General features: G+C 40.4%; 1 protein-coding gene across 1 annotated transcript; it reads right to left on the bottom strand.

Moving 5' to 3' along the window:
• Positions 1–27,887: 27,887 nt before the first annotated feature.
• On the bottom strand, positions 27,888–66,579 carry LOC131696090 (uncharacterized). The gene is made up of 4 exons (XM_058984626.1): positions 66,570–66,579; positions 65,899–66,438; positions 57,317–57,856; positions 27,888–27,910 (listed from the first exon to the last, which is right to left on the bottom strand). Exons 1-4 carry the CDS (start codon positions 66,577–66,579, stop codon positions 27,888–27,890), a joined length of 1,113 nt encoding a protein of 370 aa, XP_058840609.1.
• Between the last annotated feature and the right edge of the window lie 5,510 nt (positions 66,580–72,089).

Here is a 72,089-nt window from a genome sequence, read left to right as displayed (position 1 = left end):
TTTCCGAGGCCGGGCCGAGTCTTATATACCAATGGACTCAGCTCGACAAATTGACACAATGTCTGTATGTGTGTGTGTATGTATGTATGTACAAAATGTCATGTAATTATCTCAGCAATGGCTGAACCGATCTTAATGAAACTAGTTTCAAATAAAAGGCCTAACGTTGCCATTTGACACTATTATTTTTGATTTTCGATATGTTGTTTACGTTCTGAGATATGGACGATTTTGTCAAAAAAACAGCAGGTTTTTCGCAAATAATTTCCGAACAATATAATATTGTCCCACAAACTGCACATAAATACAAAGCTTGTAAAAAAACCTTTCTAACAAGCTATAGATTGTCAAAATCCGTGCACGAGCGGCGGAGATATTAAACATTTTCCTCGCTTACCAATTTCCACTAACTAAAAATGAGATTGTTTCATACAGAGTATTGCTTTATTGGTGTTTTAGGGGCAAAACTAAACCGATTTTGAATATCGGGGTATGAAAACACATCTACGTGATTCGAGGAATTCGATGTTGAGAACATTTTGTGAATTACCTTTATAATAAATTAACTATTTCTTAAAAATCGATATATAAGTTCACTTCAAAGACAAAATAATGTGTTGATAAAGAAACAGTGAGTTCTAGTATTTATCCCTTGGATTAGGCATTGCGTTCAATCATGAGGTAAATGTTAAATGGTATATCAATAAACAGATCAACAAGTAATTCACCTAATAGTGAGATAAAAGATTTCTCATATAATTATACTCGTGGTGTCACCGAAAGTAAAGTAGTAAGTATGTTTGAAGCCCAAAAATCTAGCGAAAATTTAGCTCTTTTGCAAATGATTCAAATGAATCAAATGAATCAAATGAATCAAATGAATCAAATGAATCAAATGAATCAAATGAATCAAATGAATCAAATGAATCAAATGAATCAAATGAATCAAATGAATCAAATGAATCAAATGAATCAAATAAATCAAATGAATCAAATGAATCAAATGATTCATATGAATCAAATGAATCACATGAATCACACGAATCAAATGAATCAAATAAATCAAATGAATCAAATGAATTAAATCAATCAAATCAATCAAATGAATCACGTGAATCAAATGAATCAAATGAATCAAATTGATTTAATTCATCCATTGAATACAGTAATGTTTCGATTAAATCACTATGCGTTTATATCAATACTCGTTTATATCACCCTCGATTATATCACGGTTTTATCTCGATTATATCACGCTTTTTGAAAAACAGACAAGGCACACTACGTTTTGATCCAGTTAAGCCCCATGTTGTGTCCTGGCACTTTTAAGATATTTTTACAATTGATTTGCTTATTTACATGTAGGGTAATGAGCTTATTATTGGGTTTCGGACTATTGCATTAAGGGTTTATATATGATGAATTCGGTCAAAAAGTCGAACTTTTTTATTCTTTTATCTTAAAGTATAGAATATATCTGAAATTTTTATAGAGGTCTAAGCAGTAGAACCAAAGTTATGACGCTGTTCACCGTGGGCGGAGGGCGTGGCGCGTGGCGCGAAGCATTAAACGTGAATAATCTCAAAATCAGTTTTACCAACAACGTTGTTGCAATGACTAGGATTGCAGAAATATCTTTCGGCTGATTCCAATTTTTGTTTTAAATTCATCGTAACTTATTTGCCGTGTCCTAGAGGGGCGTCTGGTGCAGCGGGTAAAAAATCGACTTCTTTTTTATTCGCTTAATTGTTAGTTATCCGCAGGAAAATCTAACAAATTAATGAGAAAAACAAGATACGCAAGGTATGGTAGGTAAGCCGAGATATGCATTTTCTCTTGAATTGGTGTAAATACTTTTCTTTTGGAAAGACAACATCAACAATTGGATATGGGACTATTTCTATTGATGTTGAAACAACGAGGACTGGCCCTTCGAATACACTGATTTTAATAGTCAAGATATTTGCCCAAAACCTTAACGCGCCAGATTCCTTCAAGTTTAGTTTTGGATGGTTCAACAATTTTAAGAAACAGTACGGGATGCGTAAAGTGAAGCTGTGTGGGGAAAAATTTTCCGTTTTTTCTGATACCATTTGAACCAATGCGTTGAACAAAGATGGCGGACGCTGCTTTAACCAACGGCTTCAAATGGGTAGTATGAAAATAGAAACATGGCAAAAATAGGCTCATTACCCTACTATGATTTATTCTTTTTGACTAACATTAATTTTTTAATACTCTTTGTTGATAGAAATACAAGGATTAATGCTTAAATCTCATTTTTTGTTTTGTTTTGAATATATCACGCTTCAAATATATCACGCTAAAATACAGACTGACCGTGATATAATCGAAACATTACTGTATAATGAATCAAATTAATGAAATGGATCAAATGAATAAAAAGAATGGATGAAATAAATGAATAAAGTAAAAAATAAATGAAATGCATAAATAAAACAAACGAATCAAATAAACAAAATGAACTGAACTGATAAAATGAATAAAATGAAGGAAATGAGCAGAATAAAATGCATTGATTGAAATGAAAAATTAAAGAATGGTAAAAGGTTATAAATCAATATAAAAAAAATGGAATCAAATAAATTATTTGGATGAAGTGATTAAAACTGAAAAAGTAGTCATATTATTAAAATGAAGAAACTGAACAAAATGAATAAATTGGAAAAAAATGAATTAAATGCATACAATGAAAACAATGAATAAAATAAGTTAAATGAATGATATAAGTAAAATGCACAAAAAGAATAAACTGATCAGAGTGAATCCAAAGAATGAAACGAATAAAATAAGTAAAATGAACGCAGATGAACAAAACGAATAAAAAGATGCTGAATGAAATAATTAATTGAAATGAAATGGTCATATATTTGAAGCTAAAAACATTTTTGAATAAAGAAAATGAATAAACCGGATTGTACGAATTTGAGAACCATTGCATCAGAAAGTTTTGAAATGTTTTTGAACATACCATCTTCTGAGAAAAGGCTAATAAATATGCAATGGACTTTCTAGGGCTTCCAATATTTTTTTGATTTTATTCTTTTTGTTTTCATGCTTCTTTACTTGACGCGTCGTTTTAAGATTATCTGGTGTTTCTACTTTATTGTTGGACCTTAATTAGTTATCAAGAACCTGGAACGTTCAATTTGCTTTGGAACTCGAAGTTTACTTTTTGGTCACATATTCCCGAAAAAAAAAAGATTTATGTACAGAATAGAATTTACTGGTCCAGTATTTTAACGCGCAATTGAATATAGCAAAGTTAGACAAGGTCACATGTGCTTTCAAGTCCCTTGAACAGAGAACGACAGGAAGAATGCGATTCGTGAATGAGACAGGTAGATATTTCAAAGTTTTTATTTGCATTGAAGTAAATAGTGTGAAATGTCTAGGCTATGTCGATAGCATAAAAGCCATGCATTCAGTTGATTGCAATGCAGTCTCTTTCCATTCATCCTTATAGCTTGGATATTGTTTCGTTCGGAATTCTCGTGCAGGTAATATGAATAAATAAGTCCTATACAGACCAATACTGTGAAAAAAAATGGTTCAAACAACTCTGTATATGCAGATATGGACGACGATAAGTTAGAAGACACATTGCAGTTGCACCCCCCCCCCCCCCCCATCGAGAGTGGATACATTGGGAGACTTCTTTTCCTGGATCTAATTTGTGGATATTTTTGGTCTTTGATCCGTTATTTCTCATGAAAGTTCGTACCAATATAACGAATGTGCCGCTGATACAACTCATGGTTTATTCGCCTGTGCCACGTTCCGTCTTCCATCTGCACTCCACCATAGATGGTACGCAACACTTTTCGTTCGAAAACTCCAAGGGCGCGTTGATCCTCAACGAACATAGTTCAGGTCTCGTGGCCGCAGAGGACCACCGATCTAATCAGCGTCTTGTAGATAATCAACTTCGTGCGGCGGCGAATTTTGTTCGACCGAAGCGTCCTCCGGAGTCCAAAGTAGGCACGATTTCCCGCCAAGATCCGTCTCTGAATTTCTCTGCTGTTATCATTGTCGTCGGTTACCAGTGAGCCCAAATACATGAATTCGTTGACCATCTCGATTTCGTCACCGTCAATCCGAACTCGGGTGGGAGGTTCACATTGTCGTTTCTAGAACCTCTTCCTCTCATGTATTTTGTCTTCGAAACGTTGATGGCAAGTCCAATCCTGCTGGCTTCAGCTTTCAGTCTTTGAGCATATGTTTCATTCAAAATTCAATAGAGATACGAATAGTTTAAATATCGCACGTGGAATGTCTCTTTTGGAAATTTTCATGTCAAGCTTTCATATTACCCAGTTAAGCCAAATATTTTTCTGATATAGCCATGAATTTCCTTAATTATAGTGTAGATAAAGGCTTTGAATACAATTGAATTAAAGTTGAGTTGATGTAGCAGCAGACAAAAAATTGTTTCAAACTTTCGCAATTACAATTAATAAATATTTCAGATTGTCAGAAAATTTTATCACACAACTTAGAAATGGATACAGAAATAGCTTGATAGATGCGATAGAAGAGAAACAGAGAGAGAGAGAGAGAGAGAGAGAGAGAGAGAGAGAGAGAGAGAGAGAGAGAGAGAGAGAGAGAGAGAGAGAGATGGGGGGGCGTGTGAGGAATGGCAAATGTTGGTTAATGCAGTGATATTATTTTTATAGGTATATTATTATGATATATTGATTTTATATACTCTTATCATAAATAATGTAAGTAGTAATTTTTGCGCCATAACCAGTATAACCTAAGTCTTGCAAAAGAGCTAAATTTTCGCTAGATTTTTGGGCTTCAAACATACTTACTACTTTACTTTCGGTGACACCACGAGTATAATTATATGAGAAATCTTTTATCTCACTATTAGGTGAATTACTTGTTGATCTGTTTATTGATATACCATTTAACATTTACCTCATGATTGAACGCAATGCCTAATCCAAGGGATAAATACTAGAACTCACTGTTTCTTTATCAACACATTATTTTGTCTTTTAAGTGAACTTATATATCGATTTTTAAGAAATAGTTAATTTATTATAAAGGTAATTCACAAAATGTTCTCAACATCGAATTCCTTGAATCACGTAGATGTGTTTTCATACCCCGATATTCAAAATCGGTTTAGTTTTGCCCCTAAAACACCAGTAAAGCAATACTCTGTATGAAACAATCTCATTTTTAGTTAGTGGAAATTGGTAAGCGAGGAAAATGTTTAATATCTCCGCCGCTCGTGCACGGATTTTGACAATCTATAGCTTGTTAGAAAGGTATTTGTATTTATGTGCAGTTTGTGGGACAATATTATATTGTTCGGAAATTATTTGCGAAAAACCTGCTGTTTTTTGACAAAATCGTCCATATCTCAGAACAACAACATATCGAAAATCAAAAATAATAGTGTCAAATGGCAACGTTAGGCCTTTCATTTGAAACTAGTTTCATTAAGATCGGTTCAGCCATTGCTGAGATAATTACATGACATTTTGTACATACACACACACATATAAACATTGTCTCAATTTGTCGAGCTGAGTCGATTGGTATATGAGACTCGGCCCTCCGGGCCTCGGAAAAAGTTTTCAAAGTTTGAGCGAATCCTATACATTTCTTTTGTAAGAAATGTAAAAATGTCAAAAATGAACGCTTCATCGTAAAGAAACATAGGGTGATGAGCCCATTTGCGCCATGTTTCTATTATCACTCTACCCATTTGAAGCCGTTGGTTAGAGCAGGGTCTGCCATCTTTGTTCAACGCATTGAGTCAAATGGTAGCGCAACAATAGGGGCACGCGATTCGAGCTTTCGTTGCGCTCAAACACGAGAATTTCACTATTTTCAGTGCATTTGTGTTATTACATTGATTATTAACAACGAAGCAAAGCTGTTGATGTCAATTTTTACGTATTCCATTGATTTTAGGGCGAGAAATTAACGAATTAGTGAGGCACCTTGCTTAGTATGGTGAAAATAAGCACTTCACCCTAACTGTAATTGTTTACTATAGTATACGTAGCAACCATTCATCCCACATTTGACGTTCCTCAACCATAATAAAGACAGCTTTCAAATAATTGCACGGAGATTTGGGGAATTCGTACAAAAATCAGGTGAGAGATGCGTAGTATGTAGTAACAAAAATAACAATATCTAATCATAACAATTTAATCAATACTACAATCCATTTATAAAATTGAATGGAGTAATGTACCAGTTTTTGCTCTATTAAGAAGGGTACCACATTATTACTACAATAATTTTAATATTTCAGCTTCTTTGATTTGTTATTAAGGTCCATTTTTTATTTCGATTATAGAGGTTTTAACGTTAAGGTCATTCGCCTCTTATTAAGAGGCGAATGACCTTAATAACAAAATTGTCTTGAGAATGGTGAAAATCTTCTGTTTGAGCGCAGCAAAATCTCTAATCGAGTACCCCCATTATCGCAATACCATTTGAGTCAATGCGTTGAGCAAAGATGGCAGACGCTGCTCTAACCAAAGGCTTCAGATGGGTAGGATGATAGTAGAAACAGGGCAAAAATAGGCTTATTACCCTACATGCTCTTTCAAACACGTTTTCATAAAGGAATCAAGTGTCCCCAAATTAGGGATCGAGTCTCCACTAATCTAAGAATTTTCCATTTTTTTGTTGTTTTCCAGAAATGCTCATAGCTCATGTCCAGTATAATATTTACATGTAATTTTTTTATGATTATTAGTCATCCCTAGAAACAATATAAAACTACAAAAAAATACATAGTTTTTTCTCATTCCACGGAGTTGGACTGAAAAATAAAAAAGGGGATCAAGTCTCCTTAGTCTCCCCTACACATTTGCTCCTGTCGGTAAAGCTGTTCTTTAGGGAAAGTGGGTTCGGTAGGTGAACATTTTAGTTTGGAACTTTGTCACTGTCCGTGGCGCTAGTGTACATGCTAAGTTATGCTGTTCAACTTGTTTCATTTCGTTTTTCAAGCGTCCTAGAAAAGTTTGTCTTTGGAAAAATCGTTCAAAAGGACATGACCATGCGCATGACATTCATTTCAACTTGGGACTCTGCTACCTCGTTGCGCTAGTGTATAGGTGAAATAAAACATTATTGGACATGTTTTCTCTGGAGATCCGGATTTCCTGGAAAGCTCGCGCCCTCAGCGAAATTGTTTAAAGGGGTATACCATGTTGATATATCTGTTTGATTCGGAACGTTTCACTGCGTGGTACTAGTGCACATGCATACGAAATAGTGAATGTTGAAATTGAATTATCGATTGATCTTGACTGCAAAGAAAGCCGGCGTCTTCATCGAAGTCGATTTTAAAACCAAGGTCGTGTGGATAGCAAGCTGTGTGGTTCGGCTCTTGCATACAGAGGAATACAAGGATTTTTTTAATTTCGTGGCAACCTGGAATGTTTCCGTCCTCAGCGATGGTTAGAAGGTTGAATACCGCACGAAAGGTTGTCTGTTTTGCTCGAAACTCTATCATTACGCGTCACTACTATAGATACAGTAAAAACCCGTGCTTATCAGCCCCTTGGTGAATTTTAGGCTGATAAAACAGGGACATTGATAAAATCGGGACATATATTTTTTCTTTCTTTTTAAAAAATTGAAGCTCTTAAAATATTCTTCTTTAGTCCCTAGATATACCCTCATAACCCTTGCTGATTATTTTGCTTAAATTTCCCTTAAGGGAGTCTAACAGTGAAAAATTAAAAAAAAATATATTTTTGCATATTTCGGATCCCTAAGATAAGAAAAATATGCTCAAGAAAGGATTCACTTAAATTCAACTTGGTTCGTCTGCTAGAGCCCATCAAACTACCAACTATCAATTTTCATGTGAAGCTGATAAAATCGGGTCTTTACTGTATTATATTGTGTATTTTCGTCTTGTAGAACTTCGAATGTAAGGGGGTAGGTGTAGCGTAGTTGGTAAATCGATTACCTTGTACGCAGTTAGACATGTGCGCCGCCGCGCCACGCCGCCGCCGCCGGTAAATTTCAACAAACGCTGACGCCGAAAGGTAGACCGGCGGCGCGCCGCCGACGCTTTTTTCTCACGCCGACAATTCGCGAACTCGAAAATCATTGGCTCATAATTTTATCCACAAATCTATGAACATTGTCTATGGTCCGAATATACGACATTAACTGATTCATGATTTATCACATATTGATCTTTATTTGGTGTTAGTGGTTGTGAATTAGATCACATAATTAACAAAGTCTTAATATTTTCTCGAAAATCATTACACGACACTCGGGATATAATTCATGGATCCATTCTTGTTTCGTCAACTGGTTATGATTGCGAGCATATAAGTTACAATTGACCATTCGTGGAATGGTCCACAAATTCAAAAAAACACTTCCACTTTCAAGATATAGTTGATACCTAATATGTTCGAAACGATTCACAAGTCGAGTTCGTGAAACTGTTCATGATATAGTTCATAAAGTAATAAATCTTTCACATAATCTTAATATACTTACGTAAACAATTACAAGGAACTCAGCCTATTATTCATGGATTATTCGCTCTACTCTTTGGTTTTGAAATTTCTATGTGAGCTATTGTGTACAACTGCTAGCAACCAGTCTCATAGGTGCGAGCATTTGATACAAGGAAATTAATAGGACCTGTAACCCTGTTATTCTTTTGTAAAGATTCAGTGTAATTTTCGAAATTAAATGAAACTGCGCTGAGCACCAATAATTACCTAGCCACAATTCATGTCCGTGAAATAATTAAGAAAACTATAAGACAAGTGACTCTGTCTAAAAATCCGAAGCTCAAGACTAAAATATCACGATAACACGACAAGAAGTTACGAAAACCGTTGCACATCCTAGGGGCAGATCACTCTAGAAATGTAGAACAAATTTGCATCAAATTAGAAAAAATGCATTTAATTTCCATTTTTGCATCAACTTTGCACTCCCTCGCAGAAAAGTCTGTTCAACAAACGTCGTACGCTGATTCACTTTGTCCGACATTTTGTTGAATGTAGGGCTAATTTTTTGTACGGTACGCAAAATATATTGCACGCAACGCAAAATACATTATGAATTTCTATTTTGATGTAAAGAAATGCATTTAATTTAGCTGATTTTTAAAAATGCATCACAAGTGATCTGCCCCTATTGCACATCGTTCAATTCTTGACTTTTTTAGTCAATAAAGTTAATATAAATCAATGTATCATCAAGTTATGAACTAGAATCATAAAAATATTAAACATATTCAGATACAACCACCTACTAAACATTTGAGTATAATGGAATCTTTTTTTGCGTGAACTAGTTTTGTAAAAACACAAAAAATATTTTCAATACGAGGTTTATTTATCATTGATTGAATCGTGACTTATTTTGAAATTTTTTTCTTGAAGAATAGTTGAGCAGAGTGATCTTGACTTTTCGCGACGTTGATGCACTGATGCAGAGGGTAAGATTTCTGGTCTCATAAATTATTCATCGTGTGATCTAGCCCCACTGAGGAAAGATTTTCAGTGTCAGTTGCATCAGCCCGGTATCACAGACAAATAGGACGTAACCAAAACAAAAAAAAATGAGCTGGAAATGTTAAACTCATTCTTGTCGAAGTGCCCAAGGCGGGAGTTGTTCACAACCATTTCTTAAGTTACAACACGATGCCGATCTGTGAGTAGCGCATAATAGGATATTAGTAAATTAATTGATTCGGTGTATTGAATCTAACTAGATGTATGCAATGGATTAGAATTTGTTGATCCCCGGAACTGCTGGAGAAATTGGCGGTGTGCAGGTGCAACGAAAACTAGAGATACGCTCAGACCATTTTCAATCAGACTTGTTTAGTGATCAGTTTCAACCCAACAGGAGCTAAAACATCAAGTCGTGGAATTATTATGAAGGACAGTAACTGTATATTTAGGTTTCGTCAGAGTGTAGATCTGTATGATTTCAGCACATCGAGCATACTTTGCATTCAACATAGAAGAAAATCTTACGTTGAAAGAAAATGTAGTGCCATGGCATCGTATATGCTTTATCATCGCGGCGATTTTGTACTTACAAGAAGTAAAAGTAAACGCCAGCCTGGAAAATGAAGTAATTCCAGTAAAGTTCAGCCGGAATTGAACTGGAAATCTGGCTGGTTCCAGTTCGTACACGGGATCCAGTGGCACAACCGATTCTAACTAGAATCGGTTGTGTCACTGGAGCAGGAATACGAACTGGAACCAGCCAGAATTCCGGCTCATTTCCGGCTGAGCTTAACTGGGATGTGTCTACCTTGAAAGGTGTCCTTACACGATCATTAAAAGTGACATTTCTGCGCAGTAATGCCATTAATAACGTCTCGGGTTATGGCACCTGATATCTGCGGGATTCTAAAAGAGCGACGGTAAAGAAGACTAAATAGAAACAAAAGATAATGAAACGACAACAAGAATTAATTTCCTCAAACAAAACAAAAACTGTTTTACCGTTGCTTAATTTCCCAAATATAGAACAATAAATAATTATTATGGATCATTGAAATACAGTCGTTACTCTGCATTCTTCAAATTTGTCCATTGCAGTCATTATTTTATGCGATGTCGTAGTATGCGACATCGACAATTTTTTTATTTCGTTCTTCAAATTTTACAACTGTAAAAATAGTTCCACCTTTCATTTATTTCTTGCATTTTGCAAGCAGGGTAGGCACTATTAGACCTTCAGTTTAAAAAAAAAAATTTGATGTGGTAGCGAGAATTACATTTTGTGCAATGTGTTCAACAGATGTCGCTAGTACATTCTGGGCGATGATTTTTTTTAGAATTTTCTTCAAGCTGTAACGTCTGTTTGTATGTGCCTGATACAAAAGAAACCGAAAATTTGGGAAAGGAATTGTACTGCCAAGAATTTTTTTAGTTACATAGTTACATAGTCAATATTCATCACGCCGACACACGCCGGTGCGCCGCCGCCGACAGGGTCCAACGGCGTGACGCTGCCAACGCCGCCAACGCCGCCAACGCCGCCAACGCCGCCAACGCCGCCGGCCAAATGTGTCGTTTACGCCGCCGCCGATTAAAAATGCATCGGCGCACACCTCTAGTACGCAGCTCACCTGGGTTCGAGTCCCGACCCCGCACATAGGGTTAGAAATTTTTCATAAGAGATTTTTCTACCCCGAAGAGGCGAATGAATTTAAGGTTAAAACCTCTATAACAGAAATTTAAAAACAAATTTCGAATGTCTAACAATCTGCAAAGAACAGGTCTTCAGAAAAGTTGTTCATACGTATGCGTCCATGTGGTTTACAATCATTTCGATTTTAAACTATCATCTCGTGGCACTAGTGTATATGTGAAATACTGCATTTCATAACTTAACCGTTGTGTGTCCGACGCGGTACCCGGGTACCTTTTTAAGTTTCAATTAATTAAATTCCTATGTTTTATCCATAGCTGGAAATTGAAATTTTGTGACATCTTAGAACTTCACTAAGTCAAGCTTTTGGGTTAATAATATTGTTGATATAGTAAGGGTGGGAGTGAGGAAGGGCTCCTGAATTTTTGACATTAAAAATGTCTTACTCCACTATCTGGGGCTAGGTGTCATTCTAAAATCTAAACTATCTCCATGTAACGAAACTATGTAAGGTTTGCACGCTTATAATTCCGATATTACTAGATGGATTTTAATCATTCATACACCAACCGATTCAGAAACACCTAACTTGGTAATAATTTAATATCTCCCCAATAAAAGTAGACTTTTGGAAATTGGTAAAATTAAAAAGTTCACGAAAAACGGGAAAATTACCATTCGTGAGGCAGATTTCTCAGACACAGCCGTCAAGAGAGGGCAGCTTAGTTGCTCAATGAAACACGAAAAGTCATAAATAGAAGCAACGCATGTCCGTTTAAATCAGTTGTTGCTCTTATCCCACACGAGCAACATCGTCTTTGGGCGATGCAATAAGCGCTATCGATTTTCGGTAACGTTGGCATTTGCACACACTCGCACCTAAGGGACTAAACCATATACGGTTAGTTTATAAATAGAGGTGACGCGTACCCGTTTGAATCAGTTTTTGTTCTTATGTCGAACGGGTAAGATCATGGCTGCAGCGTCTGGGCACTACAATAAGCGGTAGACGCTATGCATTTTCGGCAGCGGTGGCCGTGTGCGGATTTTTCGGGTACCAGCACAATGATTTGCAAAGTGGGTGGGCGGGGTGGTTTGGATTTAATTCAATACGGTGTGTGCTGCTTAAGAGTGTTGCGTTTGAAAAAAATATATTTATTTTTATGCATGCGTGTGCGTTGTAACTTGTTAATCCATGTTTACGACGCTTTGTAGCTGCGTAGGGTAAAGAGCCTATTGGTTTTCATGTTTCATATTTCGGTTATATGTTTTTTATCAGTAAGGCATCTGACAACGTGCTTCTGTAGTTATTGCACTGTTCAGCTGCGTAGTATTTTATATAGGAGAGTACACTCAGGTTTTTTACGCGGATTTTGAAATTTACGCGGTTTTCATTAACGCGTTTTTTTTAAATTTACGCGGTTTTCATTTACACGGCCTGTATCCCCTGCGTGAAAAATCTGAGTGTAATTGCATCGGAAACAATCACATTCCCAGCAGAACTTTTTGTTTTCTAATTTCAAACACTTTTGTTTCGTACTGCACACAACGGAAAATTTTAAAACAGAACTTACCGTCCCAGCAGCAGTTTAAGCGGGTGTTCTTTTTCGATTCAAATTCAAGCCATGTCTTAAGCGTTACTGGACTTAAAATTGTTTTCCCAGTTTATCCAGTCAGAATATCTGTCCTACCCTATGTATTTAAAACACAGTTCTAATTGCGTTTTAAAGAATACAACAAATAGAACGGTTGGGTATACTAATTTAAATTTTAAAATAAATCTGTATTAAATTATGAAACAAACCGCTGTACTGAAGATATAATTATGTTAGTCTTATTACCACATAAAACACCTATATAACATAAAACGCTGCAGAATTGGTTTAATAATACGATGTTTACACTACAGAGTTATAGTTAATTAGCAACAAGAAAAATGTCACCAAGATAGCATAAAAACCCGTTTTAACTGGTAGTGCGAACGTTGCATAACAATGTAATTTATCAAATTATTTCATTTTTTCCACCACTAATCGATCAAGAAATACTTAAACTTAAGATTGTTTACTTAAGTTCATTAGTACCTTATTGAAAATTTAAATGGAAAAAGAAATTTCATATTTCATGGAGAATCTGTATATTTCCGTTGGCGGGCGTGGGGCTTCCTCATCACAGCTCTCAATATGGAACCTTTCTTTTGAATATATTTTCTGGACAGACCAGCCTATTTTTACTAGATGGATCAGCCAAATAATGCCAATCACCTGCTCTAACCAACGGCTTCAAATGGGTAGAGTGATAATAGAAACATGGCGCAAATGGGCTCATCACCCTATGTTTCTTTACGATGAAGCGTTCATTTTTGACATTTTTACATTTCTTACAAAAGAAATGTATAGGATTCGCTCAAACTTTGAAAACTTTTTCCGAGGCCCGGAGGGCCGAGTCTCATATACCAATCGACTCAGCTCGACAAATTGAGACAATGTTTATATGTGTGTGTGTGTGTATGTGTGTATGTATGTATGTACAAAATGTCATGTAATTATCTCAGCAATGGCTGAACCGATCTTAATGAAACTAGTTTCAAATGAAAGGCCTAACGTTGCCATTTGACACTATTATTTTTGATTTTCGATATGTTGTTTACTTTCTGAGATATGGACGATTTTGTCAAAAAACAGCAGGTTTTTCGCAAATAATTTCCGAACAATATAATATTGTCCCACAAACTGCACATAAATACAAATACCTTTCTAACAAGCTATAGATTGTCAAAATCCGTGCACGAGCGGCGGAGATATTAAACATTTTCCTCGCTTACCAATTTCCACTAACTAAAAATGAGATTGTTTCATACAGAGTATTGCTTTACTGGTGTTTTAGGGGCAAAACTAAACCGATTTTGAATATCGGGGTATGAAAACATATCTACGTGATTCAAGGAATTCGATGTTGAGAACATTTTGTGAATTACCTTTATAATAAATTAACTATTTCTTAAACATCGATATATAAGTTCACTTCAAAGACAAAATAATGTGTTGATAAAGAAACAGTGAGTTCTAGTATTTATCCCTTGGATTAGGCATTGCGTTCAATCATGAGGTAAATGTTAAATGGTATATCAATAAACAGATCAACAAGTAATTCACCTAATAGTGAGATAAAAGATTTCTCATATAATTATACTCGTGGTGTCACCGAAAGTAAAGTAGTAAGTATGTTTGAAGCCCAAAAATCTAGCGAAAATTTAGCTCTTTTGCAAGACTTAGGTTATACTGGTTATGGCGCAAAAATTACTACTTACATTATTTATGATAAGAGTATATAAAATCAATATATTATAATAATATACGTATAAAAATAATATCACTGCATTAACCAACATTTGCCATTCCTCACACGCCCCCCCCCATCTCTCTCTCTCTCTCTCTCTCTCTCTCTCTCTCTCTGTTTCTCTTCTATCGCATCTATCTAGCTATTTCTGTATCCATTTCTAAGTTGTGTGATAAAATTTTCTGACAATCTGAAATATTTATTAATTGTAATTGCGAAAGTTTGAAACAATTTTTTGTCTGCTGCTACATCAACTCAACTTTAATTCAATTGTATTCAAAGCCTTTATCTACACTATAATTAAGGAAATTCATGGCTATATCAGAAAAATATTTGGCTTAACAGGGTAATATGAAAGCTTGACATGAAAATTTCCAAAAGAGACATTCCACGTGCGATATTGAAACTATTCGTATCTCTATTGAATTTTGAATGAAACATATGCTCAAAGACTGAAAGCTGAAGCCAGCAGGATTGGACTTGCCATCAACGTTTCGAAGACAAAATACATGAGAGGAAGAGGTTCTAGAAACGACAATGTGAACCTCCCACCCGAGCTCGGATTGACGGTGACGAAATCGAGATGGTCAACGAATTCATGTATTTGGGCTCACTGGTAACCGACGACAATGATAACAGCAGAGAAATTCAGAGACGGATCTTGGCGGGAAATCGTGCCTACTTTGGACTCCGGAGAATGCTTCGGTCGAACAAAATTCGCCGCCGCACGAAGTTGATTATCTACAAGACGCTGATTGGATCGGTGGTCCTCTGCGGCCACGAGACCTGAACTATGTTCGTTGAGGACGGCGCGTTGGAGTTTTCGAACGAAAAGTGTTGCGTACCATCTATGGTGGAGTGCAGATGGAAGACGGAACGTGGCACAGGCGAATAAACCATGAGTTGTATCAGCTGCACATTCGTTATATTGGTACGAACTTTCATGAGAAATAACGGATCAAAGACCAAAAATATCCACAAATTAGATCCAGGAAAAGAAGTCTCCCAATGTATCCACTCTCGATGGGGGGGGGGGGGGGTGCAACTGCAATGTGTCTTCTAACTTATCGTCGTTCATATCTGCATATACAGAGTAGTTTGAACCATTTTTTTCACAGTATTGGTCTGTATAGGACTTATTTATTCATATTACCTGCACGAGAATTCCGAACGAAACAATATCCAAGCTATAAGGATGAATGGAAAGAGACTGCATTGCAATCAACTGAATGCATGGCTTTTATGCTATCGACATAGCCTAGACATTTCACACTATTTACTTCAATGCAAATAAAAACTTTGAAATATCTACCTGCCTCATTCACGAATCGCATTCTTCCTGTCGTTCTCTGTTCAAGGGACTTGAAAGCACATGTGACCTTGTCTAACTTTGCTATATTCAATTGCGCGTTAAAATACTGTACCAGTAAATTCTATTCTGTACATAAATCTTTTTTTTTCGGGAATATGTGACCAAAAAGTAAACTTCGAGTTCCAAAGCAAATTGAACGTTCCAGGTTCCTGATAACTAATTAAGGTCCAACAATAAAGTAGAAACACCAGATAATCTTAAAACGACGCGTCAAGTAAAGAAGCATGAAAACAAAAAGAATAAAACCAAAAAAATATTGGAAGCCCTAGAAAGTCCATTGCATATTTATTAGCCTTTTCTCAGAAAAAACATTTCAAAACTTTCTGATGCAATGGTTCTCAAATTCGTACAATCCGGTTTATTCATTTTCTTTATTCAAAAATGTTTTTAGCTTCAAATGTATGACCATTTCATTTCAATTAATTATTTCATTCAGCATCTTTTTATTCGTTTTGTTCATGTGCGTTCATTTTACTTATTTTATTCGTTTCATTCTTTGGATTCACTCTGATCAGTTTATTCTTTTTGTGCATTTTACTCATATCATTCATTTAACTTATTTTATTCATTGTTTTCATTGTATGCATTTAATTCATTTTTTTCCAGTTTATTCATTTTGTTCAGTTTCTTCATTTTAATAATATGACTACTTTTTCAGTTTTAATCACTTCATCCAAACAATTTATTTGATTCCATTTATTTCTTTATATTGATTTATAACCTTTTACCATTCTTTAATTTTTCATTTCAATCAATGCATTTTATTCATTTCCTTCATTTTATTCATTTTATCAGTTCAGTTCATTTTGTTTATTTAATTCGTTTGTTTTATTTATGCATTTCATTTATTTTTTACTTTATTCATTTTGTTCATCCATTCTTTTTATTCATTTGATCCATTTCATTAATTTGATTCATTATATTCAATGGATGAATTAAATCAATTTGATTCATTTGATTCATTTGATTCCTGTGATTCATTTGATTGATTTGATTCATTTGATTCATTTGATTTATTTGATTTATTTGATTTATTTGATTCATTTGATTCATTTGATTCGTGTGATTCATGTGATTCATTTGATTCATATGAATCATTTGATTCATTTGATTTATTTGATTCATTTGATTCATTTGATTCATTTGATTCATTCGATTCATTTGATTCATTTGATTTATTTGATTCATTTGATTCATTTTATTTATTTGATTCATTTGATTCATTTGATTCATTTGATTCATTTGATTCATTTGATTCATTTGATTCATTTGATTCATTTGATTCATTTGATTCATTTGATTCATTTGACTCATTTGACTCATTTGATTCATTTGATTCATTTGATTCATTTGATTCATTTGATTCATTTGATTCATTTGATTCATTTGATTCATTTGATTCATTTGATTCATTTGATTCATTTGATTCATTTGATTCATTTGATTCATTTGATTCATTTGATTCATTTGATTCATTTGATTCATTTGATTCATTTGATTCATTTGATTCATTTGATTCATTTGATTCATTTGATTCATTTGATTCATTTGATTCATTTGATTCATTTGATTCATTTGATTCATTTGATTCATTTGATTCATTTGATTCATTTGATTCATTTGATTCATTTGATTCATTTGATTCATTTGATTCATTTGATTCATTTGATTCATATCTTTAATTTTATGCATTTCATGTTCAGTCGTTCGTTATATTTCATTCAATTTGTTAGTATGATTCAATTTATTTTATTTATCTTATAACTATTTCCAAATATAATCTTAATTTTTATTTAATAACTTAATCTAATTTGATTCGTGTATTTTATAATTTTGATTTATATTAATTTTTCTACTTATTTTTAATTTAAAAACCTATTATTTCATTTTTTGCTTTACTTTTTTATTTCGGTTGTTTTGTTGATTTCTATAATTTATTCTGTTTATTCGAGATTTTATTCGTGCAAGACTAGAAACTGTTTTCATCCCACCTCTAGTTGGGTGCCTACTTCTCGTGAGTTCTGCAAACTAATCCTATAGTGAAATGTGTAAGAAATGTCTCATCTCACTGCTAGGTGGATTAAATCGGTTTTTATAGGATTGTATGCTTTTAAGATATCATCAAATAATATTCCGGTTCATATATCACAACGCATTGGCAATGGAGCAATTGGTATATGGCCAAGTTCCCCAAATGCACAAAGTATATTAATTTTGCTTGTTCAGTTTGATAAACTAGAAACTGATAGCGGAGATTTTAATATGCAAGGATACGTATTGTTTGGTCTGAATAGATAACTATTGATGTTTCTTTTAATCAACCAATCAGTGATCTCTGATTAAATAGAGCTTTCAAAGAGTTAGGGACAGGCACAAGTCTATTTTTTTTACTGAGATGGGACAAGTTGGTGTTGGACCTGTGGCCTTTGTCTGGCATGATCCATTCTCGTTGGTACGGATGTGTTCATGACTGGTTTGTGGATGAGTGGTCTACTTAAAAGTGAATTGATCACTTTGCTTGGGTGGAGATATATGTGACTTCTGATAGCTGTCGAGCTTGGGTATGTATAGCTGGTTCCAAAAAGGTGTGCAGGACTGGCACCTGCGAGAATGTTGATTTTTTCACTCGACCTTTGGTTCTTGGAAATAACAAATCGCTTCCTCGGTGTGACATGTTCGAGTTGAATGCTCAGTGCTTGAAATGTGCATTCGGTTCGAGCAGATTGAGTCGTTTGGTGGTCTCCGAGAGCAGATGCGAATAACTCTGAAGTATCCAATAAAGGTAGATTTTATCTATAGAACTAAAAAATATCGTCACTACTCTAGCATATTTTCCGAATGTACACCATAACAACTACCAATATCGACTACTAAGAACAGAGATTTTCAAATTCTGTTATAAGATCGAGAAGAAATATAGCACAGTTGTAGTGAATAAAGTATTTGCGAATAAGGGCCAATACTACTGGCATCTTTTATCATATTTATTAATAGTCGATTGATCCGCTTCAGACCTAGGAGACGAAAGAGAAGAATGGGAACAAGACAAAAGGCGGTTCTAATTCTAAATTGGTTTAGTATAGATATAGACGACTCAAACGCACTGGCAGGAGAATATTTTTTTAGAAGTAGACAAATTAGAGGACATCACACTTTTTGAGACACACATGCACAAACTTTATCGTCCTCCTGAAGATCGGTGTTTAATTGGCAGATAGTCGGCATTTCGTACGATTTTGCAAAATTTGCCTCGCGGGATGGACCGATATCAACCAAGGCATAGGTTGCACATAACAGTTTTTGCAACCGACCGAGACGGTTGTGCCTCCAGGTGGAAGGATTTGTTCTCGAGAGAGTGACGGAGTGCGAGACGCTGTATGCGTTATTGTGGGAGAGAGAGAGAGAGAGAGAGACCAGTTTGTTAAGTGTGAGTCGACAGTTGATACGTCGGAGGCGTGGTCAACGGCATCCTCGACAAGTGGTGTTTTGACAGCAAACCGCGGGTAGACGAATTTGCCTACCGCGGTGGCAGAGATCGACAGTGATCGTGCTTGTACACACAGAAAAAAATATAGTGTATTGGTGTCGTCGGGCAATTCTAATCGACGAGAGGGAAGCGTCACAGGTAGACCCATTTGCTCTATTTGTCTACCGCAGAAGTGGTACGACGAATAAGGAAAACAAGTGGCACTGAAAAGTGCCGCATCGACAGTGGGATTTTCGCAGCAAGCCACAGGTAGCCACATTTGTCTACCGAGGTGGTGGAAACGGAGAGAGCGCGCTTGTGGTGGTGATACCGACGAGCAGCTTAATCGGAGAGAGTTTTGAAGTGTTGCAGGTAGGACTATTTCTCTACTGAAGAAGCAACGCGACGAAGAAGAACAGCAGGTGTCACATTGTCAAACAACGGGCACCGAGTTTACAACGTAACACATGAGGTGTGTTCTACAGGTATAACAGGTATATTTTTCATTCCTTTTTGTGATAGTTTTTCTTGCTAGGTAAAATGGATGAAGAGATGGGAGAACGAGTAACAGACCCTCCCCCTAAGCCTTATGCTGAAAATGTAAATCCGACTAGAATTAAAATTTACCCAGAGTCGTCAACGGGACCATGGATTGTATTTATTAGGCGTAAAGTAAAGGCGCTAAATATTATTCAAATTTCTAAAGATTTTACTTCGCGATTCTCGGATGTAAAAGAGATCGTCAAAGTCAATAAAGATAAAATACGCATTGTCGTTGGTAGTTTCAAACAAGCCAATGCAATTGCTTCTTGCGAGCTTTTTACGCGTGAGTATAGAGCGTATATTCCTTCAAAGGAAATTGAAATTGATGGGGTCATCACAGAATCGAGTTTGACTGTTGATGACTTAGTTAAGCATGGGGTTGGTCGTTTCAAAGACACCATACTTAAAGACGTAAAAATACTTGAATGCAAGCAATTGCATTCAGTATCACACGAAGGAGATAAAAAAGTTTATCGACTGTCTGACTCATTTCGAGTGACTTTCGCTGGGTCTGCGCTGCCCAACTATGTCATTATCGATAAGATTCGTCTCCCTGTTCGCCTTTTTATCCCTCGTGTAATGAATTGCCTTAATTGCAAACAGCTTGGCCACACAGCCACTTACTGTTCCAATAAGGCACGGTGTGGCAAATGTGGGGGTTCTCATCAAGAGGATACATGTAATGAAAATTCAGAAAAATGTTTAATGTGCGGAGAAAACTCACATGAGGTCCCTGCATGCCCCATTTATAAATTGCGTGAGGATAAAATTAAACGATCCTTGAAGGAGAGGTCTAAGCGCTCCTATGCAGAAATGTTGAAAAATGCTACCCCTAAACCCATCTTCTTAGAAAACACTTACACATCTCTATTTTCGGAACAGTCTGACTCTGACGGAGCGTGCGAAGGTACATCATTTGTTTTACCCGGAAATTCCAGAAAAAGAAAACAGTCTTCTTTTCCCAAGCTGCCAAGCAAGGGCCTTAAAATTTCTCCACCAATAGATAAACTGCGCCCAAAACCGAAAAATTCCGATTCAAAACCGAAATCAATTCCGCCCGGTTTTGGGAACGTACAATCCAAACAGAACACCATTACTGGTAATAATAAAATTTCGACTTCCTCTGAGCCTCAGCCAGGGGTAGGATTATTGAAATTTTCTGAAATTGTTGATTGGATTTTTAAAGCATTCAATATTTCTGAACCACTAAAGAGTATACTTTCAGCTTTCCTCCCAACAATTAGAACATTTTTAGAGCAGCTGATTGCTCAATGGCCCATCCTTGCAGCGATTGTATCTTTCAATGGGTAATTCACCTCCTCCAATGAAAGATTCCATCACTGTTTTACAGTGGAATTGCAGAAGTATCATACCTAAAATTGATTCCTTAAAAATTTTACTGCATAATTTAAAATGCGATGCTTTTGCTCTATGTGAAACATGGCTTACCTCAAACATTAATTTCAACTTAAATGATTTCAACATTATTCGCCTAGACCGAGACACCCCGTATGGAGGAGTGCTTCTAGGAATTAAAAAGTGCTATTCTTTCTATAGAATTAACATCCCCTTGTTTGCGGGCATTGAGGCTGTAGCTGTCCAAACGAACATTAAAGGCAAAGACATGTCTATCGCTTCTATATATATACCTCCCAAAGTTCAAATTGGACAACGTCAAATTTTTGAGGTAGTGGAATCCATGGCTGCTCCGCGTCTGATACTGGGAGACTTCAACTCGCACGGAGTATTGTGGGGTTCCCTCTACAATGATAATCGATCCTCTTTGATTTACAATGTTTGTGACGAATTTAATATGACAGTTTTAAATACTGGCGAAACAACACGCATCCCCAGACCTCCTGCACGTCCAAGTGCATTAGATCTATCTCTGTGCTCGACATCACTTCGGTTAGACTGCACGTGGAAGGTTGTACCTGATCCTCACGGTAGCGATCATTTGCCAATCGTTGTTTCAATTAACAGTGAATTAGGCCTTACGAATTCAATCAATGTTCCTTATGACTTAACACGAAATATTGATTGGAAAACATACGAAACATTAATTTCCACTTCTCTTGCTTCGACAGAAGAGCTACCCCCTACCGAAGAATATGAATTCCTAGCGGGTTTAATTATTGAAGCAGCAGAACAAGCCCAAACGAAATGCAATCCTGGAATGACAATAAATAGACGGCCCCCTAATCCTTGGTGGGACAAAGAGTGCTCTGATGCATATGAAGCTAAACAAGTTGCCTACAAAGAAATTATGAAACAGAAAGGGGGTATACGTGAGAACTTTGAAAATTATTTCATTTTGCAAAACAAATTTGACAGTATACGTCGTGCCAAAAAATCTAGTTATTGGAGACACTTCGTTAATGGCTTGTCAAGAGAAACATCAATGAGTACTCTTTGGAACACAGCCAGAAGAATGAGGAATCGAAACGTGACTAATGAAAGCGAAGATTTTTCGAATCGTTGGATATTTAATTTTGCCAAGAAAATTTGTCCCGATTCTGCTCCTGCGCAGAAAATCACTCGCGATGCTCTCACAAGTAACGATTTCATAGATTCGCCTTTGACAATGATGGAATTCTCAATTGCACTCCTCTCATGCAACAATAATGCTCCGGGACTAGACAGAATTAAATTCAACTTGGTGAAGAATCTGCCTGACCTAGCAAAAAGACGCTTGTTGAATTTATTCAATAAGCTTCTTGAGCAGAACATTGTCCCGCACGACTGGAGACAAGTGAGAGTTATCGCTATTCCAAAACCGGGAAAACCAGCCTCCGATCATAACTCGTATCGACCGATTGCAATGTTATCCTGCATCAGGAAATTGTTGGAAAAAATTATCCTACGACGTCTCGACAATTGGGTTGAGGCGAACGGCTTGCTATCAGATACCCAGTTTGGTTTTCGGAGGGGAAAGGGAACGAATGATTGTCTGGCGCTACTTTCGTCAGAAATCCAACTAGCTTATGCAAAAAAAGAACAAATGGCGTCTGTGTTCTTAGACATAAAAGGAGCATTCGACTCTGTTTCCATTGATGTTCTCTCAGAGAAACTACATCAATGTGGTCTTTCACCAATATTAAATAATTATTTATACAACTTATTGTCAGAAAAGCACATGCATTTTTCATATGGCGATTTGGCAACATTCAGAATAAGTTACATGGGCCTCCCACAAGGTTCTTGTTTAAGCCCCCTTCTCTACAATTTTTACGTGAATGATATTGATAATTGTATTGTCAGCCCATGCACTCTAAGACAACTTGCAGATGATGGCGTGGTTTCTGTTACAGGACCAAAAGCCTTAAATTTACAACAACCACTGCAAGATAGTTTGGATAATTTATCAAGTTGGGCTTTGAAGTTAGGCATCGATTTCTCTACGGAGAAAACAGAGTTGGTTGTTTTTTCAAGGAAGCGTGATCCAGCTCAGCTTCAGCTTCAGTTGGTTGGTAGAACGATAGCCCAAGTCCTGACTTTTAAATACCTTGGAATTTGGTTCGATTCTAAAGGCACATGGGGAGGCCACATTAGGTATCTAATAACGAAATGCCAACAAAGGATAAATTTTCTGCGAACAATAACTGGATCATGGTGGGGTTCTCATCCAAGTGACATGATAAGATTGTATCAAACAACAATACTTTCAGTAATGGAATATGGGTGCATCTGTTTCCGTTCAGCTGCGAACACTCACATTATTAAACTGGAACGGATACAGTATCGCTGTTTACGAATTGCCTTAGGTTGCATGCAGTCGACCCATACGATGAGTCTTGAAGTACTAGCGGGAGTTCTTCCTTTAAAAGACCGATTCTGGGATCTTTCTTCTCGTTTACTTATTCGATGTGAGGTTATGAACCCACTGGTAATTGAAAATTTTGAAAGACTTGTCGAGCTTCAACCCCAAACCAGATTCATGACAGTGTATTTCAATCACATGTCACAAGAAATAACGCCTGCTAGGTATGTTCCCACATACGTCAATATACTAGATATTCCTGAATCCACTTTATTCTTCGACACGTCCATGCAAGCAGAGATTCGTGGAATTCCGGATCATCTACGCTCGCGGGAGATCCCTAAAATATTCACAAGTAAATATCAACACATAGACTGCCTTAAAATGTTTTACACTGATGGGTCACGAATCAGTGAGGCCACTGGTTTCGGTATTTTCAACAATAATTTTTCAATTTCTCTCAAACTTGCAGAACCCGCCTCTGTTTATATAGCGGAACTAGCAGCAGTTCACTATAGTTTGCAAATAATTAATACTTTACCCCCGAACCATTACTTTATCCTCACTGATAGTCTCAGCACAATTGCAGCTCTACGCTCAAAGAGGATTGATAATCACGATCCATTCTTTTTGGGGAAGATACGAGAATCTCTGAGTAACCTGACAAGAAAATGTTATAAATTTACCCTAGTGTGGCTCCCCGCCCATTGCTCTATTGCGGGCAATGAGAAAGCTGATAATTTAGCCAAGATTGGTGCACTAGATGGTGAAATATATGAAAGACCCATCGCTTACAATGAATTTTATAGCGCTTCTCGACAGAGGACACTTGCTAGTTGGCAAACATCTTGGGACAATGGAGATATGGGACGATGGCTACACTCAATTACCCCTAAAGTATCAACGAAGGCATGGTTCAAAGGATTGGATGTAAGTCGGGACTTCATCCGTGTGATGTCTAGGCTCATGTCCAATCATTATACTTTAGATGCGCATCTCCGTCGTATTGGGCTCGCTGAGGGTAATCATTGTGCTTGTGGAGAAGGTTACCATGACATTGAGCATGTTGTTTGGTCCTGCACTGAATATCGTGAAGCCAGATCACAATTAGTAGATTCTTTACAAGTCCGAGGAAGACCAATCCATGTTCCTGTTAGAGACATCCTGGCGTATCGCGATCCTCTATACATGGAACTTATCTATCATTTTCTAAAAACAGCGTCTGTCAAAATTTAATTAAATTCATCTCCTCATGCTCTCATCCAAGGCTAATCATTCACCAATTAAAGGAACCTAGAATATTTAGTTTTTAAATTTAGACAATAACAGAAAAAAAGTAAATAAATACACCCGAAAATACTAGATCAGTATGAAATACAACAATGTAAGGAAAAAAGCAAACAATAAAGTGATTTCAGTGTTAGTTTTAGACAAAGTACTAGTATAGTTAAAATTAGTCTTAAGGATTTTTGTAACGTGCTATGTAAAAAAAGAAACTGGCGTAAAAAGCTATTGCAAATGCCGTGTCAAATAAACGTATGAAAAAAAAAGGCATAGGTTGCAGTCGTTAAAAAAACTAGATTAGCTAAGTGTAAAATTGCGAATTTTTCAACTTTTCAGGAAAGAATTTTTAATCAAAGCGCAGTTTTGGAAATTTTAAATGCAAAGAAGGGGTCTGTCAATATTGCAAAATGGCAAATGCTGCCACTTTTCAGGAAAGAGTATTTAATTAAGTAAAAGCCAATCAATAGGCTGTTGAAAATTGACAATTTCTGACATTTCAATTGCGCAATAGAGTCTTTGTATCAAAATGATTTTTTTTACTTTTAAGGAAAATTCTTTTAATGAAAAGATAACCATTTACAAGAAAAAGTCGCAAAAAATGACAATTTTGATATTGTTGTCCCAGAATCGAACAATGTTTCTTACCAAACTGTATATTACAGCATACTGTTCGAAAGGTCTAGGTTTCTTCGTTCAAAAAATGTTACAAAACCGAAAATTGGCTGAAAATGGCAACGTAGCTAATTTGGTTGTGGCGAAGGTCCCAAAAAATGTTTTTTTGCTTCAAAATTTCGCGTGTACATTTTTTTGTATCGCATTTGCTATACTAGTTCATTTTATAAGTTCAAAATCACTGTAGCACATTGTAATCTACAAAAAGTTGACAAACTCTAAATAGTTGAAACATTTTACCATTTTAACTATTACTTTTCAACGGACAATAACTTCTTTTAACGAATAACATTTTTCTAAAAAAAAGCTTCTACTGGGAACATTGACAGCTCCCTTGTGCATTTAAAATGTCCAACAGTATTCATTGTTAGATACCATAACCAAATAGCTGCTAATAAAAAAAATCAGATTTTTTTTGTACGGTTTCTCAAACTAGCATGGATTTTTTTTACGCGGTTTCTCAAATAACACGGATTTTTTTTGCACGGTTTCTCAAAATAGCACGGATTTTTTTTGCAAGGTTTCTCGAAATAACACGGATTTTTTTGCACGGTTTCTCGAAATAGCACGGATTTTTTTTATTCGGTTTCTCGAAATAACACGGATTTTTTCACACGTTTTTTTTGCTCGGAACGCATCTCCCGTGCAAAAAAAGAATTTGGTGTACTTATGTTAATGGTCCGAATGTCAAACAACATCTGACATGGTCAGTCTAGTCCCTGATCTCGCACAGACTAGAATACACACACCGCTCGTTTACAGCAAAGCATACGAACGAATTTTACCCGCGTCGCTTCGCTTCTTCTTTACACTAGTAGGGGAATGATGGTTAAAACCGACACCTTAAGCTTAACACTTTTTCTGAGTTGCCACAAAACCAATAAAATTATAATTTTTGTGCAGAATTCTCCTTCAGAAAATTCTTAACAAGGCTTAATTTTTTCAGCGCTTCAAAAAATTAATTTCATTAAAAATTATTGGTTGTAAAACTTGGAAAACAAAATGACGTTTTGTAGTCACTGCGGGTAAAACCGACACCCCATAGGGGTAAGATCGACACCCCCTTTAATTTATTTTCCCTCCACGTTACTGAAATCTTTACCTTTTTTTAAAAATGAGATATATGCGTGATTAATAAAGTGTGAGTATGTATGATGCAATTATGTGCTTTTTATAGCTTCATCCTGAAGTGAGGAGAAGAAAGTTCGAAAGCGTAGTACTATAAATAAGAGTATTTTATTCTATAGGATTATTTCTTGATATGGGTATTTCCAAATAATCCTTACGCACATCATTGTAACCTTCAGTGTCATTTTATTTTGCAAGAGAAGATTTGCAAGCGATTTTCGTTCTGCTAATCATGTTCATTCACTTATAAGTGACACACATACACTTCTTAGTAAAACTATCTTTTTCAACGATCTACTGGGGTATACATAAGATCATTGTCTCATTGCGATAAAGTTCGTCTATGACAAACCAAGAGAACGCTAGAAATTCGGTTTGATGAGCTTTTTGCAAAAATAGCAAAAGTTTCGATAGAACCAGATAAGCAGAAATTCCAATTTTTGATTTTTAAAGAGACTTACAAGAAATATACACAATAAAAGTATTTCTGTGTATCTCTGCTATTACTATAGTGTGCCAATAGTGTAATTGAAGTGTCACAAAGATCCCCAGCATTTTGTAATGAATCGCAAGTATACACAGCTATCTTAACAGTGTGTTGGTTTTACCCTAACCATAGTATGCCGGTTTTACCCCAACAGCGCACATTTTTTTATAAAAGCAATTAAAAATATTAAATTTCTCAAACTCGTCTTCAATATACCTAGTTGATCATACTAATAGGTACTAAAAAATTAGGTGATTTGAAAAGCTTTTGTTCGGTTAAAACCTTAAAATCCACCAACAAAATTTAACATCCAGGCGAGTATGAACGCTGCTGTCGTATGTTTTGTTTATTTTTATGACATTCGGCGTACTAACGTAAATCCAATTTTTCTTCAAATTCTCTACATAAACGTACTAATAATAAAATGTTATTATGAAATGAATAAAAATTTGATTTCTAGGAAAAGTTGTGGGGTGTCGGTTTTACCCACAGTGTCGGTTTTTCCCACAATTCCCCTAACAGAAAAATGCCTCGTTGCCCCACGGTGAGCAAAATGAGCGAACAAATAGCAAAGTACGCCCACTAAGGGAAAACACTGTCGTGATCGACTTTACGCAAACTCGACGAAGACCTACAGTGTGTGAAGTGGAACAGTTGATAAAAGTGAACATGAATCATGATCTTACGGCAGTTTCACACCTCCAGCTGCATCATACAAAAAAAAAAAGGATACTAATAACGTTCAAGACGCTACCCGATGCAGAATTCTTTAGTGCGATGAATGATATGCAACACGAAATCGAATACGACAACATTAAAACCAAGATCCCCGTCTATATCGACCGAGATTTTACTGAAGTTTTATTATATGATTTGGTACCGCGCACTACCTCCGAGTACATTAAAAATACATGTCTCAATACGGAGAAGTGGAATCCGTTAAGAATGATACATGGAGAAACTTTTTCCCCGGTATTCTTAACGGGGTTTGTATCGTGAGAATGCACCAACCTATATCATCTTACTTGACCTTCGAATGCAAAGCTTCTCAAAGGATTGCCTAAATTCAAAAAACCCTTTGCGCATACCCTGGGCAGACACCCACGTGCCAGTTCTGCAACCAAACGGCACACTACGGTAAACCATGCGCTAAACCTACTGCGGAAAATGGATCTACTACAACACGCACTGATAAACAGCCTTCCACTGCTAAACCACAGACAACCGGCCAAAAGATAATCCCCGATAACCCTAAGCAAACACAGTACACCGGCCGCAGGAATGACCATACAAGAAGACGGATACACCAAGCTCACTAGTAAACACAAGAAGCTTCAAATAACAGCCAACAGTGAGCAATCAACCAACTCTAGCGATAGCGATATGGACGTACACGAGAGCGAAGAAGAGGACAGACAGATTAACCAACAAGCAGCAAACGGTAAAGGGAATAATGGCAATACCGCTTCGCCCCCGAGAAAGATAACGAGAAACAGCAAGCAGTCCCCAAGACAGACGATCGCAATGATTTTCGCATTTTTTTTACTTTTGAAATGTAATTACCTGAAATGTTTATTATTTCTAAAAAACGGCGAGTGACCTTTATAAACAAATAAATAATAATAATAATAATAATCTGGCATGGTTTCGCTAATAAAGATATGTGGAATTTTTGCAATATATTGTAATGTACTAGGAACACTTCTCTTGTAAATATTTAGAAGTTTATTATTTCTATTGCTATTATTTGCGTATTCTAAATACAATATCAATTAATAGTACAATCCCGGAAAATACGTAATTCACTAAATTTGTAGTAATATTTCGGCACACCTTATGCAAATGATAGCAATAGAAATCATAAGGTTTATGTTCTAAATATTTACAAGAGAGGAGGTCCTAGTACATTCTATGTAATATATTTCAACAATTCCACATATTGTCTGTTTGCTGCTTTGTTCATTAGCGAAACCATGTCAGATATTGTTTGTTTAACATTTTAACCATAAACATGATTATCAGCATGTACTACATCACGTATGGTTACAGCACTGGATATTGTTTCACTTAAATTAATTACATTTCAAAATATTTAATATTTTTAATATTTTATCGCTTTTATCGAATTCTTCGTCCGGTTGAAATCAAAGGTCATCGCCACACTAAACTGAGAAGAAACACGAAATCTAGGTACCATTTTGCCAGACAAATAAAATTCCAGTCACTTTTCAGATGTCTACTCGACCAAAGTCCACCTTTAAACTGCTATTCTTTGCCTTTCACCGATTTAGACAAATTCCTTGTTAACGAAAAGCAGATTCCCGAAAATTAATGCAAATTGAGCTCATCCCTTAAGGTCGTCCTAGCGTCCACATTGGAGTCGGTATTTTCAGCAAAATTATAGAAAACGAAATAATTAAACAACTAGCCCATGACCAAGTACAAGTATTGATTCAACCACATTCTTTAAAGGTTAGTTTGTTGGAATGCATTGTTTGTTAGTTGTTTATTTTATACTATTAATTTCGCACTGAATTAGAAGTGATATGAAATAGGGAATTTCAGAAACTGTATGAATTAAATTTACGCTTATCAAACAAAAGTCTGAGTTCGGGACAATATTTCACAATTTACGAGAAGATTCTTCTTCTAAAGAGGTCTTGTTTAATTCCGCGGTTTGGTGCTCTTTTAGATTAAATTATTTTTAGCGGCGCTACTTGCTTCGAACTCGATGCTGATAGATACTAGAAACCCTATGTTCAACAATAAATCAACAAAGTATCCTCAGTTTGCTAGATTGGATTATCTCTTTTACCAGAGCTTCGCTTATAAAACTGTCTTAAAAATTCATATTTCCCATTCGTTGTTAATACTTTGAAATTTAAAATAAGTTGTCGTTATTTTTGACCCATTAGTAGTTAAACTATTTCGTTCAGTACGACGAAAATTATCTATAACCATAAACTTTAAAACATCACGTCGATATTTTGAAATTGGCACTTACAGGTTTGATCATGGTAAAACTGCGGGGTAAAGCTAGTTTCCAGTTTGTAAGTTCGAGTTTTCAACTACACAGATTGTGTTTTCCTACTGTTTCGTTGAAAGTCGCAGCAACGCGCGATGGGTATTAGCTAGTATCCCATAGAAACTACATGTTGCTTCTGAGTGTCCCTGTCTACAAACACTTCCAGCGTGGATTGAGGATTCGGAGACAGACAACAACTTTAATGTCGCGATTTTTGTTTACTTATACTGCATCATTCATTTGACTCGCGTTATTACCGGGAAGATTTCTGGAGGCGATGGTATTTTGATTATCTCTAAGTTTTATCTCTATGTTATATGTATTCTTTATTAAAAGATTTGCATGGCCCCGAAAATACCAGTACTTATTTTTATTCAGGACCGGTACTTCACTTCTTTAGGGGCTGTACTAATGCAAGAACTTAATCAGCGCGAGACAGACTGTAGATGGCAAATATTGAGCTCGAGTATTACGGCACCCAAAATAGTGTTACCGGGCTTTTCGATACCGGTGCTACCGGTACCACAACCCGAATAGAAACAATGCTTTGTTTATACTAAACAAATCGAAGTTACATTTGTTACTAAATTTAATGAATTTGTTTTTATTTGGTTTAATAAGGTAGTAAAAAGAAAAAATTGCAAAAACTCTTGATTTTTTCACATTTCTTATAATTACATTTCTTATAAAAGAAATGTATAAAATTTGCTCAAACTTTCAAGAATTTTTCCGAGGCCCGGAGGGCCGAGTCTTATATACCAATCGACTCAGCTCGACGATTTGGGACAATGTCTGTGTGTGTGTCTGTGTGTGTATGTAACGGACAAATTCTCATTCGTGTTTCTCAGCAATGGCTGAACCGATCTTATCCAAACCAATTTTAAATGAAAGAACTAAAAAACAGTAAAACGCTATTAATTTGTTTTTTGATTCTGATGTTTAGTTTCCAAGATATGAATGTTTGAATGCGTAAAAATGGCGTTTCTTGCAGTTTTTTTTTAATTATTTGCCGAAATTGACAATATAGATTAACAATTTATATGTTTTTAGACAGCTTTAACGAATACCTTTCGAACAAGCTATTGATTGTTGAAATCGGACTATTATCAAAAGAGATATTCATAATTAATTGCGGACGAAAGATTTTTATCATTTCCCATTGCCAGAAATATGACAAAAAACATGTAATCTATTATTAACGCCAAAACGGCTTATTTTATGTCAATATTATCTTCGGAGAATTTAATGGAGGCAATATGCCCTTTCTTTTGGTATTGTGCTTTTGCTGATTAATCTCTCTATGAGTGAGATATTTTCACAAATTTTCGTGGAAGTGATTATATCGAAATGATGCCTTCAGCAAATTTGTAGCTCTTACTTTTGCGAATAACTTTACTGAACACTTCAAATATCTATTTTGAATACTTTAAAAGTTATGGCTTGTTGTTTGTGGATTACTCTTTGTCGCCTATTTATTGTTCAATATAGTAATAATCCATTGAAATAAGCCAAACATTATTACGATAAAACGAATTTTGTATTTCATTTTTCTATCTACAACCGCTAGAAATAATCACCGAACACTTCCAAGTTGTCTGGAAGGAACTTGATAACTTATCAGTGCAAAAATGTTCATTTGTGCGAACCTTCTGACTGCAATTTTTCTAACTTATGACCATCGGATCGATCTGAAACATATCGGAAAATGAAAAGCGAAATAAATAACTCCATGCAACGGCGTAGCCAAGAGAAGGTTTCGGGGTTTAACACCATACAACACCCCCCCCCCCCACCCAAAAAAAATATTGGATTGAAGTTGAAAACTTATTGATGCAGACTGATTTAATTCAATATTACACTAACAATTATCTGATCCGTAGATTGATAACCTGTAAACATCATGAGGACTTTTGACAAATTGTCGGAATGGGGTCCTGCTATGTAACTGATCTATTGGTCTTGATTTCACAGTTGTCTAATAGCATCAATATCAAATTCCTGCCTGAAAACATTCCAATAGAAAATTCCAGAGTTCTGTAATCAATCAGCGAAGTTAAAATTGATTTAATGTCCAAGAAACATAGAACTGCTCACCAAAAAAATGCATAACTTTCAACATTTGCTAAAAATGTTTTTGCCTTTCTCATTCACTCTAAAACTCGTCAATCTAATCCCGGCCCTCCGGGTGAGTGTCATATGCCAATCGACTGAGTTCGTCGAGATCGGAAAATGTCTGTGTGTGTATGTGTGTATGGGGAAAAAAATGTGACCTCTGTTTCTCAGAGATGGCTGGACAGATTTGCACAAAGTTAGTCTCAAATGAAAGGTACAACCTTCTCATCGTCTGCTATTGAATTTTTTATTGATTGGACTTCCGGTTCCGGAGCTACGAGTTGAAGAGTGCAATCACACAGCAAATTCCTATATAAACTGAAATGAAAAATTTTCAAAATCAAATTTGTATTTTTGATGCCAAATGACTTTAAAATGCATGAAACATTGAGATGTTTGACAAAAATTGACTTTTTTGGACTTTGGTACATTTTTGCCTTTCTCATATAGAAAGGTTATGCAATCACTCTAAAAATCGTCAATCATACCGGCCCGGAGGGAGTATGCAGTGAGGGGTTGCTACTTTAAAATTAAAACTAGTTTAAAATTTCTTAACAAGTTGAAAATTTTCGGCAGGACCTGGACCTCCCGGATCTTTCTCCATGATCCGCCGCTGGTTTCAAGCGATGTTTCAGTAATATTGTATTGTTTCAGTTTCAGTAATATTGTATTGAACATAACCAGCCGTGGAATCGTAGTCTGGACAAATGAGACAAGCACAATTGCACCACTAGGTGGATCAAAACAGGTTTTTATTTTGGGAATGCGTCGAGTTGAGACGAAAACGTAATATGATTAATGACGAGGATAACACTTTCCGAATGTAGAGAGAAATTTATGAAAAATGACGATTTCCATTCGACTCTAGCAGGTTCTGATCGATTTTGATGAGCATTTGATTTTTGCTGTATGACCAATTATATGTATAGGTCAAATGTTTAAAAACAGTAATTTAAGGAAATCGTCAATTTCGGAGGTTTAGTATCTTCGATGAGTTTTACAAACGTTAAACAATAAAATAATTCAAAATGATAAAATAATTTTGACGGTATATCGTTCAATAAGTATTTATGGTGAATTTTCTCAGGTTAATATTCATGACTACAATAAAGTCTCAACAAATTCAAATATTTTCTGAAAAATCAATTCTGCATAATTTTAAAACTTCAAAAATTACGGTTTCGGAATTATGCCATTTGGACAGTATAGTCGTTCTTCACCAAACCCCCACCAAACCGAATTTCTGGCTACGCCGCTGACTTCAAGTAAGTAGCAACAAAGTCGTTCTACACTCGTTCATAAGAAACTTCTTCGAATGCTGATTATCTATTATAATACATTGAAACCCCGATTTTATCAGCCAAATATGAACATATGTTTGATGGGCTCTAGCAGACGAAAAAGACTGAATTCGAGTAAATTCTTTCTTGAGCATGTTTTCCTTATCATGAAGATGGAAATATGCAAAAAAGTTCATCATAATCAGAAATAGTTATCAGACTATATCAAGGGACGGGAAGAATATTTTAACAGCTTCAGTTTATTATAAAGAAAAAAAATGCCCGATTTATTCAATGTCCCCATTTTGTCAGCCTAAAATACACCATGAGACTGATAAAAATGGGTCTTTACTGTATGTATTATTCACTGTGTTTCACATTAATAGATATATGTCATTTTTGGGGATTTTTTTATTGCATCGAACTACAACAATTTTTAGGTAGTCTTCAAGGGGTTATATGTTGCAGATAGAGAAAATACTGAAATTTTCAGCTTTTTTCCTACACAACATTACGAAAGCTTATTAAACAATTTTTCCTAATAAGTTTGTGAAAATTATAAACTATTTGAAATTTTTATTTAGTTTATTTATTTAGTTTTATTTTTTATTTAACCGTGATTTTTTAATAAATAGTGACCATCACTTCACAACGTAGTCTATTTTTCATGGCTTGCGGTGAGCACGATCTCTCGAATTGCTGAACTGAAAATTATGGAATAGAAATTATTTTTTAGTATTCTTTACAGATTTAACTCGCCGCGCAGATGGCTCTGAATTAGACCCGCTGGTGCCCTAAGACGATTTCGCTAGATTTTCAGAGCACTGTGCACCCAGTGCATTAACGCAAGTGACGGAAGGTTATCGAAAAGATTCGTGAAAATGAAAATTCCAGTATGATGATGATTTTCCTAAACGGTTCGTTTTCTTGAGGTTTTTATTTGTTCTTTGGCATTAGGATTAGCGATAATAATTCAAATCAAGGATACTACTGGGAAGTCACCTTTAGAAAAAGCCGATGTCGAAGAAAAATTTGAAACTATACACGCATGCACTTCAGAGATAGTGTGATATCAGGAGCTGCGATTTCATTTCAACGCTTTTTTGTGAAAAGGGCGATACTCACAAATGTAAACATAGGGCTTTTTTCATACATGCGAATGAGGGCTTTGAAACGCAACAAATTAACCTAAAAATTTTGATTCTACGATATTGCTTTCTTAAACTACAGAAAAAAATACAACGGGCGAAACTGTATTATTGTTTGTTTATTTAAAGTTTCGCCCTCCACGCTCCATGCAAACAAACAGGGTGATACTTTTTTGCTAGCAGTTTAGAAACGAAACTGTTATTTTCGTATTTTTTAGGATTATCAAGCTGATACCAGCTGTAAATAGCTGTAAATGATCTCTATTGAAAAAACATGGACGAAATCGGTGGTGTAGAACGGTAGTTATTGTAAAGAAAACGTAAGGGCGATACTTCAATGCTGATAGGTGGGACCGAAAAAGTAAACAATCGCCAAAGGGGCGATACTATCATTTTGTCAATTTCAATAGCAAAAACAAATTTTAATTTAATAATTTCAAATACTTTATGAAGTTTTGGGTTTCGATCACTGAATCATGCAATCTAGGATATAAAAAACACAATAGTTCTTAAATAGGAAATAAAGTCTGGAAATATTCACTGTTGATTTTCTTTGAATGGTATCACTGCTAGTATCGCCCTTTTCAACAAAAAGTGTTGATTTCTTAGTTCTCAGTCGCGTTGGAAATTTGAGTAAAGTATAAACTTCAAATCGATTAAAAAAAATTCGATTTTTTTGGCTCAGTACAATATATAACCCCTTTATGAAAATTCTGTTTTCCCACCACAATTTAGATATTTTATTATCAGAGCATTTACAATAATTCGTTGGTATGTCTATTTTATGGGCCATTTTTTCGCTTTCCCATTGATTTGGTTTGAGATTTCTAGCACTGATGTTGTCCTATGCTGATTTGAGCGATTCTCTGAGTCCTGCCACTATCCCATGTAGTATGTGTTATCACAAACATCGCGAAGCATCATGTTCTAAATGTTCTCAAACGATATAATATCCGAAGAGAGTGATAAGAGTTATATGAAATGTCTCATCACACCGTTAGGTGGATTAAAAGCATTTTTATCATATCTCCAGTTCTATTTACTTAGGAATCAAACCGTAAGATGGCTTTTGAAGAAAATTGTCCAAGGAGTCTAGAAAAAAATATTAATTTTTGGCGGCAGTGCTGCCAACTATGCGATTTTTTCAGTTAAATATTAAAAGTTAATTTTTCTCTCAATAAAAATATTTTATTTTTGAAAATTCTAATGCCATCGCGTTCCTCAGACACTTATCATCTCAAAATAATATGAGCGCATCCTGAGATGTATCGTTTTTAAGGGAAAAACTCGTATTTTCTCATATAAAAATCTATTTTTATTTGCCAAAATTGAGAAAATCTTCAAACGGTCATAAATATCAACCCTGATCTGCTAGAAGCAAACCAAAAACGTAGTTTTTCATCATTTCTCGTCTACTTTACGAAAAATTATGTTTGAACTCAGAATACTCTAGTTGGTTTTTTAGTGTTGTGCCGCTTGCGATTTTATATGGGAAATCGCGGTTTTTTCTCTTCAAACCGGTGTATCTCAGGATCCGCTTAAATTATATTGAGAATATAAGTGTTTTTATGTAAAAATGCTTGAGGAACACATAGTTTACAATACTGCCGCCAAAAAATAATATTTTTTCTAGATTCTTTGAACAATTTTCTTCAAAAGCCATGTTGCCAAGGGGTTAGTCGCTTAGAGCAATGTGCCGTACATACAGTATGTATCACCTACGATAACACGATACAAGAATACGATTCACAGTAATACACGATCATTTACCACAATGAGACAGACTTCTCACAACTTGAAAACTGTCAACAAAATGTAGATAGACAATCATAGCAACCATTGTTTTTGTTTTACTGAACACCATGGCATATCGTGGCACATTGCGGCACAAGCTACCACGCTGTTTGTCTATGGGCACAATTCGATTTGTGCTAAGCGACTCACCCCTTGCATCTTGCGGTTTGATTTTAGGGTAAATAGAACCGGAGATATGATCAAAAGAAAATCAAGGGTTTTGGCAATTAGCCAAAACGGGGGGTGCTCCCATGACCCGAGGGGTGGTTCAATTTACACAAAAATTTGGGGTTTTATATATTGGCCCTAGATGAACAATTCCTCCAAATTTGGTTCAAATCCATGAAGGTCGATTACACGTATCTTGATCACTTCGCGTCCCATATTGAAGTAGCAAAATGTAAGTATCTTTTCAACAAAACAGCTTCTGGTCGAATAGAATGGGCACGCGCAAGCAACGATACTGGATTCTCTCCAGTTTGATGAAGTGTATGTTCACAGCGGAGCGGAAACAGAAACACCCGTACTCCATCACCGACAATATCGTTGTTTGGTATAACCTGATCAGGTCTCCTGGGTGTGCACCCCACCTTGTTCCAGTTATTGTCCGGAGAAAATTGATCCTTTGTTGGCATTTCTGTTTCAGATACCTAATGTGACATCCCCAGGTACCTTTAGAGTCGAGCCAGACCCCGAGATATTTAAATGTGAAGACCTGATTGATCGTTTCACCCATTAATAGAAGCTGGAGTTGCGCCGGCTCGCGTTTCCTAGAAAAAACAACCAACTCAGTTTTCTCCGTGGAGAACTCGATACCCATCTGAAGAGCCCAAGCAGACAAATTGTCCAAGGTATCTTGTAATGGTCCTTGCAAGTCGGCAGCTTTGGGCCCTGTAACAGAGACCACCCCGTCGTCTGCAAGTTGCCATAGCGTGCATGAATTGGCAAGACAATCGTCAATGTCATTCACGTAAAAATTGTAGAGTAGGGGACTTAGACGTGAGATTTGGGGAAGACCCATGTAGCTAAATCGCAATGTTGTTAAATCGCCAAGCGAAAAGTGCATGTGCTTTTCAGGCAACTGGTTTAGCAAAAAGTTATTTAAAATTGGTGAAAGACCATGCTGGTGCAGCTTCTCTGACAGAATATTGATAGAAACTGAATCAAAAGCCCCCTAATATCCAAGAAGACTGATGCCATCTGCTCTTTGATAGCATAGGCCATTTGGATTTCTGTAGAAAGCAACGCAAGGCAATCGTTCGTCCCTTTGCCTTTGCGAAAGCCAAATTGTGTATCTGACAGTAAGCCATTTGCTTCAACCCAATTGTCGAGGCGAAACAAGATCATTTTCTCGAACAACTTCCTAATACAGGACAGCATTGCAATCGATCGATACGAGTTGTGGTCGGAGGCTGGTTTTTGAATGGCGATGACCTTCACTTGCCTCCAGTCATGAGGGACAATGTTACCCTCAAGAAACTTGTTAAATAAGATCAGCAAGCGCCTTTTTGCAGTGTCAGGCAGATTCTTCAGCAAGTTGAATTTGATTCTGTCTAACCCTGGGGTGTTATTGTTGAATGATAAGAGAGAAAGTGAGAACTCCGCCATCGAAAACGGTGCTTCGTTCGCGGTATCGTGAGGAGACGCGGCGCGGTACGTTTTCTGTACCGGGACAGAGTATGGACAGATCTTCTTGGCGAAAGCGAATATCCAACGGTTTGAATATTCCACGTTCTCGTTGGTACTGTTTCGGTTACGCATACGTCGAGCCGTACCCCAAAGAGTGCTCATCGCTGTTTCTCTCGTTAACCCGTCGACGAACCGGCGCCAATAACTGCGTTTTTGGCTTTCATTAAACTCTTCGTTCGCCTTTCTAGCAACGCGTACTGCTGATAGCTAGCGGGTAACCCGTCGTCCCGGAAGGCCTTATATGCAGTGGACTTCTCCGCGTACAGCTCTGAGCGCTCTTTATCCCACCACAGGGTGGGAGACCGGCCATGGATATTCGCGCTGGGTACTGGTTTAGTCTGAGCTTGATTCGCACTGTCGAGAATCAAGCCAGCCAAAAACCTGTTCTCTTCCTCCAGAGGAAGCTCTTGGGTGGATTCGATTTTAACGGATATCGCGGTCGCGTAACTCTACCAATCAATGTTCCGTGTGATGTCATACGAGACATTGATTGTTTCCGATGGTCTTGAACCGTTAGCAATTGAAATTACGATAGGCAAATGATCGCTACCGTGGGGATCAGGAATCACCTTCCACATGCAATCTAAATGTAGCGATGTCGAGCACAGTGATTAATACAACGCGCTCGCGCGTGCTGGTGGTGTGGGAATCCGCGTCATTTCTCCCGTGTTTAAGATGGTCATGTTGAAATTGTCGCAAAAATCTTGGATTAATGTTAATCTATTATCATCGTGAAGACAACCCCATACCGTACCGTGCGAGTTAAAGTCTCCTAGAACTAGCCGCGGTGCCGGTAAGGATTCCGTGATATTACAAAGCGTTCGGTGCCCTACCGAGGCTCTAGGAGGAATGTAGATGGAAGCAATGCAAAGGTCTTTGCCTTTGATTAGAACTTGACAAGCGACAATTTCAATGCCTGGTGTCGAAGGGAGGTTAATTCGGTTGAAAGAATAGCACTTTTTAATCCCCAAAAGTACTCCTCCGTAAGGGTTTTCTCGATCCAGACGAATTATATTAAAGTCGTGGAAGTTGAGATTTATATCGGAAGTTAACCAAGTTCCACATAATGTGAAAACATCACATTTTAAACTGTTTAGTAAAAATTTGCAGGAATCGATTTTCGGGAGGATACTTCTGCAATTCCACTGTAAGACAGTGATCGAATCAGTGACCTCGTTTGATGACTTAGCCATCGAAGGATACGATCGCTGCAAGGAGGGGCCATTTAGCAGTCAACTGCTTCAAAAATATTTACACTATAGGGAGAAAATGTATCAGAATGCTTTTAAGCGGATCAGTAACATTGAAAGTTGTGAAAATTAAGTCCACTATGTCAGAAAATTTCATTAGTCCGTTACTGGACTGAGTCTGTTGGAAAAAAGGGGACACTTGAGGTTTTTGGTGTCCCTGGAAGTGGTGGATACTCCTTGTTAGAATTCCTGGAGCAAATTGCTTCGGTTCTAGTGCATCACTTCCGTTGGATTTATTGATTGTAGTTGGCGAACTCTGAGGGGACGACACCTTGGCACCCTTACGAGGCAATCTAGGGGAGGCTAGATTTCTCCTCTTCCTGGATTCCCCTGGGTTAACCAAAGATGTTTCCTCTCGTGGGTCGTCAGATTCCTGATCAACGTTAGCCAAATCAGCATAGGGATTTTCGGACAGGACAGATGGCGAAGCATTCTTTAGCATTTCTGCATAAGAGCGCCTCGAGCGTTCTTTAAGGGAGCGCTTAATTTTATCCCCGCGCTGCTTGTACGCAGGGCATGATTTAAGAGCATGTGAAGGCCCCCCGCAGCAAATACACTTTTCAGTTTCTTTGCCGCAAGAGTCATCCTCATGCTCTCCTTCGCATTCGCCGCATCGTTTCTTATTTCCACAATATGTTGCTGTGTGGCCCAACTGCTTGCAATCGCTGCAGCTCATGACACGCGGTACAAACAGGCGAACAGGTAGGCGAACCTTGTCAGAGGATGTAGTTGGGAAGAGAGGACCCGGCGAATGTCACCCGAAGCGAGCCTGATAGAGAGTAGGTAGTCTTACCCTCGGTGTTTGCGGTGTTTGCGGTATACAATTGTTTGCATTCCAAGATCTTAATCTGTTGAAGTGAGGGGTGCTTAAAGCAGCCAACCCCGTGCTCCAACAGTTCTTCGCATTTCAGGCCCGGTTCGGACACTACCCCGTCGATTTCCACGGCCATGCAAGGCACGTACGCTTTAAAATCCCGCGTAAAGCGCTCACAGCAAGCAATCGCGTTTGCCTGGCCGAGATCATTCACTAGAACATGTATCTTGTTTGTCCGAACACGTGTTATCTGAGTTACGGCCGGGTAGTTAGCAGTCATATCTCGAGAAAGTTTTAATATATTAACCAGTTTTTCTCCGGTCCGAAAATATACCACCCAGAGGAACCTTCTGGGTACTGCTTTATACGGGGAGCAATGCGAGTATAAGGGGATCAGGGAGTTCCATGATTACATCAGATGGTATTTCGTTCTCGGCCATTTAAGCATGAGGGCAGAGCGTTATATAAACGGGGATGTGTCTTATTATTTGATTACAAGGTAGTGTAAAAGTAGGGAAAAGGAAAGAAAGCAAACGAGGAAAAAAAATCAAGCAAAACTTATCTGCAAACAACGTCGATTGTTCCGCACCAGCGAAAACAATGTACTGGATTTACTACCGGCACCAGTAGAACGGCAGCTAACGAGCGAACAAAGGATGACCTTTACTCACTGAAACTTACACACCGAACACCACTGTGAAGTAAAACGATCCGTTCCGTTCAAAGGTTGGGAGACGTATGATGATATTGCATGATCCAACACCAATTAATACCCAATCCATACTAATTTTAAAAATATAACAAAAACTTACTTTTGCTATTTTTTGTTGTGTGTTACCGTAAATATTCAACCGCTCATTTAACGTTGTTGGCGTGTACTGAAGATTTTGTGGGCAAAACAAATGCATTATTGTTGAATCTCTAACGGTACTGTTTCGTTAGTTATAGGCAATGTTTCAACTTTCCTCGGTTTCCCCTACTTAACGGAATTCTGGCACAATACGCGATCAGATTTAAAACGGAACCTTCTGCCTTTGTTTATATTGCACTAAGGTCTGACAAATACGAGCTATACATCGAACTAAATAAAAATAACACAGAAATAGATCCTATGTTAAGAGTACACATATTCATGCAATAAGACATGCATGTGTTTCTTTTAAATTTGGAAGGATTTACGAAACGCAGTGAACCAGTAACATATAGTCTAATATATCATATCTCAAAAATCCAATTTGTGCAACAAACTGAAAGTATTTAGTGTATTTAGCCATTAAAATGCTAATTTTACGCTTTTTGAACGTGACAAACCTGCTGTATCATTTGTGTCTATATTGCGCGAAGCGGAATGAACGAATTACGTGAACGAAGGAACCATTAATGATTTTCAATTTCGTATGCATTGGAGTATCGCGCGTTATTTTGAATTCATTTTCATTTATATGGCTTTTATGTTAAGTTTTAGCCAACCCCCACGCCGAGCTTGGGTGTCCATCGTGACAGAATGACTTGTTAACCCTTTAATACCCAACCTACTATACATAATAGGTAAGTAGAATAAATCATATTACTCAAGTAGTAAAGCAAAATAGATATTATCAATGAGTTAATATTATGCATATATTACGTTCGGATAAATTTGGGGTGGTTGGTGTTTATGTCTCGTTTAGATCAAATTTTCCCTTAAGGAAATACAATTTTTGCCAGGGCACCCGATCGGAATGAAATAACAAGGTTATAACATTTTTGTTATAAATATGGTTTCGTTAGTAGTTAAAATAACAGAAAATTATAACAAGTTACAGAGCAAGATATAGTTTTGAAATCTTTTTGTTATGTGTTTCTGATCGGGCAAATCCAGATTTATATGCTTTCCTTCAGCTTTTTAAGCGTCGTTCAGACATACAGATTTATGTTTGTCTGATCCAGATTTCAAAGAATTGGTCAAGATTTATCCAGACAATTTGAAACATAATAAAATGAGTTACAAGAACGCATCGTTGATTTTTAAACCACCTTTTCAGCTTCAAGTTTTAAAACAAAACTTCATAGATTAGCTGGGCACACAACACACCCAAGCTTTTTCGCTAAAAGTGATCAAATTTTGACGAATTTTCATCAGCTAGTAGTTTCACCAATTCAAGATGATCACAGCTCAGAGACTCAAATTTAATTCATATGAAAAATTAAGCATTTAAATTGGTAACAATTACCAAATTTTCAGTAAGCCGAGATATATTTATTAATATATAAATGTGCTTCATTATTAAATTGCAACAAATACAGTTCATAGATCAAAGATGATTGTTTTTAAAAAATTCAGACCATCCAGACAATTGCAGACTTTTTTAAATAGATTTGCAGATTTTTTTGGACAAAAATTAGGCATCTCTGTATCGGGGTGAGCTGAATGTTTCTAAAAATACAACTTTGAGGAATTTCTCCGGCGCGCAACGTTGGATATTTGGGACCGTTTCCTCGCTGCACCGACCGTAAAACTCGATTATGTACCTCGGAATTGCATTTTTAAAGTTCCTTTACAGCGATCACGATATCTCAGGAACCAGTGCACCGATCATTCTGAAAATGTTATCAGCTATTCTTGACTATATCAACATGTACAACAGATTTCTTTTAAAATGTAAAAATGATTGTAAAATAAGTTGGGCAGTAATAGGTTAATGAAAATCGTCGTACAGTATACAGTTATACAAGTGGGACTGGCGACGACTCGAAGCCCGTTAATTTATTTGTGAAGAATTTGTCTAACTCAGAATATTAAATGAGCTAACTTACATGCATTATTCACAGTTTTGCATTGTGCCTCTTGGTATTTTTCTTATAGAATAGAAAGCATGTTACCGCTTTAAACAGATTGAAGGTAAATCTTATTGAATAAGCTCAGAAAAGATTTTTTGAATGTAAATTACATTATTGGTCTCTTTATTGAAAAAACTACTATTTTGGCGCAAAAAACTCTGTATTTGTGTAAGTAAGATACTTTATTTTTTCAGCTCGAATATTACAAGGATAATGTTATATTTCATCTGCAGAGTTGAAAACCTGCGCTTTCTTGGCAATCTGGGAATTACAGCGCTTGTTTCTGCTTCTAGATAATTGAATAACGTCGATCTCTTTCCAAAGATACTCTGAAGTTGCTCACGATCATCCTATTTAGTTCCGTTGAATCCGTGGTTTCCTTTTACGATCCGAGTTCTTTCATTCCGCAAATGGAGGAGCAGTGCTACAGGATATGAACGATAAATTGTATGAGACTCTACCGTTACCAATTATAACTATCAGCTAGCCCAAACAAAACTTAAACGATTCTTTTCAAGAAGAAGCAAATAACAACCGTCCCTTGCAGTTCTTTGATTCTGAGCTACTGTGTGCAGATCAAGTCAAGTACGTTAAATTTATTCTGGATTTCAAACTGAACAAGTGTGCTCGCATTAAGTTCAGTGTGAAGAAAGCATGCATGGCCTTTGGTCAGAGCCGATGAACTTTTGGAAAGAACTGGGGTCTCAAACCCAAATACACGATTTAAACGATAATTGTACGTCCAATACTGTCATATAGAAGCCGAGGGAAGAGGTGATAACAGTACAGTCAAAGCTAAACCATCTGCAAAAAATGGTGCTCTTGGTGTTGACTGGTGTGTTCACCACAACTCCGATTGCTGCCCTAAAGGTTCTAAATATCGAACCGTTACAAATACACCTTAAACAAGAAGCACTATCGTGTGCATACAGACTGCAGATTACTGGTCTTTGTAATAGTAACCAAGTTGTAATAGTACTGAATCATCCCTATCACACACACTATTATTTTGTAACTTACATACAATATTGCGTCAGGTTTGTTATTTGCTCACACAATGTGCACAAAGAGCGGAATACACCGATGACAAATAGAGCAGCAAACACTGCGATATACAGATCACTCGCACAAAGAGAAACTTGAAAACGAAAAACAGAAAGATCTGTGCACCCAGAGATACACAATTCCGCACGAAGAGTCACCTTGAAGAGCCACTTTTTGCCTTTCTCATATAAAGAAAGGCTATGCAATCACTGTAAAAATCGACTTTTTAAACGATGCCCGGAGGGGCCGAGTGTCATACACCATTCGATTCAGTTCGTCGAGATCGGCAAATGTCTGTGTGTGTATGTATGTGTGTGTGTATGTGTGTGTGTGTGTCATTTAAACTCACACAATTTTCTCAGAGATGGCTGAACCGATTTTCGCAAATTTAGTTTCATCTGAAAGGTATAACGCTCCCATAAGCTGCTATTGTATTTTTAGTTGATCCGACATCCGGTTCCGGAGTTATGGGTTAAAGAGTGCGGTCACACAGCAAATTCCCATATAAACTGGTACCACCATGATGTTCAAATGATGTATAACATATGAAAATTGATGTAACATTACTCTTGTTTGCGGGTCTGGATCACTAATGATCAATTAAAGCAGCTTTGATCACATTGGCCACCTATGACGGCTCATGACGCCCCCGGGGAACCCGCCAAGCTCCTCAGCTAATATCACACCCATTCCCCAACGAATTCTCTACCGATTTTTACAAGCTTGATTTCAAATGAAAGACACAGTAATACCGTTGACTGCTGCTGAATTTCATTCGGTTCTGACTCTTGCTTCCGGAGTTACAGGAGTGTTAGTAAGGATATCCCAACAAACATTTCGTGGTTTTATAAACGTTTTAACAGTTGCTTTATTCAGCTCTAGCTGAACATTGGAAGTATACGTGTAATCATATATCGTTTATTCCACCCTTAAACATCCGGGATTTGGAGAATTTATTCAGCTTGTCTGATTAAGACACATGAAAGAACAATTCTTCAGCACGTATACAGCCTGAAGAAAACAACAGTTCAGCTTTATCAATAAACCTTTTCGTTACCGCTATTCAGCTGAGAGAATTATCATCGGAAAATAGTTAAAAAAGACATTTATTTCAAGTTACACACGCCATCAATCTCTTTGGAAGCCATATTCTTTTATTAGTGTTACGCTACAGTTAGAGAAAAATTGTATTACCTTGTTGGATATCATATCACGTACCTGGATCCGAACCAGCAACCTGTTGAATACTAAGCACTTACCTTACTGTCTGCACCAATCTTGCATACATCGAATACTTAAGATTTCACCGATGTACCGACAAGTCTAGGCTGCTGAATAGAGTCTGTACAAAGGCTACAGTAGCCTTCTATAGATTTGAGTGAACCTAGTTGGCTTGGGTTCGAATCCCAACCTATGATATTTTTTTTTATTTCAATTTTTTTTATTAATAAGTTTTAGAATACTCGGGAATTTTAAATTAGATAATTTATGAAATTTTAAATGATGATTATAGTCGTTTTTGTTTCCAAGGTGAGGATTTATGGTTGTCACAAAACATTTAGATAAGTAAAAATGGGTGTTATATGAAAGTGGTGGTAACTGAATGATGGATTGAAGTCATTTATAATTCTAAGGTGGCAATCTCCTCAATTTATTTACCACTCCCTGCCAAATGATTTTCTTTGCATTGTGATTTTTTTGGTAAGCGGAAGTCGCTGTTCGAATTCAATAGCTTATTTATTTATATCAATTGAGTTCGCCAGCGCGAATAATCATTTCATTGTACCTTTGTTTGCAAGTCGATGGATAGAAAAAAATCATGGTAACAATGCTGGTGTCAAAAAATTTATAGCAACGTTGGAAAAAAAAGTTTCTCTTGTGTTCAATATGAGAATATTCATGTTTCACAAGTAAACAGACCGTTTCGAATTAAAAGGTAAATTTACATAAACGAGGGCGCGTGTGATTTGGTAAGCTTGTACATTGAAAAACTGTAAATCGTGTATTTCCCGTGGTGAAAACTCAGTAGATATAAAAGAACTAAATAAACTTTCTTTATTCATTTATTGATCTATTGCTCTTTAACTGTAATATATGCAAAACATCTTAATATGAATATACCGAAATAATAAAAAAAAAATCCTTCACTTAATAGTAAAAAAAATATTGTGTGTGTATTGGGACTCGAACCCAGGTCGGTTGCCATTCCTCATGATTTGCTAATCGCGCCAATCTTTGTAGTAGTTACAATTACCTTTGTTAAACACATAATTCAGCTAAAAGTCAAAGGTAGTATAACGGCAAATGTAAAGGTAGAAACAACCTTTTGAAGACATGTAGTGCAGCTTAATGATTAAAGGTAATAGTACTGGTAACAGCATCGTTTATTCAACTCGCAATTCAGTCTAATTAAGATAGTTGAATAAAAGCTTTAATATTGTCGCTATTACATTTATTAGCAGTATAGTTCAGCCTAGTTGGAACTGGCGAATACTGGATTTTAAATAGGCTGAATAAACTGTTAATGTTTAAATAGTTCAGCGAAAGTTTTATTCAGCTTACATAACCTTTAATCTGCTTTAAATCAACACGTAGTCTTATAGTTCAGCTCCAAATGTTTGTTGGGTACACTGGAATTTCCCATATAAATCGGTACAATCGTAATACCTCAGAGGCTAAAAACTATTGAAATGGTCACCAAATTACTTCTAATCGCAGATCTAGACCACTGATTGCCAATCAAACATTCTTTGAATATATTGTCCACTATCGACGATTCCGGGCATATTCCACAATTAAAGTCACATCGGTTCTTCGGTGATGACTGAACCGATTTTCTCAAACCAAGTCTCAAATGGAAAGCAAAATATGCAGTTGAGTATTGCGTCGCCGCACCTCGACCCCCCCCCCCCCGCCTTGCCCTTACACCTCCCTCCTTCATCACTCCCCTCCCCTTGGACCACCCCACGTCCGCATTTCCTTCATCCACCCCGTATACCGAAATAAGATGATGGATTTCTGACGCATCCTCCACTCCCACTCTACTAACCCCCCATTCCCTCCACTTTCAAACCCATTCCACCAACATTTTAAAATATAATCACATGAAGATAACATTGGATTCATGCTGATTAAGCTAATCAAATATTATTCTTTTGCCGTTCTCATATAGAAAGGTTATGCAATTGCTCCAAAAACCGACTTTCTAACCGAGGCCCGGATGGCCGAGTCTCATATAACATTCGACTCAGTTCGCCGAGATCGCAAAATATCTGTGTGTATGTATGTATGTATGTATGTATGTTTGTATGTATATATGTATGTATGTATGTATGTATGTATGTATGTATGTATGTATGTATGTATGTATGTATGTATGTATGTGTGTGTATGTGCGGATTTGTTAACAAAATGTCCACATCGGTTTCTCGGAGATGGCTGAACTGATTTTTACAAATTAAGATTCAAATGAAAGGTATAATATTCCCATAGGTTGCTATTGAATTTCATTTTCAACCGACATCTTGTTCCGGATTACGAGTTGAAGAGTATGGTTACAAAACAAAATTTGTTGATTTGTCCACATCGGTTTCTCGGAATTTTCTGAATCGATTTTGACAAACTTGATTTTAAATGGAAGGTCCATCAGCTGCTGTTGAATTTTGTGTGGATCCGAGTTCTGATTCCTGAATTACAGGGTGATACATACGATCACGCAGCAAATCCCGATTCTAACGAATTCTGCGATGAATGTAAGAAGGTGAAATTTTTTCCAAAATGTAAACACAACTGTTGAATTGGTAGATCTAGGTCACCAACAGTCATTCAAAGTCTCGTTGGCCACACTGGCCACCATCGACGGATCCGGAAGCATCCAAATTCAGAATAACGGTTATATTGATTTCTCGAAAATGGCTAGACCGACTTGATCAACTTAGTCTCAAATGAAAGGTGTTGCGTCCCCGGAAACTTATATTAAATTCCATCTCCATCCGACCTACAGCTCCGGAGTCACGGGTTGTGGAGTGCGATCACATAGAAAACTCCGATTCAAACCGATACCGCGATGAATGCAAAAAGGTGCTCTTATATATACTTACCAAGTGTAATAAGAATGAAAGACATTTCCATAATGTTATATTGTACGAACCAGCTATTAAATCATAGTTTGGATAAATGAGAAAGGCACAATTGCACCTCTAGGTGGATTAAAACAGGTTTTTATGTCTTCTCTCACTGGAAAACAGGAAGGAAGGCGAATCAAACTACAATTCAGATAAAGTATGATCGGAAGACCGTTTTGCCTTTCTCATATAAAGAAAGGCTATGCAATCACTCCAAAAATCGCTTTTCCAACTGAGGCTCGGAGGGCCGAGTGTCATATCCTATTCGATTCAGTTCGTCGAGATCGCAAAATGTCTGTGTGTGTATGTATGTGTGTGTGTCAAATAATGTCACTCAATTTTCTCAGAGATAGCTGAGCCGATTTGCACAAACTCAGTTTCTAATGAACGGTATAACGCTTCCATAAGACGCTATTGAATTTTTAGTTGATCGGACTTCCGGTTCCGGAGTTACGGGTTGAAGAGTGTGGTCACACAGCAAATTCCCATATAAACTGGTAACCCTATGATGTCCGAATAATGTAATACATATTCAAATAGGTTTAACATTACTTGGATTTGCGGGTCTAGATCACTAATGACCAATTGAAGTAGTTTTGATCACATTGGTCACCTATGACGGATCTTGATGCCCCCTGGGAACTCGCTAAGTTCCCGAACTAATGTCACACTTATTTCCCAGCAAACTCTTAACCGATGTTTACAAACTTGATTTCAAATGAAAGATATAATACTCCCATTGACTGCTATTGAATTTCATTCAGTTCTGACTTTTGGTTCCGGGGTTACAGGTTGGTAATTGCGGTCACATAAGAATTTCTCATATAAACCGGTACAATTGTAATACCTCGTAGGTTTAAAATCTATTGAAATAAACATCAATTTACTTCGATTCGCAAGCCTATATCACTGATGGCGAATCAAAAATTATTGGAATGTATTGTTCACTATCGATAAATCCGGGTTCTAGGCAAATTCCAGATCTAAAGCCACTTCGGTGACGACAACCAAATTTTACTAACCTAGTCTCAAATGGAAGATATAATATAAAGTTCGGTTTTGAACCCTCCATCTACCCCTCCACCTCCTACCTCTCAACCCCCAGCCCTCTCTCACCCCCACCCTCTCAGACCAACCTCCCACATGCATTCCCTTCATCCACCCCGTATACTACAATAAGTTAGATGATTCCCGATGCATCCTCCCTCTCCCACTAATTATATCCCTTCCCTTCTCCACCATGAAGTTGACATGAAGACAACATTGAACTCACGCTGATTAAGCTATATAAATATTATATTTTTGTTTGTTTCAAGTTCGTCAGTATCGCCATGTTCCTTATCAGGTTCGTGACAGTCTTGCCATTAAATAATAGTTTGGATAAATGAGAAAGGCACAATTGCACCACTATGTGGATTAGATCAGGTTTTGCCTTTCTCATATAAAGAAAGGCTATGCAATCACTGTAAAAATCGACTTTTTAACCGAGGCCCGGAGGGCCGAGTGTCATACACCATTCGATTCAGTTCGTCGAGATCGGCAAATGTCTATGTGTGTGTATGTATGTTTTTTTTACAATGGAGAAGACCTTTACGTCCTAGCCCAGCACACGTGCTATTGGTAGGGTCCAAGCTACCGCACGGGGTGCACTGGGGGCGTGTCGGGCTCGAATAGTGACGCTTCCATTAATACCGACTAAACTCCATTGGACTCCGCCATCATTCCTCCCAGGAACTACCTCTCGGTATTACTTCTGGGGGGATGGCTGTACTTAATGTACTCATTCACTCTCACTCGCGCGTTCATACGTCCTGTATGAGGCTTACTTGGGTGCTCTCTCTATCGCACCTTGATTCACTCTCAAACACTCCCACATGAGGCTGACTTTTGTGCTCATCTTTTTCGTTCTTTGCGAGGCTGACTTGTGTGCTCACCTTACTCATTCCTTGCTAGGCTTACTTTTGTGCTCGCCCCACCCATACCATGTGAGGCTGACTTGGGTGCTCACCCTATCACCTGGTTCACTCTCGATCGTGCCACTCTATTGTACCTCTGTCACTCCCCCTGGCATCCCATGTGGGACATTTTTCTTAGGCCCCACTTCTGACATACCATGCGAGGCTGACATGTGTGCTCACCTTTTTCATTCCTTGCTAGGATTACTTTTGTGCTAGCCTCTACCATACCATGTGAGGCTGACTTTTGTGCTCACTCTTAACATGCCGTGTGAGACTGACTTGGATGCTCACCCTTTCATTTTCACGCCATGAGGCGTCGATAGCTAAGTCCCAACATACTACGCTACGACCCTCCCGTCTTGGCATGAGGCAGTCCACTTATACGCCTATACACTCACTCTTCTGTCGCTTCGGGCTGCGCCAAACCTGCCTCGGCATGAACAGACCATTCACTCCCTTTTTTGCGCTTGGCCTTTTTCGCTCCAGCTAACCAATCACTAGTTAGCCGTGCCCTTCGTCTGTTGCTCGGTTCGCCAGATTACCTGTAGCCTTCTGGCAATCTGGATGGTAGCAGCCGAGACTGCGTTCCACTTCTCCACCGATTGACACATCCGCTGAATAAGGGTATCAGGGGTTGTGTCCCAGCCACAGACGTCAAGCATTGCTCTTCTTTCGACGTCGAACCGATGACATACGGACAGTATGTGTTCGGCAGTTTCATCTACACCTGGGCAGTCCGGGCAGACTGGGACCTCCGCGTGCCCGAACCTGTGGAGGTACTGACGGAAACAGCCATGGCCTGACAGGAATTGTGTCAGGTGGAAGTGAACTTCCCCATGGGGTCTTCCCACCGAGCTCGATATGCTAGGTATCAGCCGGTGGGTCCACCTACCTTTCGAGGAGTTGTCCCACTCACGCTGCCATCTGGCGAAAGAGGTCACCCTGGTGCGCTCGCGGGCTCCCCTATTTCCACGTAGCTCAAAGCACTCCTCATCTTCCCGAATGACCAGCCCGACTGGCATCATGCTCGCTATCACGCAGGATGCATCGTGTGATACCGTGCGGTAGGCAGATATCACTCTGAGGCACATAACGCGGTAGGTGCTCTCCAGTTTCTGTAGGTAACCGGTTACCCTCAGTGCTCTTGACCATGACGGGCCGCCGTACCTGAGGATAGATACGGCAACGCCTGCCAATAACCTACGTTTACTGGCGCACACCTTTGAGCTGTTGGACATCATCCTCGATAGAGCCGCAACAGCAGTCGACGCTCTCTTGCATGTATGTCAGCCATGTCGACTGGCTGCCGAAGGTCAGCTTGTCGTCCATAATGACTCCGAGAGACTTCAGACTTCGCTGTGAAGTGATCGCGACTTCTCCCACATGGATAACTGCATGTTGTGCCGACTTGCGGTTGTTGACGATAACTACCTCCGTCTTATGATGAGCGAGCTCCAGGCCTCTCGCGCTCATCCATTCCTCCACCGTGCTAATCGCGTGTTCTGCGGTTAGTTCTACCTCAGGAATTGACTCCCCGTAGACCTCCAAGGTTACGTGGTCGACAAAGCCGTGTGTGTATGTATGTGTGTGTATGTGTGTGTGTGTCATTTAAACTCACAATTTTCTCAGAGATGGCTGAACCGATTTTCGCAAACTTAGTTTCATCTGAAAGGTATAACGCTCCCATAAGCTGCTATTGAATTTTTAGTTGATCCGACTTCCGGTTCCGGAGTTACGGGTTGAAGAGTGCGGTCACAAGCAAATTCCCATATGAACTGGTACCACAATAATGTTCAAATGATGTAAAACATATTAAACTAGAGTAATGTTACACACGGATCTGGATCACTAATGATCAATCAAAGCAGTTTTGACCACATTGGCCACCTATGACGGTTCATGACGCCCCCGGGGAACCCGACAAGTTCCTTAGCTAATATCACACCCATTCCCCAACGAATTCTCTACCGATTTTTACAAACTTTATTTCAAATGAAAGATACAGTAATACCATTGACCGCTGCTGAATTTCATTCGGTTCTGACTCTTGCTTCCGGAGTTACAGGGGTGTTAGTAAGGATATACTGGAATTTCCCATATAAATCGGTACAATCGTAATACCTCAGAGGCTAAAAACTATTGAAATGGTCACCAAATTACTTCTAATCGCAGATCTAGACCACTGATTGCCAATCAAACATTCTTTGAATATATTGTCCACTATCGACGATTCCGGAAGTCCGGGTATATTCCACAATTAAGGTCACATCAGTTCTTCGGTGATGACTGAACCGATTTTCTCAAACCAAGTCTCAAATGGAAGGCAAAATATGCAGTCGCACCTCTTTCTGCTGCTCTATCTCGGAGCCTCGCTTGGTTCATGGAGTGGCACGACCTATGAGCTTTGATTTAAATCTCGGTTCCTCTCCTGCTTCTTGTCTCCATCCATTACGTCGCCGTTTATTTCTCGTCCCTGTGGTGAGCCGTTTAGGTGCTGATTCCCTGAGCCATTCAGCTCATGTTTCCGTAAGTCATTCAGCTCCCGGCCTCATCACGATCCGCTTGGATAGTGCTCAACGGTGAACTCATCCTACTCCGACCTATGGTTCCCCGACGGAGGAATTTCCCCCGACACCGATACCCGCTTTCTTGAGCCCTTTAGCTCTACTGAAATCTTCCAGCTTTACCGCTTATCCTGCTCCGATTGAGAGTTCCCCGACAACGGAATTTCTTTCGTTACCGGTGTTTGTTTCGTGAGCCAATTAGCTCCCCTTTTCGTCACTATTCTGTCGGGTAGTGCACGGCGCCGAATCAGCCCTATTGTGAATTCCCCGGCGGCATACCGCTCCCGATACCGACGTACGTTTATGTGAGCCATTAAGCTCCCCGCCTCGTCTACTCGGTCTAGTCCCCGGCGGTGGACCTAGCCTACTCAACGGCCAGCCAGCAGATGCTGAGGTCCATCCAGCGATTCCGGGTAGAGCGTAGCTTCCGGTTCACTGGCGCCCCAACGACCCACTTCTGGCTATTCGACACGGTCTACTCGGTCTAATCCCCGACGATGGATCTAGCCTACTAACGAGCTACCCGGTAGAGTGTCGAGGTCGGTCCAGCGATTCCGGTGGAGTCTGACGTCCGGTTCGCTGGCGCCCCGACGACCCGAGCCCGGTGCTACATCGCGTACTACTCAACTGGTCCCCGGCGGTGGACCCAGTCTACACCGTCGGTGAGATTCCCGGCGGCGGAATTTCTCCCAAAACCCTATTTGTGGTTCCACTGCGGCGTTCTAATCAATGTCGTTACTTTGTTGGTCCCTTCGCCACTTCCTTTGCATCTCGGAGAGTATACTCGTAACAACTCTGTTGACAGCGTCCCAGATATGCTCGTTGCGGCACATCTCTTCGACGACATTATCCACTGTTATATCAGGCATACCCCTTCGGACTTCTTCGAATCTGGGGCATTCGAAGACCACGTGTTCCGGTGTCTCTCGCACGTTCACACACTCTGGGCAAAGGGGTGACGAAGCGTGTCCAAACCGATGTAGGTATTTCCGGAAGCATCCATGCCCGGACAAAAACTGCGTCAGATGGAAGTTCACCTCTCCATGCTTCCTATGTACCCAATTAGACACATTTGGGATGAGTCGGTGAGTCCACCTTCCTTTCTCCGCGTAATCCCACTCTTGCTGCTACTTAGCCAACGAGTCCGCTCGAACCAATCTCCTTGCATTACGTTCATTTCTCCGCTGGTAGCATTCTACGTCCTCAGCCAGAGTGATGCAGATGGGAATCATCCCGGCAATTACGCATACCGCCTCCGACGATATCGTTCTGTACGCACTTGCGACACGAACAGCCATTAGGCGAAAAGTGCTTGTCAACTTCGTCCGGTTCCGCTTTGAGTTCAGCGCAGCAGCCCAGGCCGGTACGCCATATCTCAGGATTGAGGATGAGACATTCGCCACGAGACGTCTCGTGCTGCTTTTTGCCCCTCCGTGATTCGGCATGATCCTTGCCAATGCGCTAGTTGTCCTCGCAGCCTTCTCACATACATAGTCGACATGGCAGTTGTAATTCAACTGATCGTCAACCATCACACCCAGGTGCTTCAGCGCGCGCATCGATGGAATGGATTGTCTCCCGACACTGATCTCGAGACGCTGGATTTGCTTACGATTGCTAACCAGCACTACCTCAGTCTTGTGGTGAGCCAGCTGCAACCTGACGTTAACCATCCAGGTTTCCACGATGCCTATTGTCTCTGCCGTCAGCATCTCCACCTCCTCAAGGGTCTCGCCCGTTATCGTCAGGACAACATCGTCTGCAAAGCCGACGATCTCCACTCCCCTGGGCAGTTCCAGTGTTAACACTCCGTTGTACATAATATTCCAGGGTGCCCTGAGGTACTCCCGCCGTTACCCTAATCGACCTCTGCCCCGTGTTCGTTTCGTAGACCAGTACTCGGTTCTGAAAGTAACTTTTCAGAACCTTGCACAGATAGTCCGGAACCCGCATTCTATGCAGCGCTACGGCGATGGCTCCCCAGCTAGCACTGTTGAACGCGTTCTTCACGTCTATCGTTACCACGGCGCAGTAGCGATTACCCCTTCTCTTTTGCTTCAATGCTTTCTCCGCGTTCGCGATGACGATGCGGATGGCGTCCACCGTCGATATTCCTTTCCGGAAACCGAACTGTCTCTGCGATAGTTCGTTCTCACTTTCAGCGTAGGTCGTCAGCCTGTTGAGGATGACTCTTTCCAGGAGTTTACCAATAGTATCCAGCAGGCATACAGGCCGATACGATGCTGGATCTCCTGGTGGTTTCCCTGGTTTTGGCAGTAACACCAGCTTCTGGATCTTCCATCTATCCGGGAAGTAGCCATCGTCCAGGCATTTCTGTAGGACTATCCTGAACATGTCCGGAAACGCCAGGATCGCAGTCTTCAGTGCCACGTTGGGGATATCATCCGGTCCGGGAGCTTTCTTCGCTTTCAGCCCTTTTGCCACTATAAGGAGCTCGTCGTTGGAAACCCGATTGTCATCTGCATTTCCACCATCTGCATCTGCGTACTGTGTAGGCGGCCATGCGGTTGGGTCGTGCTTCGGGAAAAGGCCCTCCACGATAATTTTCAGCTTGTCGCCGCACATTTCGACTGGCGTCATTGGACCCTTGATCCTGGCCATAACGATAGGGTAAGTATAACCCCAGGGGTTAGCGTCTACTTCTCTGCACAGCTCCTTGTAGCAGGTGGACTTGTTTAGCACTATCTCACGTTTAAAAGCGGCCCTAGCCACCCGGAATGTTACCTTACACTCTTCTCTGACTGCCTCAGATCTTGCTCTCTGAACGCGTCTTCTGGCTTTTAAGCAAGTAGCCCGGAGGATGCTTAGCCTTTCGTTCCACCAGTACGCCGGACGCCGGTAGTTCCTCGGCTCCATTTTCTTCGGCATTGTTATATCGCATGCCCTAACTATTGTTTCCGACAGCTCATCGGCACTCGGAATTGGAGTGGTGCTGTCAGCACGAAGTGCTTCCACAAAAAGGTCCTTGTCGAATTCATTTTTTTCCGCTTCCGCTCGCCAGTCCTCACTCTCTGCGTCACCGTACGATTTCGCCGACCAATGGTGTAGTGGATGGCTTGGTGATCACTATGTGCGTACTGCTCACTAACTCGCCAATTCATGCCATCCATCAGCGACGCGCTGCAGAATGTTACGTCGATGATGGACTCCCGACCGTCTTTACGGAATGTCCTAGCGGAACCTTCATTGCACAGCTTTACGTCCAGCTTCGCCAGTGCTTCCAATAGGCTGTAACCTCGTGCGTTGGTCAGCCTGCTACCCCACTCCATGGCCCAAGCGTTGAAATCTCCTCCTATAACAACCGGCGTTCGCCCGACTAACGAGTCAGTTAATGCGTCCAGCATCCGGTTGTATTGCTCTGGTGTCCACCGTGGAGGAGCATAACAGCTAGACACGAATACGCCGTTTATCCTGGCGATCACGAAACCTTCGTGTGTGCTATCCACCACTTCTTGAACAGGGAAACCGTCCATCACTTGGATTGCTGCCATCCCTGCACTATCCACCACCCAGTTACCGTTATCGGGAGGGACACGATACGGCTCTGCAATAATTGCAACGTCGCACTTCATTTCTGTTGGTGACTTCCACAACAGTTGCTGTGCAATGTCACAATGATTGAGATTGAGCTGGGTAACCTCCATCATTATTGGCCTGCCTTCGCCTTTTTGTACTCTGGGCATAAGAAGCCTCCCGTCATGTGGTCTTTTTCGACCTCATTTGTGCAGAGCAAGCACTTCGGTTGCTTTGTGCAGTCTCTAGCAATGTGTACCTTCTCCCCACATTTTCTACACAGATCAGATCTGTCGGGGCATCTACAGTTTCTTGCGTGATGGCCAAAAACCCAGGCATCTGAAACACCTCTCCATTTCTTGAGTGGCTCTAGGGATCAATCGCAACGAGCACACCGACCACCCGATTTTGATCTTATCGGTCGACATAAGCTTGTTGGCTGCGGTTGGCGATAAGCGTATCACTGCTGTCTGTGTGCCACTGTGCGCCTTCCTCAATCTTATTGATATCTGCTCCCTCTCCAGGTTTCCTTGCTCTATTAGCGCGCTTCTCACTTCGTCTTCCGTTGTGATCTCGTCCAGATTCCTGCACTCGACCACTGCTTCCTGAACTAATGCTCTCACATTCGCTTCTCCTCCCACCGCTTCTGCCACAAGTTCCCGGTAGGCCGAGCTCTTGATCAATGGATCTTTCTTCAGCTCGAACAGCATTTCGCCTTTCTGAGTACGCCGGGTTCTTATAACGTTCTCCCCCAGCTCCTTCAACTTGGGATCATCTCGCACCCTTTTGAGGATCGCAGCGTACGTCACGCCTTCGTTTACTTTGTCGACTAGAGCGTCTCCTCTCTGCTTCTGCTGGCGTGGCCGAAGGTCTTCTTTCTTCTTTTTCTTCTTTTCCTCCTTTTCTTTCTGTTTTTTCTTCCTCTCTTCTGCTGTTTCTACGGTACGCCATTCACTCTGCGATTGTCGGATTTTTCGCTGTCCTTCACCGACCTTCCTGGGCTTCTTCGGTTCCTCCTCCTCTCCTGGCGTTTCCCTTATTCTTTTCACAGAACGAGAATCCCGGCCGCCCTTCGGTGTCTCATAGGCTTCTGCTTCTTCTATCGCTGAGAACTTCAGCGCATTTTCGGCGTTTTTAGCTCGCTCTAGTAACGCCATATGTTCGCATTCGGCTGCTGCTACGGCGGATTTGATGGTAATCATTAGATCCTTGATATGTCCGTGCATGTTGCCCTTGCTTTTCCCGAATTCGTAGAGTTCATCAATTTTTTGCCTCAACTTCGTCACTTTAGGTAACCCAGACTGCTGGTCTTCTTGGGTAACGCTTGGTTTCGGTGTGCGCACCTGAAATCCTAGCTTTCCTTGGCGTCCAGTTGGTTTGTTGCCGCTCGTGCTCTGTATGGACTCGCTAGGCTGCTCTCGCTGCTGCTGCTGTTGTGGTTGCACTTGCTGTTGTACTTGTTCGTTATGCTGGGTCGGTGACCTCGCTAGCCCACCTTTGGCGAACGGGTTCACCACAGTTGCTCCGTTAGAAATTTTGTTGTTTTTGTTGATTTTGTCTTCTTGCATGCTTTTTGGGTCCCAACTCCAAGCCGCTATCTACGCCCGTAATAAGTAGTCGCCTCACATGATCCCATGGTTACCTTTGCGAGAAGTGAGGTCGCATGCAAGGGTTGACGCGGTCCTTCATGGGGTACCGCGTTCAGAGCCGGATCGGCGCTAGTCAGGAGCCTTCAACTGAGCCTACTTGCACCAGCTAAGGTGGCGGGTTTCGAACGTACTTGGAGACCTACCAAAGTTTTACTGGGACGGGGGGCAGCCAGCACCATTAGCCCACTCGCCGTTTCGGGGAAGTGTCACCCATCCTTACTAGGGTAGTGGAATGGCGTGGCTGTCGGTCCGTAGATAATTTCGATGAAATCCTTTTTCACATCCGTGTTCTGCCGCCAGTATGCCGTAATTAGGATCTTACTGGTGTCGATCCTAATGTGCCGGTTGGCACATGTATGCATGTATGTATGTATGTATGTATGTATGTATGTAAGTATGCATGTTTTTTTTACAATGGAGAAGACCTTTATGTCCTAGCCCAGTACACGTGCTATTGGTAGGGTCCAATCTACCACACGGGGTGCACTGGGGGCGTGTCGGACTCGAATGGTGATCAGCCATTAATACCGACTAAACTCAATTGGGCTCCGCCATCATTCCTCCCAGGAACTACCTCTCGGTATTACTTCTGGGGGGATGGCTGTACTAAATGTACTCATTCACTCTCACTCACGCGTTCATACATCCTGTATGAGGCTCACTTGGGTGCTCTCTCAATCGCACTTTGATTCACTCTCAAACACTCCCACATGAGGCTGACTTTTGTGCTCACCTTTTACGTTCCATGCGAGGCTGACTTGTGTGCTCACCTTACTCATTCCTTGCTAGGCTTACTTTTGTGCTCGCCCCACCCATACCATGTGAGGCTGACTTGGGTGCTCACCCTATCACCTGATTCACTCTCAATCGTGCCACTCTATTGTACCTTTGTCACTCCCCCTGGCATCCCATGTGGGACATTTTTCTTAGGCCCCACTTCTGACATACCATGCGAGGCTGACTTGTGTGCTCACCTTTTCCATTCCTTGCTAGGCTGACTTTTGTGCTAGCCTCTACCATACCTGTGAGGCTGACTTTTATGCTCACCCTTAACATGCCGTGTGAGACTGACTTGGATGCTCACCCTTTCACTCCTCTGCCACGCCATGAGGCATCGATAGCTAAGTCCCAACATACTACGCTACCACCCTCCCGTCTTGGCATGAGGCAGTCCACTTATACGCCTATACACTCACTCTTCTGTCTTGCTTCGGGGTGGCTGGGTTTACCCCTTACGCGGTTGCCATTCGCTGTGCCAAACCTGCCTCGGCATGAACAGACCATTCACTCCCTTTTTTGCGCTTGGCCTTTTTCGCTCCAGCTAACCAATCACTAGTTAGCCGTGCCCTTCGTCTGTTGCTCGGTTCGCCAGATTACCTGTAGCCTTCTGGCAATCTGGATGGTAGCAGCCGAGACTGCGTTCCACTTCTCCACCGATTGACACATCCGCTGAATAAGGGTATCAGGGGTTGTGTCCCAGCCACAGACGTCAAGCATTGCTCTTCTTTCGACGTCGAACCGATGACATACGGACAGTATGTGTTCGGCAGTTTCATCTACACCTGGGCAGTCCGGGCAGACTGGGACCTCCGCGTGCCCGAACCTGTGGAGGTACTGACGGAAACAGCCATGGCCTGACAGGAATTGTGTCAGGTGGAAGTGAACTTCCCCATGGGGTCTTCCCACCGAGCTCGATATGCTAGGTATCAGCCGGTGGGTCCACCTACCTTTCGAGGAGTTGTCCCACTCACGCTGCCATCTGGCGAAAGAGGTCACCCTGGTGCGCTCGCGGGCTCCCCTATTTCCACGTAGCTCAAAGCACTCCTCATCTTCCCGAATGACCAGCCCGACTGGCATCATGCTCGCTATCACGCAGGATGCATCGTGTGATACCGTGCGGTAGGCAGATATCACTCTGAGGCACATCACGCGGTAGGTGCTCTCCAGTTTCTGTAGGTAACCGGTTACCCTCAGTGCTCTTGACCATGACGGGCCGCCGTACCTGAGGATAGATACGGCAACGCCTGCCAATAACCTACGTTTACTGGCGCACACCTTTGAGCTGTTGGACATCATCCTCGATAGAGCCGCAACAGCAGTCGACGCTCTCTTGCATGTATGTCAGCCATGTCGACTGGCTGCCGAAGGTCAGCTTGTCGTCCATAATGACTCCGAGAGACTTCAGACTTCGCTGTGAAGTGATCGCGACTTCTCCCACATGGATAACTGCATGTTGTGCCGACTTGCGGTTGTTGACGATAACTACCTCCGTCTTATGATGAGCGAGCTCCAGGCCTCTCGCGCTCATCCATTCCTCCACCGTGCTAATCGCGTGTTCTGCGGTTAGTTCTACCTCAGGAATTGACTCCCCGTAGACCTCCAAGGTTACGTGGTCGACAAAGCCGTGTGTGTATGTATGTGTGTGTATGTGTGTGTGTGTCATTTAAACTCACAATTTTCTCAGAGATGGCTGAACCGATTTTCGCAAACTTAGTTTCATCTGAAAGGTATAACGCTCCCATAAGCTGCTATTGAATTTTTAGTTGATCCGACTTCCGGTTCCGGAGTTACGGGTTGAAGAGTGCGGTCACAAGCAAATTCCCATATGAACTGGTACCACAATAATGTTCAAATGATGTAAAACATATTAAACTAGAGTAATGTTACACACGGATCTGGATCACTAATGATCAATCAAAGCAGTTTTGACCACATTGGCCACCTATGACGGTTCATGACGCCCCCGGGGAATCCGACAAGTTCCTTAGCTAATATCACACCCATTCCCCAACGAATTCTCTACCGATTTTTACAAACTTTATTTCAAATGAAAGATACAGTAATACCATTGACTGCTGCTGAATTTCATTCGGTTCTGACTCTTGCTTCCGGAGTTACAGGGGTGTTAGTAAGGATACACTGGAATTTCCCATATAAATCGGTACAATCGTAATACCTCAGAGGCTAAAAACTATTGAAATGGTCACCAAATTACTTCTAATCGCAGATCTAGACCACTGATTGCCAATCAAACATTCTTTGAATATATTGTCCACTATCGACGATTCCGGAAGTCCGGGTATATTCCACAATTAAGGTCACATCAGTTCTTCGGTGATGACTGAACCGATTTTCTCAAACCAAGTCTCAAATGGAAGGCAAAATATGCAGTCGCACCTCTTTCTGCTGCTCTATCTCGGAGCCTCGCTTGGTTCATGGAGTGGCACGACCTATGAGCTTTGATTTAAATCTCGGTTCCTCTCCTGCTTCTTGTCTCCATCCATTACGTCGCCGTTTATTTCTCGTCCCTGTGGTGAGCCGTTTAGGTGCTGATTCCCTGAGCCATTCAGCTCATGTTTCCGTAAGTCATTCAGCTCCCGGCCTCATCACGATCCGCTTGGATAGTGCTCAACGGTGAACTCATCCTACTCCGACCTATGGTTCCCCGACGGAGGAATTTCCCCCGACACCGATACCCGCTTTCTTGAGCCCTTTAGCTCTACTGAAATCTTCCAGCTTTACCGCTTATCCTGCTCCGATTGAGAGTTCCCCGACAACGGAATTTCTTTCGTTACCGGTGTTTGTTTCGTGAGCCAATTAGCTCCCCTTTTCGTCACTATTCTGTCGGGTAGTGCACGGCGCCGAATCAGCCCTATTGTGAATTCCCCGGCGGCATACCGCTCCCGATACCGACGTACGTTTATGTGAGCCATTAAGCTCCCCGCCTCGTCTACTCGGTCTAGTCCCCGGCGGTGGACCTAGCCTACTCAACGGCCAGCCAGCAGATGCTGAGGTCCATCCAGCGATTCCGGGTAGAGCGTAGCTTCCGGTTCACTGGCGCCCCAACGACCCACTTCTGGCTATTCGACACGGTCTACTCGGTCTAATCCCCGACGATGGATCTAGCCTACTAACGAGCTACCCGGTAGAGTGTCGAGGTCGGTCCAGCGATTCCGGTGGAGTCTGACGTCCGGTTCGCTGGCGCCCCGACGACCCGAGCCCGGTGCTACATCGCGTACTACTCAACTGGTCCCCGGCGGTGGACCCAGTCTACACCGTCGGTGAGATTCCCGGCGGCGGAATTTCTCCCAAAACCCTATTTGTGGTTCCACTGCGGCGTTCTAATCAATGTCGTTACTTTGTTGGTCCCTTCGCCACTTCCTTTGCATCTCGGAGAGTATACTCGTAACAACTCTGTTGACAGCGTCCCAGATATGCTCGTTGCGGCACATCTCTTCGACGACATTATCCACTGTTATATCAGGCATACCCCTTCGGACTTCTTCGAATCTGGGGCATTCGAAGACCACGTGTTCCGGTGTCTCTCGCACGTTCACACTCTCCGGGCAAAGGGGTGACGAAGCGTGTCCAAACCGATGTAGGTATTTCCGGAAGCATCCATGCCCGGACAAAAACTGCGTCAGATGGAAGTTCACCTCTCCATGCTTCCTATGTACCCAATTAGACACATTTGGGATGAGTCGGTGAGTCCACCTTCCTTTCTCCGCGTAATCCCACTCTTGCTGCTACTTAGCCAACGAGTCCGCTCGAACCAATCTCCTTGCATTACGTTCATTTCTCCGCTGGTAGCATTCTACGTCCTCAGCCAGAGTGATGCAGATGGGAATCATCCCGGCAATTACGCATACCGCCTCCGACGATATCGTTCTGTACGCACTTGCGACACGAACAGCCATTAGGCGAAAAGTGCTTGTCAACTTCGTCCGGTTCCGCTTTGAGTTCAGCGCAGCAGCCCAGGCCGGTACGCCATATCTCAGGATTGAGGATGAGACATTCGCCACGAGACGTCTCGTGCTGCTTTTTGCCCCTCCGTGATTCGGCATGATCCTTGCCAATGCGCTAGTTGTCCTCGCAGCCTTCTCACATACATAGTCGACATGGCAGTTGTAATTCAACTGATCGTCAACCATCACACCCAGGTGCTTCAGCGCGCGCATCGATGGAATGGATTGTCTCCCGACACTGATCTCGAGACGCTGGATTTGCTTACGATTGCTAACCAGCACTACCTCAGTCTTGTGGTGAGCCAGCTGCAACCTGACGTTAACCATCCAGGTTTCCACGATGCCTATTGTCTCTGCCGTCAGCATCTCCACCTCCTCAAGGGTCTCGCCCGTTATCGTCAGGACAACATCGTCTGCAAAGCCGACGATCTCCACTCCCCTGGGCAGTTCCAGTGTTAACACTCCGTTGTACATAATATTCCAGGGTGCCCTGAGGTACTCCCGCCGTTACCCTAATCGACCTCTGCCCCGTGTTCGTTTCGTAGACCAGTACTCGGTTCTGAAAGTAACTTTTCAGAACCTTGCACAGATAGTCCGGAACCCGCATTCTATGCAGCGCTACGGCGATGGCTCCCCAGCTAGCACTGTTGAACGCGTTCTTCACGTCTATCGTTACCACGGCGCAGTAGCGATTACCCCTTCTCTTTTGCTTCAATGCTTTCTCCGCGTTCGCGATGACGATGCGGATAGCGTCCACCGTCGATATTCCTTTCCTGAAACCGAACTGTCTCTGCGATAGTTCGTTCTCACTTTCAGCGTAGGTCGTCAGCCTGTTGAGGATGACTCTTTCCAGGAGTTTACCAATAGTATCCAGCAGGCATACAGGCCGATACGATGCTGGATCTCCTGGTGGTTTCCCTGGTTTTGGCAGTAACACCAGCTTCTGGATCTTCCATCTATCCGGGAAGTAGCCATCGTCCAGGCATTTCTGTAGGACTATCCTGAACATGTCCGGAAACGCCAGGATCGCAGTCTTCAGTGCCACGTTGGGGATATCATCCGGTCCGGGAGCTTTCTTCGCTTTCAGCCCTTTTGCCACTATAAGGAGCTCGTCGTTGGAAACCCGATTGTCATCTGCATTTCCACCATCTGCATCTGCGTACTGTGTAGGCGGCCATGCGGTTGGGTCGTGCTTCGGGAAAAGGCCCTCCACGATAATTTTCAGCTTGTCGCCGCACATTTCGACTGGCGTCATTGGACCCTTGATCCTGGCCATAACGATAGGGTAAGTATAACCCCAGGGGTTAGCGTCTACTTCTCTGCACAGCTCCTTGTAGCAGGTGGACTTGTTTAGCACTATCTCACGTTTAAAAGCGGCCCTAGCCACCCGGAATGTTACCTTACACTCTTCTCTGACTGCCTCAGATCTTGCTCTCTGAACGCGTCTTCTGGCTTTTAAGCAAGTAGCCCGGAGGATGCTTAGCCTTTCGTTCCACCAGTACGCCGGACGCCGGTAGTTCCTCGGCTCCATTTTCTTCGGCATTGTTATATCGCATGCCCTAACTATTGTTTCCGACAGCTCATCGGCACTCGGAATTGGAGTGGTGCTGTCAGCACGAAGTGCTTCCACAAAAAGGTCCTTGTCGAATTCATTTTTTTCCGCTTCCGCTCGCCAGTCCTCACTCTCTGCGTCACCGTACGATTTCGCCGACCAATGGTGTAGTGGATGGCTTGGTGATCACTATGTGCGTACTGCTCACTAACTCGCCAATTCATGCCATCCATCAGCGACGCGCTGCAGAATGTTACGTCGATGATGGACTCCCGACCGTCTTTACGGAATGTCCTAGCGGAACCTTCATTGCACAGCTTTACGTCCAGCTTCGCCAGTGCTTCCAATAGGCTGTAACCTCGTGCGTTGGTCAGCCTGCTACCCCACTCCATGGCCCAAGCGTTGAAATCTCCTCCTATAACAACCGGCGTTCGCCCGACTAACGAGTCAGTTAATGCGTCCAGCATCCGGTTGTATTGCTCTGGTGTCCACCGTGGAGGAGCATAACAGCTAGACACGAATACGCCGTTTATCCTGGCGATCACGAAACCTTCGTGTGTGCTATCCACCACTTCTTGAACAGGGAAACCGTCCATCACTTGGATTGCTGCCATCCCTGCACTATCCACCACCCAGTTACCGTTATCGGGAGGGACACGATACGGCTCTGCAATAATTGCAACGTCGCACTTCATTTCTGTTGGTGACTTCCACAACAGTTGCTGTGCAATGTCACAATGATTGAGATTGAGCTGGGTAACCTCCATCATTATTGGCCTGCCTTCGCCTTTTTGTACTCTGGGCATAAGAAGCCTCCCGTCATGTGGTCTTTTTCGACCTCATTTGTGCAGAGCAAGCACTTCGGTTGCTTTGTGCAGTCTCTAGCAATGTGTACCTTCTCCCCACATTTTCTACACAGATCAGATCTGTCGGGGCATCTACAGTTTCTTGCGTGATGGCCAAAAACCCAGGCATCTGAAACACCTCTCCATTTCTTGAGTGGCTCTAGGGATCAATCGCAACGAGCACACCGACCACCCGATTTTGATCTTATCGGTCGACATAAGCTTGTTGGCTGCGGTTGGCGATAAGCGTATCACTGCTGTCTGTGTGCCACTGTGCGCCTTCCTCAATCTTATTGATATCTGCTCCCTCTCCAGGTTTCCTTGCTCTATTAGCGCGCTTCTCACTTCGTCTTCCGTTGTGATCTCGTCCAGATTCCTGCACTCGACCACTGCTTCCTGAACTAATGCTCTCACATTCGCTTCTCCTCCCACCGCTTCTGCCACAAGTTCCCGGTAGGCCGAGCTCTTGATCAATGGATCTTTCTTCAGCTCGAACAGCATTTCGCCTTTCTGAGTACGCCGGGTTCTTATAACGTTCTCCCCCAGCTCCTTCAACTTGGGATCATCTCGCACCCTTTTGAGGATCGCAGCGTACGTCACGCCTTCGTTTACTTTGTCGACTAGAGCGTCTCCTCTCTGCTTCTGCTGGCGTGGCCGAAGGTCTTCTTTCTTCTTTTTCTTCTTTTCCTCCTTTTCTTTCTGTTTTTTCTTCCTCTCTTCTGCTGTTTCTACGGTACGCCATTCACTCTGCGATTGTCGGATTTTTCGCTGTCCTTCACCGACCTTCCTGGGCTTCTTCGGTTCCTCCTCCTCTCCTGGCGTTTCCCTTATTCTTTTCACAGAACGAGAATCCCGGCCGCCCTTCGGTGTCTCATAGGCTTCTGCTTCTTCTATCGCTGAGAACTTCAGCGCATTTTCGGCGTTTTTAGCTCGCTCTAGTAACGCCATATGTTCGCATTCGGCTGCTGCTACGGCGGATTTGATGGTAATCATTAGATCCTTGATATGTCCGTGCATGTTGCCCTTGCTTTTCCCGAATTCGTAGAGTTCATCAATTTTTTGCCTCAACTTCGTCACTTTAGGTAACCCAGACTGCTGGTCTTCTTGGGTAACGCTTGGTTTCGGTGTGCGCACCTGAAATCCTAGCTTTCCTTGGCGTCCAGTTGGTTTGTTGCCGCTCGTGCTCTGTATGGACTCGCTAGGCTGCTCTCGCTGCTGCTGCTGTTGTGGTTGCACTTGCTGTTGTACTTGTTCGTTATGCTGGGTCGGTGACCTCGCTAGCCCACCTTTGGCGAACGGGTTCACCACAGTTGCTCCGTTAGAAATTTTGTTGTTTTTGTTGATTTTGTCTTCTTGCATGCTTTTTGGGTCCCAACTCCAAGCCGCTATCTACGCCCGTAATAAGTAGTCGCCTCACATGATCCCATGGTTACCTTTGCGAGAAGTGAGGTCGCATGCAAGGGTTGACGCGGTCCTTCATGGGGTACCGCGTTCAGAGCCGGATCGGCGCTAGTCAGGAGCCTTCAACTGAGCCTACTTGCACCAGCTAAGGTGGCGGGTTTCGAACGTACTTGGAGACCTACCAAAGTTTTACTGGGACGGGGGGCAGCCAGCACCATTAGCCCACTCGCCGTTTCGGGGAAGTGTCACCCATCCTTACTAGGGTAGTGGAATGGCGTGGCTGTCGGTCCGTAGATAATTTCGATGAAATCCTTTTTCACATCCGTGTTCTGCCGCCAGTATGCCGTAATTAGGATCTTACTTTTTTTTTTTTTTTTTTCATACGTTTATTTGACACGGCATTTGCAATAGCTTTTTACGCCAGTTTCTTTTTTTACATAGCACGTTACAAAAATCCTTAAGACTAATTTTAACTATACTAGTACTTTGTCTAAAACTAACACTGAAATCACTTTATTGTTTGCTTTTTTCCTTACATTGTTGTATTTCATACTGATCTAGTATTTTCGGGTGTATTTATTTACTTTTTTTTCTGTTATTGTCTAAATTTAAAAACTAAATATTCTAGGTTCCTTTAATTGGTGAATGATTAGCCTTGGATGAGAGTATGAGGAGATGAATTTAATTAAATTTTGACAGACGCTGTTTTTAGAAAATGATTGATAAGTTCCATGTATAGAGGATCGCGATACGCCAGGATGTCTCTAACAGGAACATGGATTGGTCTTCCTCGGACTTGTAAAGAATCTACTAATTGTGATCTGGCTTCACGATATTCAGTGCAGGACCAAACAACATGCTCAATGTCATGGTAACCTTCTCCACAAGCACAATGATTACCCTCAGCGAGCCCAATACGACGGAGATGCGCATCTAAAGTATAATGATTGGACATGAGCCTAGACATCACACGGATGAAGTCCCGACTTACATCCAATCCTTTGAACCATGCCTTCGTTGATACTTTAGGGGTAATTGAGTGTAGCCATCGTCCCATATCTCCATTGTCCCAAGATGTTTGCCAACTAGCAAGTGTCCTCTGTCGAGAAGCGCTATAAAATTCATTGTAAGCGATGGGTCTTTCATATATTTCACCATCTAGTGCACCAATCTTGGCTAAATTATCAGCTTTCTCATTGCCCGCAATAGAGCAATGGGCGGGGAGCCACACTAGGGTAAATTTATAACATTTTCTTGTCAGGTTACTCAGAGATTCTCGTATCTTCCCCAAAAAGAATGGATCGTGATTATCAATCCTCTTTGAGCGTAGAGCTGCAATTGTGCTGAGACTATCAGTGAGGATAAAGTAATGGTTCGGGGGTAAAGTATTAATTATTTGCAAACTATAGTGAACTGCTGCTAGTTCCGCTGTATAAACAGAGGCGGGTTCTGCAAGTTTGAGAGAAATTGAAAAATTATTGTTGAAAATACCGAAACCAGTGGCCTCACTGATTCGTGACCCATCAGTGTAAAACATTTTAAGGCAGTCTATGTGTTGATATTTACTTGTGAATATTTTAGGGATCTCCCGCGAGCGTAGATGATCCGGAATTCCACGAATCTCTGCTTGCATGGACGTGTCGAAGAATAAAGTGGATTCAGGAATATCTAGTATATTGACGTATGTGGGAACATACCTAGCAGGCGTTATTTCTTGTGACATGTGATTGAAATACACTGTCATGAATCTGGTTTGGGGTTGAAGCTCGACAAGTCTTTCAAAATTTTCAATTACCAGTGGGTTCATAACCTCACATCGAATAAGTAAACGAGAAGAAAGATCCCAGAATCGGTCTTTTAAAGGAAGAACTCCCGCTAGTACTTCAAGACTCATCGTATGGGTCGACTGCATGCAACCTAAGGCAATTCGTAAACAGCGATACTGTATCCGTTCCAGTTTAATAATGTGAGTGTTCGCAGCTGAACGGAAACAGATGCACCCATATTCCATTACTGAAAGTATTGTTGTTTGATACAATCTTATCATGTCACTTGGATGAGAACCCCACCATGATCCAGTTATTGTTCGCAGAAAATTTATCCTTTGTTGGCATTTCGTTATTAGATACCTAATGTGGCCTCCCCATGTGCCTTTAGAATCGAACCAAATTCCAAGGTATTTAAAAGTCAGGACTTGGGCTATCGTTCTACCAACCAACTGAAGCTGAAGCTGAGCTGGATCACGCTTCCTTGAAAAAACAACCAACTCTGTTTTCTCCGTAGAGAAATCGATGCCTAACTTCAAAGCCCAACTTGATAAATTATCCAAACTATCTTGCAGTGGTTGTTGTAAATTTAAGGCTTTTGGTCCTGTAACAGAAACCACGCCATCATCTGCAAGTTGTCTTAGAGTGCATGGGCTGACAATACAATGATCAATATCATTCACGTAAAAATTGTAGAGAAGGGGGCTTAAACAAGAACCTTGTGGGAGGCCCATGTAACTTATTCTGAATGTTGCCAAATCGCCATATGAAAAATGCATGTGCTTTTCTGACAATAAGTTGTATAAATAATTATTTAATATTGGTGAAAGACCACATTGATGTAGTTTCTCTGAGAGAACATCAATGGAAACAGAGTCGAATGCTCCTTTTATGTCTAAGAACACAGACGCCATTTGTTCTTTTTTTGCATAAGCTAGTTGGATTTCTGACGAAAGTAGCGCCAGACAATCATTCGTTCCCTTTCCCCTCCGAAAACCAAACTGGGTATCTGATAGCAAGCCGTTCGCCTCAACCCAATTGTCGAGACGTCGTAGGATAATTTTTTCCAACAATTTCCTGATGCAGGATAACATTGCAATCGGTCGATACGAGTTATGATCGGAGGCTGGTTTTCCCGGTTTTGGAATAGCGATAACTCTCACTTGTCTCCAGTCGTGCGGGACAATGTTCTGCTCAAGAAGCTTATTGAATAAATTCAACAAGCGTCTTTTTGCTAGGTCAGGCAGATTCTTCACCAAGTTGAATTTAATTCTGTCTAGTCCCGGAGCATTATTGTTGCATGAGAGGAGTGCAATTGAGAATTCCATCATTGTCAAAGGCGAATCTATGAAATCGTTACTTGTGGGAGCATCGCGAGTGATTTTCTGCGCAGGAGCAGAATCGGGACAAATTTTCTTGGCAAAATTAAATATCCAACGATTCGAAAAATCTTCGCTTTCATTAGTCACGTTTCGATTCCTCATTCTTCTGGCTGTGTTCCAAAGAGTACTCATTGATGTTTCTCTTGACAAGCCATTAACGAAGTGTCTCCAATAACTAGATTTTTTGGCACGACGTATACTGTCAAATTTGTTTTGCAAAATGAAATAATTTTCAAAGTTCTCACGTATACCCCCTTTCTGTTTCATAATTTCTTTGTAGGCAACTTGTTTAGCTTCATATGCATCAGAGCACTCTTTGTCCCACCAAGGATTAGGGGGCCGTCTATTTATTGTCATTCCAGGATTGCATTTCGTTTGGGCTTGTTCTGCTGCTTCAATAATTAAACCCGCTAGGAATTCATATTCTTCGGTAGGGGGTAGCTCTTCTGTCGAAGCAAGAGAAGTGGAAATTAATGTTTCGTATGTTTTCCAATCAATATTTCGTGTTAAGTCATAAGGAACATTGATTGAATTCGTAAGGCCTAATTCACTGTTAATTGAAACAACGATTGGCAAATGATCGCTACCGTGAGGATCAGGTACAACCTTCCACGTGCAGTCTAACCGAAGTGATGTCGAGCACAGAGATAGATCTAATGCACTTGGACGTGCAGGAGGTCTGGGGATGCGTGTTGTTTCGCCAGTATTTAAAACTGTCATATTAAATTCGTCACAAACATTGTAAATCAAAGAGGATCGATTATCATTGTAGAGGGAACCCCACAATACTCCGTGCGAGTTGAAGTCTCCCAGTATCAGACGCGGAGCAGCCATGGATTCCACTACCTCAAAAATTTGACGTTGTCCAATTTGAACTTTGGGAGGTATATATATAGAAGCGATAGACATGTCTTTGCCTTTAATGTTCGTTTGGACAGCTACAGCCTCAATGCCCGCAAACAAGGGGATGTTAATTCTATAGAAAGAATAGCACTTTTTAATTCCTAGAAGCACTCCTCCATACGGGGTGTCTCGGTCTAGGCGAATAATGTTGAAATCATTTAAGTTGAAATTAATGTTTGAGGTAAGCCATGTTTCACATAGAGCAAAAGCATCGCATTTTAAATTATGCAGTAAAATTTTTAAGGAATCAATTTTAGGTATGATACTTCTGCAATTCCACTGTAAAACAGTGATGGAATCTTTCATTGGAGGAGGTGAATTACCCATTGAAAGATACAATCGCTGCAAGGATGGGCCATTGAGCAATCAGCTGCTCTAAAAATGTTCTAATTGTTGGGAGGAAAGCTGAAAGTATACTCTTTAGTGGTTCAGAAATATTGAATGCTTTAAAAATCCAATCAACAATTTCAGAAAATTTCAATAATCCTACCCCTGGCTGAGGCTCAGAGGAAGTCGAAATTTTATTATTACCAGTAATGGTGTTCTGTTTGGATTGTACGTTCCCAAAACCGGGCGGAATTGATTTCGGTTTTGAATCGGAATTTTTCGGTTTTGGGCGCAGTTTATCTATTGGTGGAGAAATTTTAAGGCCCTTGCTTGGCAGCTTGGGAAAAGAAGACTGTTTTCTTTTTCTGGAATTTCCGGGTAAAACAAATGATGTACCTTCGCACGCTCCGTCAGAGTCAGACTGTTCCGAAAATAGAGATGTGTAAGTGTTTTCTAAGAAGGTGGGTTTAGGGGTAGCATTTTTCAACATTTCTGCATAGGAGCGCTTAGACCTCTCCTTCAAGGATCGTTTAATTTTATCCTCACGCAATTTATAAATGGGGCATGCAGGGACCTCATGTGAGTTTCTCCGCACATTAAACATTTTTCTGAATTTTCATTACATGTATCCTCTTGATGAGAACCCCCACATTTGCCACACCGTGCCTTATTGGAACAGTAAGTGGCTGTGTGGCCAAGCTGTTTGCAATTAAGGCAATTCATTACACGAGGGATAAAAAGGCGAACAGGGAGACGAATCTTATCGATAATGACATAGTTGGGCAGCGCAGACCCAGCGAAAGTCACTCGAAATGAGTCAGACAGTCGATAAACTTTTTTATCTCCTTCGTGTGATACTGAATGCAATTGCTTGCATTCAAGTATTTTTACGTCTTTAAGTATGGTGTCTTTGAAACGACCAACCCCATGCTTAACTAAGTCATCAACAGTCAAACTCGATTCTGTGATGACCCCATCAATTTCAATTTCCTTTGAAGGAATATACGCTCTATACTCACGCGTAAAAAGCTCGCAAGAAGCAATTGCATTGGCTTGTTTGAAACTACCAACGACAATGCGTATTTTATCTTTATTGACTTTGACGATCTCTTTTACATCCGAGAATCGCGAAGTCAAATCTTTAGAAATTTGAATAAT

This window comes from Topomyia yanbarensis, chromosome 1 (assembly GCF_030247195.1).
Source record: "Topomyia yanbarensis strain Yona2022 chromosome 1, ASM3024719v1, whole genome shotgun sequence".
Lineage (NCBI taxonomy): Eukaryota > Metazoa > Arthropoda > Insecta > Diptera > Culicidae > Topomyia > Topomyia yanbarensis.
This window is presented reverse-complemented; position numbering and strand designations above follow the sequence as displayed.

Excerpts from the sequence above, each read along its gene's own strand:
- LOC131696090 (XM_058984626.1), bottom strand. Across the intron at positions 57,857-65,898 it reads AAAAATCCGACAATCGCAGA|GTGGGCTAGCGAGGTCACCG; the intron begins GTGAATGGCGTA and ends CGTTCGCCAAAG. Across the intron at positions 27,911-57,316 it reads AAAAATCCGACAATCGCAGA|CTGGAGGTGTGAAACTGCCG; the intron begins GTGAATGGCGTA and ends TGTATGATGCAG.